At 42.4% G+C, this 72089-nt stretch overlaps 1 protein-coding gene and 1 non-coding gene across 2 annotated transcripts; one reads left to right on the top strand and one right to left on the bottom strand.

The window, feature by feature from the left end:
* The first annotated feature begins 49493 nt into the window (after positions 1 to 49493).
* TRNAN-GUU (transfer RNA asparagine (anticodon GUU)) lies at positions 49494 to 49567 on the top strand. The gene has a single exon. It is a non-coding gene; the product is annotated as a tRNA-Asn (tRNA).
* A 4290-nt stretch (positions 49568 to 53857) lies between these two features.
* RAB18 (RAB18, member RAS oncogene family) lies at positions 53858 to 69089 on the bottom strand. The gene is made up of 7 exons (XM_054191242.1): positions 68804 to 69089; positions 66115 to 66170; positions 61002 to 61063; positions 58961 to 59033; positions 57091 to 57209; positions 56944 to 57010; positions 53858 to 55455 (listed from the first exon to the last, which is right to left on the bottom strand). Exons 1-7 carry the CDS (start codon positions 68869 to 68871, stop codon positions 55277 to 55279), a joined length of 624 nt encoding a protein of 207 aa, XP_054047217.1. The 5' UTR covers positions 68872 to 69089; the 3' UTR covers positions 53858 to 55276.
* Positions 69090 to 72089: the final 3000 nt, after the last annotated feature.

Here is a 72089-nt window from a genome sequence, read left to right as displayed (position 1 = left end):
TGCGTTGCAGGATTAGCCTATATTCTCTATACTCAATGTCATGGGAGACTGAACGTTTTCACTGTGTTCTGGAGCCTGACACGGGCAGACAGACCACAAAGAAAAACATGGGAACAGATCCTATAAGCTGCTTCAAATAACACTTGCTTCAGAGCCTCTGGTGATTGCTGAGAAATTCTAGTTTCACAAAAGATGCCAATAGGGGAAGAAATTATTTCACAGTTTGCCTCAAGCTTCAAAAGGGGTTGCTGAACATGTTAAACGACACCCTTTTTGACAGACTGGTTTGCGGTCAATGCCACTAACTAACAGGAAAACAAATGCCTGTAGTCTGAGTAGGGAATCGCACTGTGTGCCACAAAGCCAAGGAAATTGCTGCTGGAGGATCCCCAGAGCTGCTCTGTGAGAGCGCGCAGGCCAGCAGGATGTGTGAAAAAATATCAGGAATGTTCCTTATGTGACAAGATGGATCATTCAGAAGGAAGGCTCTGCTGGGTATGAAAAGACTTGGTATATTGACTCAAAGGGACACTTTGAATATGTTTCTAGGTATAAGCAGCTCACTTCAGAAAGAAACTAGTGGATAGGGAAATGGGGAGGCAGGAGTAGGAGGCAAAGCGAAGTCAAGCTATGTACGTAGATGGATACTGAGCCAGAAATAGAAAGAGGGGAGGTAAATCAGAATTTACGAGTCTTGCGTATATTCATTACGGTAAGATTTTTTGGGGTGGTTTTTTTGGTTTTTTTTTGCAAGCATTGGCAATTCTATTAGCCAAAGAGATAAACAATCATTTTTGATACCAAAGAGACAAGCATTTTATTATCATTGTATCAGATCCAGTGACTATAGCAAATTCAATCCCCTTCCTTTGCCAGCTACATGATTCACAAGGTGTTCACTGCAAAGATTGACAATCCAACTGTTTGTGTGTGCCGAATGAGCTATTCTTGATGTCAAGGACATGCATAAGTGGTCAGAAATGTTCAGGAGGATGATGAAACCTGAAACGGATCCAAGTGCAGCATGATAGAAATAGTCCTTGGCTCTCAAGGTAGGAAAGAAGAATATCACAGATACCGCTAACGCGAGCTGGTTATTAAACTAAACTACCGAAAACTGGAGGATGGAAACCAGTCAGATGTCCTAGATGTGAAAGGTCTGCCCAACAAGGGACATTACCTGTTAGTGACAGAACATGGATTCCTCCCTCCACCTCCACCTGGAGCCAGGGATTAAAGAGACCTTGATTGTGACTTGCCAATCTATCAGTGAGACTACAAGTCTAGTTCTTTATTTTGGCCAACATCCATTTTCTTGTACTAAGATTCGTCTCCTTTAACAAGATTTGCAAAAACCAACTTGTGAAAACATACTTACTTATGGAAATGGCAGAAACGTCTCATGAGATCCTCACAGAAGCAACACATAGTACTGATACTTGTCTGTCTCTTGGCACCAGCTTTATATCAAATGGCTTTTGAGAGGTCTGCCTGGAAAATATAGAATTAACTCCACGGTCAGAATGAAAGACAGTGAAACGTCAAGAATCTGTAACCAGTCTTCTAAGAAATTACATTCTGGGCATTACAGTGACATTTTTTTCTCTGTTTCTTACAATTGCTGGACCACCTATTTTTCAAATTACCAGCAAAAGCAACGCAGCAATAGATGTTCCAGTTCCTGTCAATCATTATTACTGTTAATTATTTAATTACTTTCTTAGAACTTCTCAATTAAAGTGCAGACTTCATTCCTCGGTTAATTACAGGTCTGAATTAACTCTGACCTTTAAACCAAGGGAAAATGTAAAGCCCTAAACTGTTGCAACACATTTACCTGTAAATTCCCTCCCTCCTCCCTTGCACTTCCCGAATCATGTTAGCCATCTTGTAGAGGAACATTTTCAGGGACGGATTGACTTTTACAGAGCCTGGCTCAATACAGCGCAGGAATAAATGGTGACTTCTTTGTGGCAATGTTTACTACTAAAGAAGAATAAGATACTAAATTAAAATAATCTCATCAGTTTTAAGCACACGTTGGTATTGATTTACCAAGGCACTGACTGTGCCATACATTTACATTGGGTGGAATCTGTGTTTTATGATGACGGGGGCGGGAGGGAAATCTTCAAAGGTATGAACATGTGGATAAGAAGATTTGTATTTTGAGTGCTGATGAGTATTCGTGTAGACAAAAAGATGGTGCTTTGGAGATAACACCTGAGCTGCACAGAGGGCCTGAAAACATAAAACTCAGCAGTGAATGGAGCCTTGAAACATGAATCCAAACCCACAACCAGCATTCACGATCCAGCCGAGAGAGGCTTGCTATTTACTTTTCCATGCCATTGAGTGCAACAATTCATTTACTCCCAATGTATAAATACATACACACACAACACTAAGTAATATCCTGCTGATCCAAAGTGCTCCCCAAGCCTCACGCCCTCCCCACTGGCTATCCCCCTCCCAGCCAGCTCTCTTCCGCTCTGCAACGGCGCAGCCCCGGGGTACGTAACTGAGAAATCTCTGCTTCAGACAAGGGAGAAAGCTTCATGAATCACCAAACAACACTTCTCAGGTGGGAAAAGCACATTCTTTGTTCCTCTACATGGAATTAGAAAAATATGTGTAGAAGTAAAGCCCTGAAAGCCCCGGGAGGGCAATTGCTCTCTTTCTCTTTCTTTTTCGGTTTTGTTGAACTTGTGAGTTTTTGGGGTGGTTTAATTAAAGGTCTTAAAATTCTTTAACACTAACATTCAAGTGCTTCGTATTTTTGCCCCAGACTCACAGAGTTTCCATCCTCCTCCTCTCTCGTGTCACTTTTACTCTGCAATAAAACAATTGAATCACACACTGGTACATAAATATTGGCAGATCTTTAGGTTTGCTGTTTTTTTCACTCAGCCTATTGGGCAAACAGCCTAGAAAGGCTAAGTTATTTGCCAGAGTTTGAATTTCTGGCAAACAGTGCAGATCCAGTACAAATCTCAAATCATATTTCAGGAATGCCGTGCTTCTACCGCACCTTTCCAACTCTTCTCTCTGTGCACTAATGACTATTATGGGGAAATGCGTTCCAGAAATGTGAAAATCAATGTAGTGGGAAATGTACCAAAACCACCTTTCCACTTGTACAATCTCAGTTGTCCAAGAAACACAATTAATTAGTGTTATTGAGCTGTTTAGCTCCCCAATAAAAGCTTTTTGAGTGATTATATGAAAAACCATTGGTACTGGAGGCTTCATACTGAAGTAATTAATGGAAGTTGATTATATTCTGACAAGTTAAACACAGGTTTGTTTGATATTACACACACATGGAAAACACATGCGCTATTGAGCTCAGTACCTAGGAGTTTAGATTAATGGTGTTGATGAATTATGTGGAGATTATATACTTTGCAGACACATCATGGACCTGATTTTGAAAAGCAGGCTCTCATTTTTCTCCTGCAATTTTGAGGGTGTGAATAATTGCAGGTGATTTTCTAGCAGCTAGACATCTCACTGCCTGGTTGAATTCCTTCGGGCAGAGGTCACGCCTGGTTTTGTGCAAGGCACCAGAAGGCACTAGGAGAGCGCCTGCAGACAGTGAAGAACAAGCCTACACTAGTGCTGCACGCTGGGACCACAGTGACCAGCAAGGACAACTGGTTTCATGTGCAGCTGTGGCAGCTGAGTTGGGACTTTCAAGAAATACCTTCTCTTTCTAAGTTCGGGGTATGATGTGAACTTGAGGCTCAACCCCAAAAGGGGAAAGAGAAGCTGTCACTTAGCTTTCTCCTGCCACCAAGCAGAGGCTGGGGACAGACCCGACACTTAGCCAGGAGACTAGCTCTTGAAGCAGTGTCTGTGGGACACTACTCAGGTTCAGCCTAATATCTAAGCCTACCACTTGGTATCTTTCTCTTGAGGCTCTATCTAAAGGCAACTGAATGTCATTGGTGTGAGGACAGAGGTAGCAACTGATGTTAGGGTTTAAGAGTTGCAGGAGATAGCCAGGAGGTAGAAGGCCAGGTTCAAATGAGTGGCTTGATTCAGGCAGGGAAAGGACTCAGGTTTTGTGCACTACCCTGCCATGTACAGCAGCTTGTGCAGAATGGTCAAGCCCAGATCTGATTCTTTCCCACATTGTTTACCCACAGGAACATGTAGAGGTGCCCCTGGGATGCCACAGCTGGTATTACAGGACATTTACTGAGTGCTTAGAGCACCATCTGGACATGCTCCCTCGGGCTTTTCCTAGGAATATGCCCAGAAAGAGCTGGGACCACAGACACCCTAAACCCAAGCTACAAAGACAGGATGACTGCAAGCTGCAGATAGCAGCCCGGCTTTCGCAGCACTCCTGGAACTGGCTTCCAGGTCCATGAGCCAGCCCGGAGCTGGGTGAGCATCTCCTCCTGAAAGCAGATTCTGATGAGCCCCCCCAGGCATAATTCAGTTTGAGACACCAAATCTGGGTGTCAAAATGCAGGTTTCCATGTAAGCCAGCCACTTAAGCTCCCACTGACCTGATGGAGATATTGAAATTGCCAGCGCAGTCTGCAGAGGGATTTTGTGCTGAGCTGTCTATACCTCCCCTCTACCTCAGACATCGGTGGACACCTACCTTCAGAACCCCCTATTTAGATGTCAGTGCCCAAGTGAAACCCTGCCCTTAGAGACACGTAGCAGCTACAGCGCAGTGGCAGCAGGCTGTTTCCAGCACCACTGTGATCACAGACACACATTGACTGCTCTGCCCATCTCTCTCCTGTCCCCTGGACAGCACATGCCCAGTGCCCTGCAAGAGCAGATCACCAGCACCGCACAGATGGAACCAACAAGGAGAAGCAGCCCTCCGTGGGCTGCTGGCTGCAGAAGCAAAGGATAATATTAACAGGCAGGAAGGAGCAGCCAGCATTCCTCCTGGGACTAGCACACCTTCCTCAAGGTTTTGGTGTGTTCAGAGCTAGAAAATATTTACAGCTCAGACATTTCAGATCACCCTGGCTGAGACATGAGTTAAGAAGCTGCATCAAACTCCATATTCAGTGAACGTAACCAGAGACTTCTTTTAGACTGTAGTTTAAAGTACATTACATAGAGAGAGAAAGGGGAAAGGTATTCAGACCTCTTCTGCCTTGGATCTTGAAGTCATCTGAGGAACAAATATGACACACCAGCACGTGCCTACAGAAGTACGCTAAGTGGAAAGTGGAAGGCCACACAGCTCCTCTCTTCTGCACTTGCAGTCTCTGGATCCAGCACTTGGCTCTCTGTCTGTGCATCATTAATTGTTGACCACTACCATGGTCTATAAACAAACATAGAGCATGCATTAATCATTACAAAAATGAGATCACAAACATAAACCCCAAAAGAGGCCTGTGGTCCTCAGATAGTCAAGCTCCAGGTCCATCTGAGATAGGCTATGTTGGCATGTAACCCAGGCAATGAGACAAGCTGTGTGGCTGGCACCCCACCATTGGTGGCTCTCCAGTCTTCAGAGGATATTTCAACATCCTCTCCACCCTGCCTGATCCTGGGGAATCAGTGAGAGGTGACCATTTACAATGCCCAGAGATGTCAAAAGGTCTTGTGGTATGTGGTACTCTATGGATGTCCCGGACAGTGCAGATGTGAAGGAGGAACTGAGCCCCAGGGGGCCATGGCCAAGGACAAGCTGCTCTGGCTTTGTCCCTCCACATGGAAGAGAAGACTTAACACACCAGTGGATGCTGAACAAGTTTATTTGGCTGTATAAACACCTAACCCTTTCCTAAGACTGCTGCTGCTTTGATTGTTCACCTAGCTGCAACCCTACAAGAAAGACAGAATTAGGGCCTAATTCTGTAATTGTTTGCTGCCTCCAGGAAGGAGCAATCGTTGTTGGGAAAGGGCTTTTAACTTACCCCCCCCAGTGCTGGCTGTCTGCTGGAAGCAGTGGATAATCCCAGAAGCAAGCCCCAAATCTTGTCGTGCTGGTGGATAGGAAGCTGTCCTTTCCGAGGAAGGGGAAAGGTCTGGCTTCAGCTGCTGCTTCTTAATTAGCTGCTGCAGGTGGAGAGCTGTGCAAGTCCCTCACATTGCTTTTATAACTATCACATCTTTATGTGGCTGAACTGTTTTTTTCCACTGTAACTTGGCCATTTTTGGAAGAGAAATATTTTGGGTCACATTATCAATTTTCCCCCCATGGAAAGCTTATAAAAATTAATCTATAAGCAAATTGATGTGAGGAAAAACGTTAGCAGAAATGTTTTCAAATGGACAACCTTCAAAGGATTTGAGCTCATTCCATTTGAATTACAAAGTTAGAGCTTCAGTCCAGCCACTCTTCGGTTCCCTACCTCTCTTCCCCACCCATGCTGCTTTGCATCACACTTGAACAGGTCCCCAGTGAGTACTTTTTTCCTAATGATTGAATTTAGCATTGGCAGAAGTACCTTGATAGGCTGTTCTTGAGGATGAAGAATCCATTTGCTGTCCACAGCAGGCACAAGAAGCCACTGAGCTGCCTTTCTGATGGCAATGTGCTGACAGTCTCAGACAGACAGAGGAAGATACTCCTTCCCCCAGACTTACTCATTCCTCTGACTTTCTGTTAGTGATCCCAAGATAGTTCTCAGCTAGGGCAGCAGTTTTTCTGCAGAAGTCAATCTAACTGGACTAGACTAAGGCCACCATGAAGATACTAGACTTCGTAGTAATCTCGTACCTTTTCAGTTAATGGTAAAGCAAATTAGGGACACTGAAGCTATATGGCTGATATACCCTACAAAACCACAACCCTGCCTTTTCTTTAAAGTGAGATGCCAATTGCATGGCCAGGCAAGCACTGAGATTGACCTCAGAGGAGTCAAGGAGGACTGTAACCACCATTGTCCCTTTGGGCTAAACACAAGAAACAAAAGCCTTCAAGGTGCTTTGTGGAACCAGAAAAAACGAAGCGGCTTCCACACAGAGACAGGCATTCCTGCATAAATAATACAAATAAATTACCTCTACTTACAGGTGTCTCATACCTCAGTGGTTATTGGTTTTGTGTGTTTATGGAAAGAAGGCAGAGCAGATCAGAGAAGCCAAGGACATGACCTAAACAAACATTAGGATTATGGCTCCAAGAACAGAGAGAGAGAGATTTTGGCTGAGCTGATTAGAAGACAATTGTAACAGGAAAAAACAGCTCCTAATTCCTCTTGTGTTTGGAGATTGTGGAGAATGTGCACATCGCACATTCCTTGTAAACAGAGGACCATAGTAAAGCAGCCTGACTCTTTCAACACCTTCATTTCCTAAGCAACACAGCCCACAGCACTCTGAATTTTAGCAAGCAACCTGGAGGGCAAAGCGTTACTGTGTCTGTCAGGAGCAAGAGCCAGGCTCCAGGAGGAGAGACTGGGGAGCTCTACATGTGCAGGCTCAAGAGAGATAGGGTAATGGAGATGCCACCAAAATGAACCATGTTGGAAAAAAACCTGAAAGCCAAGTGGGAAGCATGTGGCTCAAAGGCTGCATCCGATCTGCCGCTGCATCCTGTGGAGCCTGTGGGCAACCAAAGTCCTTGCTCTACATCCACCCCTTCTCCATCTCACCCTCTGCCACAGTCCTGCCTCCTCCTTTCCACAGTGCTCCTGTTCCCAGCCAGCCTCAACTCCACTTGACTCCATGGTGCCGAGTCAGGGGGAGGACAGAGCTGTCCCATGTCAGCCATGGGGCTGTCAATGAGACCTGTGTTGCTGGTGTGTTGCTGGGAAAGGTTTGGGACAACCCTCAGCACATTTGAGCTCATTCAAGTTCCCCCAGCAAAAAGGTCTCCCTTCAACTACAGCCAGCAGCACAAAGTATCATTAAAGAAGAAAGAATCAAATAAAAAAGGAAGAAGAATCCAGAAGTCTCTCGATAATTGTGGAGAGGTGACTTGTAGGTGGAGGCAAAATTGCTTTTGGAGCAACGGCTACACAGTGTCTAGCCAGCCTGGGAAGCCCCATAGCTGGGAGCAGAGACCTGTCTGCTCTGAACGAGCAGGATTTCCATGGAGCCAGGGAGACTCAAAGGTGTCTTGACAACCCAAAATGTGCTAATAGACACGAGTAGCAGCAAGGAATGGCAGATCTCAGAAACTGTGTTGAGAAAGCAATGAAAGGGGCAGAGGTCAGAGCAGACCTCACTCAGCCACCTGGCTGCACAAGTGGGTTAGCCAAATGACCTCAGTAAAACTATTTTCTACTCCATTTGTAACCCTTGGAGGCCAATCAGGGAGAGGAGAGATTGTCCAGTTCAAATAATGCAAAACTTGATTTCTTTGAGGGAAAACTCCCTGACAGGCTTCTTGGCTCTGCTCAGCGTCTCACCCAAGTGAGTGGCGAGGAAGAGGAATAGGAGAGGTTTCCAGCAGCCAGCCCGCGCACGCCAGCTCCGTCCGTGCTACAGAGCAGCCCACGACAGACGGCCGAGCGCTCCAAGTTTGCAGGAGCTGTTGAGATGTGGCGTGCAGGCAGCCATCAGGCAGAAAGAGCCAGATCAGAGAATAAGCAGCAAGGGGAAAGTTGAGTCCTCTGGCCTGGCTGAGGACCAGGCAAGACCTGTTCTTGGCATAATCCGGTGCAAACAAGGATTCCCAGGATAAATGGGCAGTGGAACAACTTAGACACATTTAGCTGGACTTCAACTTGCAGAGCCAGATCAGGAAAAGAAAATCAGACACGCCAAGGGCTCGGGGAATTTGCCCCACCATTTGAATTTTTCTCTGCAGCAGCCAACCAGGAAAGGAAGCCGCTGCTAGCGAGAAAGATGGACATTAATTGCCATGAGCCCCGTAAGCGTAGATATGTCAAATGGAAAAGGTGACTCTAGTCTGGTCTGTGGCATTTTTGAACAATTAGAAAAAGTGATAGATTTGGTTTGTAAAACAAGAGAAGTTGGCAATAATGCAAAAACTAAAGAAAGCAGTTAAGTGCTGGTACAGTGAAAAAGTTCGCTATAAAACGTCAACTTGTTATAATAGGAGGCTGGGCCAGAACAAAACATCACAAGAGCCTAGTAAAAAGCCTCTTTCCCAGTCTGAGTTGCAAGGACACCACGTTATGTCAGTGAAGCCCAGAGGTAGACAAATGAGGCCCCAGGTTTTTGTTTAGGTCCTTACAGTTGAACAACCCCAGGAGGAGACTGGCTACAAATCATCCGCTGGTATCTGTGAAATGCATGGAAAAAGTGGACACTGCCTCTAGGATAACCATTAATAGAGCAGACATGCTAAAAAAGGTAAGGCATAGGCTGCCCAAAAGTGAACCAACTAATTGGTCTCAAATGGAGACAGTGACAGTGCCTTCGTCCAACAGTTGGGAAAGTTGGGTTTGCAAATTGGACGTCTGGAATTTGAGCTAGATTTCTGGATAGCCGAGATAGTGGATGAGCTAATAAACAGTTTGGATTTCATTATGCCTAATAGCTGAGTAAGTGCCAGGAAACCATGTCTTACAGACCCTGCCTGTGAAAATTCTTTATAAATGTGTGGCACAGGTGAGCAAAATGATTTGTAGACAACTGGTTTGCAGAGGATGGGGAATGGCACTGTTATAAGTGACATGCCGTGGGAGCTTTAGAGCCAAAGAAATCTCTTCCCAGAGGCTGAAACCTGTTTTGAGACCTAGGATCTCAAAGGGATTTTAGCTGCTCAAGTGTTGGTATATTGAAAGCAGGAATCTGTTCCCCTCGTGTGCTAGACTTTTCTGACAAGGAGCAAATGAAAGGAGGGAAAAAAGGACTGAGGGCCAGAAAGCATGATGAAGTAAACAGAAGTAGTAAATATACAGACGAAAACTAGCAGGGAAAGAAGATTGGAGATAAATTCAGGGAGCTTAGCATTTGGTGCTGAGGATGGTTTATAAACCTTTGTTGATGAGGTTCCTGCAGTTGTCCTCCCTCTCATTGACAAAGAAGCACAGGACCAAAATATAGGAAGGTGACCATGGAGCAGCCACTTCAGTGCTTAACTGAAGCCAAGTGCAGGAGATATTCTGGGCAACTGGGAATTTCTGAGCTCTCACTTCACCTTCACTGGTTGTTCAAAGGAAGGAGGGCAGCCCCATGTCCTTTTCAAGGCTGCAAGGATCACTGCAGTTTAGTTTTCCACTCTCAATCTGACAAACAGCTGTGGACCTCAGTAGAAAGATGTGCTTCACAGTGGCAGAATGAAGCCCTCAGTGGCCACTGAACACGGCTGCTTACCCCCCCGCCATGGGGCAAGGGGTTATACCTCAAGCACAGCCCTGCAGAGACACAGTCAAACTGCTTTTAAGCATCTCCACATGACACTGGTGCATTGGTCTTGCGGATGTCCCAGCTCACCCTAGGCGCAGTGATGTACCCTGAGGGAGCCATCTCCTCTGGTTCTTCAGTGGGGCAGTTCTACTGACCACATCAAAAGCCGTGGCCGCTACCTGGTAGGTTTACAGATGGTCTGAGACAAGCTTAAAGTCTGCCAGGCTGCAATAAAACTCCAAAGAAAGAGACTATTTCCTAATAAAAAAGCAGTTTACTTTGGGTAGATGGGAGTGAAGGAGGAATTTCCACTGACACAAGGACAGTGGAGATGTCCAGAAGCAGATGCTCCTCCTGCGTCTGCAGGATTGTGGAGGACTTTGTTACCTAACACGAGTTTTACTTCTAAGCTTGCAGATACTGCACAACACCAGCTAGTTTGGGTGAGCTTGTGACTGAAAACCATTGCAGTGGTCAGCAGAACATAATTTAGCATTTGTGGAGTTACAAAGGTTCTTGTGACCGTTCACAGTTTTTGTATTTTAAAATGCCTTTCATATCAGAAACAGATACTGAACTTATAGGTTCAAGACGGTATTGATACAGCAACACAAAGGATTTGAAAGTGCCCCGATTGCAGCAAAGGTTTCAGGTCTCTCAGATGATTTATTGTATTACTGAAGCACACCTTGGGGTAAAAGTTTTATTTATATATCTTCACCTCTCCTTGAATGGGACTAAAATCATTGTGGAAAAGCAAAATGAAAATACTCTGACAAGAGGGCATTGCGTAAGTATGTAATAATTTGTTCTTTAACAGTAACTATTTAAAATATTATTAGATTAGGTACCATTTTTCTTTCTGTCTAGAACATACTCTTTATACTACCGCTATTGTAGACTCATGACATTGGTGACAGTGAAGTAAAGGTGCTTTTACGGATTAACTGTAGCTTCTGCCTTTCAACTGGAAGGAGTTAAGTCCTTTTATGGATCCCAATATCAACAGCCTCCATAAGAAACACAGGCATCACTACACATGTGTATATGGAAAGACAAGTATCTCTTGGTCTTCCTTTGTGAGACTTGGGTGTCTGAAGTAGGGACAGAAAGGACCAGAAGAGCAAGAAATTAAGAATCTTGATCCAACAAGCTTGGTGAAAAGCTCAAAAAAAAAGAGAAACTCTTTGGCCAGGTGTCCTGCATATGAGACAAGAAGGTATGAGCAGAATGCTGACCCCTTGCTGTTCAATTCCTCCTGTGTTGAGGAAAAAAGCTTTAGGTGCTCACTGTGAAAAAAGAGGCTAACCTCAAAACCATATTATTTAGTGAGCAATTTTTCTCCCTAACAGTAAGTTGTGACCAGTCAGGTCAAAAAGGTAGTACTTTTATTTTTTCTGAAACCTTTTGAAAGCAGCATTAGCATACATGAACTTTGCATGTAAGTGTTCGGCAGAATTATTTATAACATTGTCTTTAAAAGACCCTCTTTACCTGTGTAACTCAATGTCAGATTCCCTAAAAGCAATTAATCTACATTATAAAATCAACTGATTGCTGATAGAACTACCACTCTACTTTTTTCCCATCAAAAAGGACTATCAAACCCTGTTTTCTGTAGCAGTAACAGAGGCAAGGCAGGAATCTGTCCTTGTCCAAAATGAGGTGATATGCATCTGTGTGCTAGCGGTAACTGTGTTATCTAGAAATTCTTTCAAGACATTGAAATTCTTTCAATAATCTCTTTTAGCCATATTTTATTCACAACTTCATCTCCATTCCTCTGCAAGAAAACACCAAATTGCTTTAAAAAAAATAAAGTATAAAGTTACATATTACCATTGCGCCTTTGAGAACTATGGTTGTGTGCTATAAGATGTGGCAAGCTTATACTAAAACAAAAGGACTCTCTCTCCATGGCATATTCATTATTCTCCCCTACTGAGTAATTCTATCACCTGCTCTCTACGGGTTCTTTATGCTTCAACAGAGATGCAATTTCTGGCCAGAGCAGCTTCAATATAGAGTCTTAGCTTCCATGGGTGTGTAATCATTTACACCTGTGCAAAGTAGATGTAAACTCACTTTGCACTCACTTTACATAGGTGCAAATGACTGCACAAGGTGAGAAGCAGTGGAGAATCAAGCCCATAATGACTGCAAAGCACTTAAGCAGGGTATGATGGAGACCAACAGAGGCACATGGGATACAGCGATCAGGAGGCAAGCAAATGTCAGCAGCAGTTTGGGAGTCTATTCTCCCTCGTTGAGCGAGCAGCGTCTATTATTAGCAATGGAAGTCATGCATGTGTGCCCAGAGGATAATAAATCAGCCGCCATGTGAATGATGCAGGCCTGCCTGCTCAGGCTTCTCTGGCGCTGCTGTAAGGGTCGGGCTGCAGCAAGAAACCTGTGTTGCCACCTGGGCTGGAAGATGCCAGGTGACTGTGTGGTCGTGAGATCAGTTTACATGGAGAATCAGGCTAAACCTAGGGGCTCTGACTTGGTTTAGGGCATGTTTCTTGTGAGTCAAACAGGTTATCCAAAAACCTGGCTCGATCACTGCTGAAATAGTACAGGTGCTCCTAGTCCTTTTTGTTATATTGCCTCCTAAAACTGCCCAAGAGCTGGGGAGCACAAAAGCTTTCAAAGGAAACTTTACTTTTTATGAGCTGTTGGACAGGGGAGAGTAGATAGATCCAAAATTAATCTGCTGCCCTTTGTCAGAGCTCTCCGACCGTAAGGTGACAGGCAGTAATTACCACGATGGGCTATTTGGAGGAGGTTGGATGAGAAGGGAGAGAAATTTTTTCATGCTGACTTTTTTAGCCTGAAGATTAGGGTTTATATAATGACTTTTCTTGGTAGTCTGAAAAAGACCTTCTGAAATGTGTTCCTCTTAGTCTTACACCTGCCAGCTTTCTTCACTCTTCTTTCCCTAGCCTACTAATAGTGATGGTAAATGCATCCAGAGAAATACGGTTGCTATAAAGTACTGAAGTTTCTGTGTAGCGTGACATAAAATTACTGAATCTGAAATAAAGTATGTGTGTCATTTTTCCAAGGGACTTTTAAAATGTGCCTCTGGATATATGTGAAAATATAAAATACTGCTCACAAAAAAAATTAAAGCAGAAAGCATACGCTCATGAAGGAAAACTGTTTCATTTGTTACTGCTATCTTTTCAAGGCAAAGCAGTCACACCCTGTGCATGGCAGGCTGGAAATCTACGTGTCCCTGCTGATTTTGCTGTGTTTGCAGTACCTGGTGTGGGAGAGGGCTGGCCATCGGTGCAGAAGTGTTTCCTCATGGCTACAAAGTTCTGCAGAGCCGGCGCTGAAGTCAAGCCCAACATTCATTCACATCCTACGACAGTCAGGCTAAATCTGATTCACAAGCAAGATGACGACAGCTAGGACAAGGGATCATTTTTAGTTGTAAAACAAGCAATTTTGAGCACGTGATTGTAACAAATAATCCAAACAGTTTCTTATTTAACGAAAGCACTTACCAATGACAGCATCAAAGAGTTGGTGTCGAGGGAGGGTGGGTGAAGCCTGGTACTGACCCGTTGTGGGTCCCTCGGGGCTGGGAAAAATCAGACTTTAGAAAGGGAGGACTGTTTCAACACTTATATTAACAATAGAGTGAAAGAAGTCTTTATTTTCAGTAACAGGCTTTCAGCAAAGGACTTTTACCTTCTATTCCTGTTTTCCTAGTAAGTTATGAAAGGTTTATTTACCCCACAGCAAGTACCCTCAGTGGCTTCCTCTGTAACGGGCTTTTCGGACAGCCTGATCTGGCTTTCCAATGGGATAGAACATCGGACCAACCTGGCCAACCAGGCCACCTTGCCCTGGTACGGGCTCCTTGAGCCTGCCTGTGGGATCCCACCATGCCACCTCTCCCAAGGGTGTCCCACGTGCTGCAACCAAAGTCATAGATAGGCTGCAATGGAGGGAGGATGGAGCGGAGCAAGCTCAGCTTCCCCATGGCTCTTCTGCTGTCCTATAGGATGTGGTACCTGTGGTGTGGTGCAAAGCCACCACTTGAGGCTAAAGCAGCTGCTCAGAAGAGTGCTGCAAAGAGCTGACGTTCCTTCAGCTGCTCTTCTTGCCTCATCTTCTTTGCCTGCAGTCCCAGATGTAGCATACTTCAAAGCTGCCATAAGCATGTGGTTCTCTGTAGCATAGGAACAACAGTGAAACTTCTGTACTTAGTTGTGTTGAAATGCCTGGAGGCAGCTGAGATAGATAGGTTGTGAGCTACTTCACTATATTTGGCACTCGTTGTGAGATCCCTTCATCATCTTCTTAGTCACAACTGACCTCTGGTACCTGCTGTAGTGTCCTACTAGTCATGGTTAATGGTGTGCACACTTTTCAGCTTCTGTGGAGGACAGTGAAATATCGTGACTAGATCCTTGTAGATTTATTCATTTATCTCAAAGGTCTACTCAAATGCCACTAATTATAAAGGCAGGTTTACAGCAATCTGGTATCAGCAGCATCTTCTACAGCTGGTCCCATGAAACCATTTTCTTCTTCTGCCACGAAATTAATCTAATATTTGCTGAAGGTGTATTTAAGGTACTAAAAGATACTTCCTTTTAAGTGTTTGGGCATTTTTCCATGGGAACACTTATCTAGGGCTGTGGTGGATTCTCTATTACTTTACATTTTTAAAGCCTAGAACCAAAAAAAGATTTAAATAGCTAAGTCTAAAACAGATTCTCTTGAAAACAGTTCCTTATTAAGAGGTGACCCTCGTAGTGCCTAAGTCCCCTCTTCACCCCCCGCTTACTATTTTGGTACCCCAAGGAACATATGTTTGGAACCATCTTAGGCCAGCAGTCCTACCTTGTACCTAAAACTACTTGGAACCCAGGGCTTGAGGTTTTTCTCTTCCTAAGTCCACAGAGGATTCAGTTTGCCTTCAGAGCATATGTACATCCTGGAGCCTGCTTTAGCAGAAAATCATGGAAATTTCTTTCCTTAAAATGTGTCCAGTGATATGTCCCCTGATGCTCCTACCTAGCCCAGTGGCTGGAGCATTTTGCTAGGGACTAGAGGACCTGACTTCAATGCTGTCACTGGCTGGAGGGGATTAGACACAGTATCCCATGAGCATGCAGGGTTATCTAGCAGCACTGTGTGGTCACACACAGTGGGAGTGTTGCTCTGCTCCTTTTGCTGAAATGGAGCAACTCTTGTGAGAGGAAGGTAGGGATGGGGGTCTGGGAAGGAGAGATGTAGAAAGGGAGGAGAGAATGGGAGCAGGAGACAGGAAGCAGCTCTGGGAGAAGGAGGGACAGGTCCTGTCCCTTGCAAGGGAAAGGTGGGAAGCCCATGTGCCCTTCTTTCAGCAGTGTCCCAACAAGTGCCAGCAGTCCGCTCCTTCCCTGGGGGACAAAAGTTGCTGCATAGAGGATGTGCCAGCTGCAGAGCCCCGTGTGGTTTCTTGTGCCCGGGCTATCTGACAGCGTCCTCCGAGCTACGCACACTGCCGGGAAGCTGCTCACTGCAACTGCCTTCTGCAGTGCAACGTCATTATTTACTTTATCATTCATGCGCTTGTGTACATTCCTCACATTTTAACTATGGAAGCAGAATAAATTGAGCATGTTAACCTTCCTTCCCTCCCTCCTGTCATCCAGTTTGCTTCTACGCTTTTTCTCCACTCTTGAAGCAGTGTGTTAACAGATCAGTCTTCAAGTATTTCCATTTGCATCTTTTTTCCCTCACTTACAGACTTAGCAATCTATAGGGTAAGCATCCGGCAGGCCTTAAAAAACAGAGTACAGCAGAGAGCATTGCTTCTGTGACCAGCTTCTGTGTAAGAACAGATCTGCTTAGTCTGGAGTCACCAACACTGATTGCAAGCCCAGCACACACAAACTACCACATACCCTTGCTGTCTATGCCTGCAAAAATCAGGGGGTGCCTGTCTAAGATTCTCTATTGCTCTGTCTTGCCTCCTGCCCTCCTTCAGTCTGCTCTAGAGAGTCGCTGAGCATGAACAACAGCCTTTTCTTTCTTGATGGGTTCCTTGTCTCTATGTGCCAATGCCACGTTTCCAGATTACAACTTCTGAAACGCCTTCGTAAGCCTGAAGCTGAGCAGGTCAAATGGAGACCACTAAACCCTAATGCATCTATCAGCCAGAAGGGCACCTCTTTTTCACCCATCTCTTCCCTGTCTTAAAATATGTTTTTACGAACACGTGCATAGAAGCATGTGTGGGTGCAAAGGCAAGTACGCAGCCTGAGACAGATCAGCATGCCCGGTCCTCAGCTTGGCTGCCCCACCATCTGGCTGCACTTGCACTGCCTGGTTCTGGTCCTGCCTGTGGCTCAGGCAGGTCTGAAAATGCTGCCCTTTTATTTTTTTTTTAACCAAAATCACTGCTATAGTCCAGCAATCACTGACATCCAGTGGCGGCTGAGGATAATTACAAATGTTTATTTTCTGAGAGTCTTGTTTGTTACCTGGGGAAACCCAAGTTAGGATGAAGGCTTGCTTTTGAGCTCTACAAAAGGAGGACAAACTGATTGAAACACAATATTGCTCCTGTTAGACAGGAGAGGGCAACCACCTGAGAACCGGTATTGAAAAGCATCTCTGTTCCCTGCACAAAGGGGCTCCAGGTCCGACGGTGCTGCTATATAGTTTGGGAGTAGCCCCAGGTGGGAAATTGAGTTCTGCCTTTCGGAAGTTGCCGTGAGACCAGACCTGAAGTTTCCTGCCCCAGGCAGTTTGGAGTGGGATAAAATTAAGGCTTGAGCAACAGTGACCCCACTATGTTGGTCTAACAAAAACACTGTGCTGCAGGGTGAGCCCTTCAGGCCCCCTCAGCAAGGCTCAAATATCAATTAAATCCTCTGGTGGGTGATCCTGCCTGAAAACAACATCAAAGTTCCAGTTTTGGCTTAATTCCATTCAGCACGAATAATTAACAATTTCTTTATGGTTGGAGAGGGAGGCTGGGAGAGCGTTATGTACCATTTCTTATCCCAGTGCAAATGTTACTTGTTCATGAATGCTTGTATAGTCTTATCTTTCTTCTGTATGAAACTGTTGGGCTATGGTGCAACTTCTGAGAGAGTTACCTAATTTTATTATTTATGTTTTCCATGCAATCACTCTCTACAGTGTCTGACCACATTTAGGGAATGCTTAGGAATAAACTTTAAGGAAAAGGGGTCAGATCCCCATAGAAAGCATGGAGATAAAGTCTCTGGATGGCATAGCCTGTTGTAATTACTGCAGGAAACGTAACTTCATCAGTGAAAGCAAAATTATGAAATTGAAGCATTTTTCAGGACATCTTTGATTTTTTCCCCCTTTTTTTGGGGGAAGGGGGGTAAATCCAAAAGAAAATAAAGTCGTCTAACCTTTATTTTTATTTCTGAATTTCTTTCAAGAGTATTGGAGCAAGAAGTGAATTTTGACAAACATAAAATACTTCCAGTGCAGCAAACTTTAATGGTTGCTGACACCACTATAATTTAAACCTTGGGCCTTTGTAAACAGTTTGTACAGAACGCCCTGTAAGCAATCTGAGCTCGTTGCAAGGGCTCCAGCACTTTCTGAATGTGACACTTCATCTGTCTCTTCCCCGTCAGCCCCCAGTCCTTTCTGTACTGTTTCCATCCATTCTGATACCCCTTGCAGAGAGAATATTCCTTCCTCCAATTTGGTTGCCAGCCACCATGGGCCCCTTAGCATTGATGTGTATTACAGTATCTTAAAGCTTTGGCCATAAACAACACCCCATTACGGAGCATTAGCTGTACAAGAGATGCTCTCTGCTGCAAGGGGTTCAGAGGTGAAGGACATCCCCAACAAAAAGGGGACCTATAGCTCATGCTAAGGTCTGGCTGGGATTTGAAGTCCCTTTTGCTCGGGTGTCCTGCCCTGCATAAGATGCTGCCCTTAGCAGCAGAGAAAGCTGGAAGGGGAGAAGCAGCGATGCATCTTTAAAGCGACAGATTTAAAGGTAATGAAAAGGAGAAATTTCACTTCTCTCCTTGCCTTGAGTTTCGTAGATTTTGCTTTGTGCCTTCTGCCTGTGTGGGTGGGGATAGTTTTCTGTTTTGCACTGTCTGTAGGGCCAAACAGAAGAGCCATGGCTGAGAAAGTGGGGGAAAGGAGTGACAGCCCCTGCCTTACAAGATCATCTTGTCTGACAGTGCTGGGATGCGAGCAAGGGCTCTCATCTTTCCCTGCTCTGCTTCACAGACAGAGAGAGACTTTTCACGCTCATGGGGAGCGTTAGGAGAAAATGACAATGACCCAGGACACGCTCAAAAAACTGAAGGAGCTGAGCTTGCTCCGAGGCTGATACAAGTCTCCACACAGCATCACTGATGAAGGATTGCTCTGCCCGTAACTGGGGAGAAAGCCAGAATCTCTTCTCTGATACTGAAATAAAGCAGTCCCCTTTCAGACCACTCAGGAAAGTAATTGTTCATTCCTCAGGTCGAGCAGCACATATGCAATCTCTTTGTTAAGTAGCTTTCGAAATTTCTGCTCTTTGGCTCTTGCAGTTGCCGCCTGTGTGATTGCCAGCCCCCAACGCCGGCCAGGAAACCCCACTCCCAACCCAGAAGGGGAGAAGGCAGCACACGGCACTTACAGCTCAGACAGAGCTATAAACAGGCCGCTGGTTACAGCCACTGGAGAAGAAGGGCAGGGAGAGTCCACTCTTCCCAAATACAGCTTCTTAAATTCAACAAAAGTCCTCTGGTTATAGAGCACGCAGAAACCTTAATTATAAGAGAAGACCAGTGTGTGGAAGAGGAAGGGGAGCCTTGGTGGCTACTGCTGGCAAAGGTAGAGACAAGATGGATGAGCTGGAGAACACTTTTTCTTACAAAATAACTATCAGCCACAACGTCAGCATGCTTTAGGTAAACATGCCCAGGCAAAAAGCCCAGCAGTGAGAAAGAACAGGATAACTAGATCAGATAGAAGGGAATTAAATTTGTGGCAAGTTAAAACCAAAGCCAGATCTCTTTGCAGTATTGAAATAACTTTGCTACTGCCTTGAACACCAATCTTCACAGTGCAAGGACTGGAACACGCTGTGGGGGAGACTGGGTAACAGATGTCTTACAGATACCTGTCCCTCTTCTACATGGTCAGACCTGCAAGGTGGTAGTCTGTTTCTAGGACCAAAATCTGGTTCCTACCTAACTTACAGCTTGCAAAGGCATCCGTGCAGTTTTGCTATAAAACACCACCATGCCAGCAAAATAGGTTTTATACTGGTTTGTATAGGCATAAGGGCTTCACGGACTTAGGCTGAGAAGAGAGAGATAAGTCTTTCTCCCATATCATTATCAGTTTCTTGAGAGTCTTGGACTGGAGGCAAGCAAACAGCATTGCTCAATTCATTTCCATTAGAAAATCAATATGCTTGCACATTCCTGGAAAGCAAATGACAGGAGGCATTGGCTCATAAGGAGCTAGCCTGTGATTTCACTGTGGCTGGCTCAAGGACTTGGAAATAAAAAGTGTTTTTCCGCATGGGCCCTACTGAAACATGAGCCAAGAAGCTTGTCCAGCCAACAGCCGGCGTTCACACCTTTCTTTCTGTACCTGTATGTCTTGGTCCCTCCAAGGGTGGGTATTATCAGCTTGCTTGATAGCTTTAAGGCTAGAGAAAGCCTTGTCTGAGCTGAGGGAATCTGCCTGAAAGCAAATCATAATGTTGGGGTTAAGAAACAGGCAACATTTGTTGATGGTGCTGTACTCTGATTGCAAGAATGATCTCATCGTTGTGTGTTGAGCATCCCAGGCCAGTGGCTAAGGTACCAGGCTGCTAGGCAACATATTCAGGACCGGCAAAAGGGGCCAGAGATAACTTTTTTGCATGTCTCTTCTTCCTAACATAATCTATGATTGGTTCCCATCTTCCGTGACCACAAAAACTCCTGCTCAGATTTCCAGCCTCTATTACTTCGGGGAGATCTAAAAAGATCTTCCTCAGAATGAAATAGTTATTTCACCTTTTATGTAGAATCAGAAAAAGTGACCCTGCAAGATCCCTGATCCAGAACACCAGTTCTGAGGCTGTTTACCTCCTCTGGGGAAGACCTGCATTCAAGTCCCTCTTCTTTCTCAAATGAAGGAGTTCGAAGTCTTTGCCTCCTTCCGAGCAAGAGAAGAGCTGCTTGCTGGCTAGTGACTGTTGTGAATGGATCCATGGACAGACACTGAGCTTGCAGCTCAGTGGTTGCATTTTAATCTTTACTCTGGTTAATCCTTACACAAAACAGAACAGCTCTAATGACAGATGATGAACATGAGAGTGAGCAAACCCCAGCACTCCTGGCAGCTGGGTCCTCGTTTGGGATATGCCGCGCAGACAAGCAATTTGAACATTCCTCCTCCGTGTGCTAAACAAGTATTATGCCCTGCTGGGCTCTTCTGAAATACAGCTGCTTCTCTCTAGCCAGAAGTTTTGTCATGGCTCTGAGAAAATATCCCATGCAGTCAGTATTTTCTTCTTGTTTTGTCCCGGCACTGCTGGTCCGGATAAATGGTGTTAGCACATCAGGACTCGGTAGCGGAGAACATTCCATTCCTGCTGTCCTTGTCAGGACCACAAAACCGGAATGATAATTAAAAAAATTCCTTTGGCTCAGACCCAAAGTTTCAATAGTTCTTGAATTTTCAGTAAACCAGAAACCCTGCCCCTGTTTGAATGTGTCGTCCTGTTCCCCTACAAGTTTTTTTAAAAAACAGCATCGATTCACCAACAGATCCATGCACACTTCACAGCGCAGGGGATGGTATCTCTCCTGCGCCAGCCTCTGGAGCAGAAGCCAGGGGGCTTGTATGGGGAGGGTAGACGGGATTTTACATCCCTATGCCTAACTCAGAACAGGGTTTCCAACCAAAGCAGGTCTGTGCACAGCATACCCTAGCCATGTCCCAAAGATGAGTAGGAGTAGAGCAATTTCAGTGTCCCCCCCTTGTATTTTACATATATCATTACATATCTGTTGCAGGAGGAACAAGAAGTTGGGTTTGCCATTCCAAGGTTCTTGGGTTGTTGTTTGCTGGGACAAACCAGCACACCAGCTGTCACACCTCTGATGTCCTCAGTTCCCTCTGGATGAAATTTACCTTGGAAAGGTAAAAAAATAGTTTCATCACTTCCAAAATTTTCACTTCATATTGCTTATTCTTTTGGTTTGACAAAACCTGCTGTGTTGCTGTTTCTCTCTTTTTTTTTTCTTTCTTGCTTTTAGCAAATAAATGAGGTGGAGGGGGGGAAATCCCTCAGCCTACTATTTATGACTCTACACACAAGGCTGGGGTAAGATTTGAAGGAAAAGCAGTGAGAAAGACCATCTCCGCTGACACACATTAATGGAGAGTGTGCATACGTATGACCGAAGGCAGACTTTCTGTTTTGTTATTTTCTTTCTGACTCTACTCAGCGCTTTATGTTAAGCTGTGCCTGGGAGGAGGGAAAGAAAGCAAAAGGATCCTCAGTCTAAGGTTTGGGGTTGGGAGGCAGCTTGGGGGTTCTGCGGAGTTGAGCTCCATGGGGTGATTGGGGCCACCTTCAAGAAGTCTTGGTGGCTTTGCATGCTCAGCTTCTTCAGCACACTAACCTGTGTCCACTCGCTAGTCTTTATGAAGCATTTAATTCTGTAGTTTTAGAGCTGTTGAAAAAGCGAAGGAAAGATTTATAACAACATTTGCTAACTCTAGGCCAACTGGTTTGGCACAGGAAAGAACTATGTTTTTCAGAACAGCTTTTCAACATTCCACTGTTAGCTAAAATGTATGAAAATTACAGTTTTGAAATGACCAGATGTTTTTGCCGAGAAAGAAATAGATGACCTGAAAGGGGAAGATGAGGCCTGAACTCGGGCTTCTATGCTACAACTGTCAACTTTTCAGCTAATGGATGACCTACTACCATCTAAAACTACTAAATTTGTGTGATTAATGGTGCTAAATTGCAGCCACAGTATATTTATAATTTTCTCCGTCAGCTTGATACCATTTGTGCAGCATCACTATAAAAGGTGAAGGAGAGAAAAGACGATTAATCTGGTGTCCTTGTACAGAACAATATGGCATAGCTCTCCTCAAAGCAGAAGCTTTCAAGTGAAATAAACTAATGGTTTCATCTGTTTCATTTCCAGCTCTATTTTTTTTTAAATCAAGAGCAGCAGATCCTTTCCATGTTGTCTGCTTTTCTAGACAGAAACCGAGACTAGAAACTTTCTTGCTTTCAGCTTGAAATTGCTCACTACAACTTTATTCATGTGAGTTATCAAGAGCATGGGGATCTTATTTTGGCCACCCGTAATAGTTTAATTGGACTGGCCTGTGTTAAAAATCTGTGCTGGCTTGATGGGATGTTTCAAATGCTTTTCTTATTGCTCTGTTGAGCTGTTACCAGTCAAATGAGATTAAGAACAAAGAGAAGGACTCTGGAGAGAGATGTGATGGTGTTGGGTTGCAATCCTCCTCCTCTACTTTATAGTCATTGTTTAAGGTGCCCAAAAAAATCCCATAATAGAAAAGCTCTTTTTTCCTCTTCTCTTTCAAAGCAGACATGTGTTAAAGGAGGAATTAAATGAAGCTGAAGAAGGTGGAAGAATTATTGAAACTATAATTACTGCTGTGCAATGTCATTTTCCAGTAAAAAGGAGTCAGTTCCTTCACGAGGCCCAGCTGGCTGCCTCCATGCCCAGTTACCAGGGGTTCCTGTAGTGCTACCATTGCACTATGCGTGAAGGTAGGAGCACCCTGGAGCTCCCTTACCAACCCCCTGAGAGGTCCTGATCCCACAAGGCACAGCTCATCTCGCTCCAGGCGACAGCGGGAGAAGCCAGGGGCAGTCAGCACCTTGGGGATCAAGCCCAGAAAGCTGCTGCTTCTGCTCCTGCTCCTGAAAAAGTATCATCAGCTGGCTCTGCTCCTCTTCCAAGAGAGCTGACAAAAAAGCTATTTAAAAATCTGTTTAAAATTACGTATTCTCTGCTTTAGGGTTTGCTAAGCTCATTATAGAAGTGGAATGAAATTCCACAGCACGTTTAACATTTTTATTGTTCTTATTTTCTGAGCTTTTCCAACCTAATAGAGAATGACTGATCCCACTGGTGATCCGAGAGGGACGAGGTGCAGGAATTGCAGCAGCCTGAGCACCATAGCAATACTGTGACTACCAGTTTGGCTACTTCATTGTGCAGGCTGATCCAAGGAGGAATTAAGAGGATTTTGTTTTCCATTTTTTAAGTTGAATGGACTGGGACAAAAGCCCTTTACTGCATTTCTGAACAAGTCAGGGTATTTAGAAAAGCAGTAAAAATGGACTTAAGCAGAGTTGGACTTTGATCAATATAAAATCATTTACCACAGGAGATTGACTGTATGAAACCACCCAACTTCCCCCTCTTTGATCCTTTAGTGGTCACTGATGACCTTCCATCTTTCTCCATTCCTTACAGCCTTCTGCAGGGAGCCACCCAGCCGCTGTCTAGCAAGTAATGGGAAAACACAGCCCTGGAACACCTGATTGCCAGGACGCATTAAAGTCTGAGGAGTGTGTGGTGGCTCAGATCAAATACAAATCAAATATAAGCCACAGCTTAAATTCAAGTTGACCTTCACCTTCTGACAGGTTTGAAAATGATTGATTGTTTTTCACTTGCTTCCCCCCTGCTTCTCCCCACAGATTCCTAATTAAGGGCAGAAGCAAAGGGAACAACTAATTGTTATCACCAGTTTGGATTTCCAGACTAAGAAACTTCAGTTCAGGGAAATGCGGTCCAAATGTTATGCTAAACTGACCCACAGCCAGGAATTTTCAACACTGCGTTCATTGCTAATCTATATGCATCAAATCCTGCACATTTTTCCCTTTTAGCACCTACCACTTGTGCCTGAGGACCATTCAGCTCTTGACAAAAGCTTCTGCCGAAGAGGCAGTGTTTGCCTTTTCCACTAGCAAAGGGAGCACAGGCAAGGAGGGAGTAAGTCTTGCATTTAAAGAGTGATATCTCATTTTGGATGACCTGTAGTGCCTGCTACCACAGCCAGCTGAAGACCTTGTTGACATTTTTGCAAAACCAAAGCCTCACTACCTCAAAGGTATTGGCTTTTGTGACCCAGAAACTGAGTAACAAAGCCGTACAAATGGCTAGTAGTTCCAATCACACTTTTGGCTAAGCAGGCGCTCAACTGGGCAGATTGAAAAGGGAAAAAAAAAACACTTGATTTGGATCAAGCGAAACAGTGTCCAATTTGTGATTAAACACCTATTGCAATCCGTGGCAGTTTATATGGTAGTACGGGCACATTGTGGAAGAGAATGTTCATCAACTGGCTCCCAGAAGGGAGAAGAAGGTGGATTTGTCTTCTTTCCCTCCCTTCCCCTGTCTAGCCCAGCAGTCAGCTCAGCTGGCTTTTATTATAAAAGACCCAACTTCAAATCTCGCCTGTCTGATTTGGAGGGCTCCAGAGGGTTACCCCAGCTTTTAGCTTCTCTCAGAAGGAATACCAGACATCTATACCAAGCAATTATATTATATAGCTTCCCTTTAGGCCATCTTGCAGCAGGCTGTTCCTCCTGCCTGTGGCCCACCCTGGGAATCACTCCAGTCCTAGCACGTGAGGACTCTCAACAGGCCAACACACTGAGGCAGTGTTTCTGCTTTAGGCACTAGCAGCAACAACCTGGGCCAATAAATCTTCTATCCTTTACAGATGTAAAATAGTACAGAAAAATCTGTACAAAATCTTATCTCAAAGTAGGTCACTGCTAGGTTGATTATCAGATGTATTAAAGACCGTTTTTGTGCTTATATGTATTAATCAGAAATCTACCAGATTTTAAAAAAAAAAGGAAAGTTCTTTTTAATATGAAGATGGGAAAGGTGTCAGAATGACAACAGATACTGCCAGCAATCACATGTAATAATTTGGAAGCACCACTAAATGAAGCATGTCTATTAGAATTCAGACACACAACAGTGTCTGAGTTTATAATTAAAGATCATAAATCATTATGTAGCGAAAGTAATAAAGTACATGCAGGCTTCTAACCTAGAGACAGCAGGACTATACTAGTCCTAATTGTCAGCTATAGTTTACGACTCTGCAAAATTTTGGAAACAAAGAGTGTGAAAACTCTCTATCCACAAGTAGCAGAAATTTCTTCTACTGGCTGAGATCGAGCATAGACCTGAGTCCCATATGTGTATATGTGTGTCTACCCACACATACAAACATGTATATGCATATACATGCATGTGTGCATATCTGTAAAACCTAAGACCACCAAAGATATTTTTTAATTTTGACACTTTCTAAAGCTAATTTAGGTTTTTCTTTAACTGACGTAATGAATGAGAAACAACGGAGTTTAAATCATTATCAGTATAATCCATTACCATTCAAAGCTCTGAATACTAGTCATAGTTTTTTAAAAAACATTTAGCAGATTATGACTGAAACACTCACATTCAGCCTATTGTTCAGTACATCTGGAAGCTAACATTTAGTAATACAGATATCATACAAATGAATTACAAAAGAAAACTTAGTGTAGTCAGATTAATCTGTATGAATGGGATTATATTTATAAAAGCACATACATATAATATATATAGTTAAAAGATTACGTACAAATAAATCTCAATAAATTGTGTCAAAATCTAAATCTTTTTCATGTATTCTTTGGAACAACCCATACAAACTTCAGCTGTGGGTTTGATCACAGCCAATAGAAGAAATTTGTTGATACTCTAGGGTAGCCAGTTTTCACAGTTCTCATTTCCAAACTTCTGCAAATAAATCACACCCGACAATTACTACTCGTTTACTGTATTTCAAAATTACTTTGTTCAAAAATCCAAGTAAGCTTGTGAAGTGATAACAACAGTACCTTGTCATTAGTTCAGATTACAATTTTCATGGAGGGCATTTCTATTTGGGTGTTTCGGGGTGTCGCTGTTCTGTAATTTTATGTGTGATAAGTAAAATTGCCCAGATCCACAAATTGCTGTGGTTTTCCTGAAGACGGAAGAGCTTCCTCCACCAGACAGTGAAAGGCCCGGGATATTTCTGAGCAGACAATGGAAAGCTGATTATAACCTTAGAGGTAATTCCCTAACATTTAAGTGGTTGGGTTCTGTAAAACATGCAATAACTGTGCCCATCCTCAATATTAGTTTTAATCCTTTAGAATATTTTTTAAATATGAATATGCATGTTCGCTGGTTTCAGTTTCCCTTGTTTTGTATTTGAAGTCTTTAGATGTCATTTTGAGGAGAAACATTCATTCCCATCACCTATTGGGTTCTTTGTTTGTAACCAAAGGACAAAATCCCCATCCCTCTCAAATCACTGAAGGTTTGACTTCTAGGCCAGAATCTCTGGGGCAGCGTGTTTGCTGTTCATCGCTTTCTCTCGGGTCTTTGTGCTGTTTTGGTGTCGGCTGTAGGCAAGGGGACAGCAGGAAATCAGAGCCCGGCCTGGTGCTGTCCAAGGTAATGGCGTCCTCCTGCCGCTCGCCCGCACCCAGGGCTGTTCCGGCACGGCACGGCACGACATGGCACGACACGGCGTGACATGACACGACACGACACGACACAACACGGGTGTGTGCTAGACTGCCAACGCAGCCGGGGAGAGCATTACTTAATCAACAAAACCCTCCAGTGTTTTGGGGACTTAGGTATCAAAGTCATGACTGGGACTTACTCCTCAGTTCTAAAGGCAAGACAACATGCATGGATCAAAGCGCCTTCTTCTGAACCTCTCTGAACCTTAACAGGCTCCCTCAAAAAAACCCAAACCAAACAAAGGTTAATATCCGTGTTTGAAAAACCTGTGCAATTTTGGCCATTGCCTAATTACAATAAATTAAAATGCATTCTACACTATTTTAAGTGTCTTTAAACTTCCCAGAAACATACCTCTGTGCTGCCTCAGTAAATCTGTCAGGTTTGAAAGCAAAGCCAAAATTACAGGGACACAAAAGTTGCATTTTTAACAGAGACTGCATGCAGCCACAGAGATCTATTTGGCAGGGGAGGAGAAAAAGAGATCTGTGTGTATGCTCGCATACACCTTCACTGTTTCAGGCAACGTATAATAATTTCCCTTGTGAATAGCTATAAAGTTATTGTAGCATTAAAGCTGGATAGACCTACAGTAATGGTATTTCCTGACGTTTCCAAATGTTAAAAGGTCAACAAAAACAGTACGTATGGAAACAATCTCTTGTCATTACATTCTATAGCACGAATTAAATAAACATTTCCTCTTTTTTCTCCCTTCTCCTGTCATTCAATGTAAAAATCTAAACTATGACACCAAAACAGCATGAAACCAGTAAGAGGTTTAATTAAAGAAGAATTCAATAAAAGCCATCTATTTTGTTTTAGTCAAATCCATTTTTTCTTCACTTACTGAGGAGTTAATGAAATTCCAGCAGTAACCACTGTCTGAAACATGAATCTGTCCAGAGAAAGTCTTCCTCAAAGGAAAGCTTCTAATAGCAAAAGCCACCCATCCCTAACCAGTACACAGACTGGTGTCCTCCAAGGCAATAATGTTTACTGCCTTTGCTTCATACATTGTGCAAAAGCACAGCGCCAGTGAAGCAGTAAGTTCAGCTACTGCCTCGTATGTGCCGACAAGCCCATCAGCAATAACTTTTCAACTGCTTTTGAAATCAAAGTGGGATCCAGCTGCTCCTAACATCAGCCCTAATCTGTATAGGTCACATATTAACAGACAGCTCAGCACTGGGGTGCTCAGTGTAGCTGGGCACTGCCCATGAGCAATGTCACAGCTTGCTTAACTGCCCAGGAGAGAAATGCAGCTGGTTTTGCTCTGAGACTCCAGCTCTGCACAGTGGTTGCCCTTTCTTAATAACTTCTTGTGTTGCCAGACAGCATGGATCATGTTTTCAGAGCCTTAAGCTGTAAATGCTGTTTCATGCAAAATCTTGGTGGGCACAGTGATGATGTACCAGAGTACGATTGGGATAAAACAGCAAAGGTGTGACTTATCTGATCTGATACTGTGGTCACGAGTTGTCCGGCAGGCTGGAACAAGGAGAGCAATTAGCACAACAGATTCAATGAAATTCTGTCAATAAAGTCTGAACTAGACTGTTCGCAACAATGCTCACCACAAAAGCCAAGGAACCGCGAAGTCCCCTTAACCTGGGGACCTGCACCCTCTTCCATGATGAGACGGAAGGACTTTGGACGGAAGACAACCACAGCAGCTGCAAGAGAAGTGGACAATGACGGACTGACCTGGTGTAACACACTGGAGATCCCACTGCGTTCAGAAATGTAGAGACTAGTGTGCAGCCTGTGCGAAGAACCGCAACGATAAGAAAGGGTGAGAGAGAACACATTTTTATGAAAGCTCCTCAGCTTGAGCCACTGGTATCGCTATTGGTTTTGTTCGTTGAAGTTCAGGGTGAAAAAGCCAGCCTTTATCTGGGTCAACCACAGAAACCGCTTAGCTTCTGTGTGGGTGTGACAATAATTCCTCTTGTGGCTCTCCGCTTTCACCATTAGTGCTGCTTCTCTTGTCCCACATCTGAAATAGGGCCTGCAAACTGTAATCCTCCTAAAAAGAAGTTATTTGCCACACTGGCTTTGGCACTTCTTGGCCTCCTAGACATCTGATCAGTTATCTTCCAATTGTTTTCCATACACAGAAAATGCACAAATCCGTGCAGTGGTTGCATTGTGCAGTGTTACCTTTGTCACTCTCTCTGTTACAGGGTAATTTTTTTTCCTCTGGAGGACAAATGACCCTTGCAAACATCTGGAATAAGGCACTCTTACTACTTAGACCCACTACCCACTTCTCTTTAATATCTTTATCAATGATCTGGATGAAGGGATCGAATGCACCCTCAGTAAGTTCGCAGATGACACTAAACTGGGCGGGCGTGTTGATCTGCTTGAGGGTAGGTTGGCTCTGCAGAGGGATCTGGACAGGCTGGACCGATGGGCTGAGACCAATGGTATGAGGTTCAACAAGGCCAAATGCCGGGTCCTGCACTTGGGTCACAACAACCCCATGCAGCGCTACAGGATTGGGGCAGAATGGCTCGAAGGCAGCCTGGCAGAAAAGGACGTGGGGGTGTTGGTTGACAGCCGGCTGAATATGAGCCAGCAGTGTGCCCAGGTGGCCAAGAAGGCCAAAAGCATCCTAGCCTGTATCAGGAATAGTGTGGTGAGCCGGACTAGGGAAGTGATCATCCCCCTGTACTCGGCACTGGTGAGGCCCCACCTCGAGTACTGCGTTCAGTTTTGGGCCCCTCGCTACAAGAGGGACATTGAGGTGTTGGAGCGTGTCCAGAGAAGGGCTACAAAGCTGGTGAGGGGTCTGGAGGACAAACCTTATGAAGAACGACTGAGGGAGCTGGGGTTGTTTAGCTTGGAGAAGAGGAGGCTGAGGGGAGACCTTATCACCCTCTACAACTACCTGAAAGGAGGTTGTAGAGAGATGGGGGCTGACCTCGTCTCCCTGGTGACAAGTGATAGGATGAGAGGAAACGGGTTCAAGTTACGTCAGGGGAGGTTTAGATTGGATATTAGGAAACATTTTTTCACTGAAAGGGTTATTAAACATTGGAATAGGCTGCCCAGGGAGGTGGTGGATTCACCATCTCTGGAGGTGTTTAAAAAACAGGTAGATAGGGCACTTAGGGACATGGTTTAGAAGTGGCTTTTGTCAGGGTAGGCTAAAGGTTGGACTCGATGATCTTAAAGGTCCCTTCCAACCTCAGCAATTCTATGATTCTATGATTCTTCTTTAGGCTGCACAGTAGCACACACCTAATCTATGTGCCGAGGATGACACTTCCTCCCCTTTCACCAGACACGTAGCCTCACAGACATTATGGAAAATGGCAAGAGTCAGGTAATGTAACAGCGCAGAGCATAAACTGCTAGTTAGATCTTCAAACACACCCAATATTCCTCGTTTAGAGAAAGACGCATGAGGCTCTGAGGACAGATTAGGGTCAACTACAGGAAGTTCCATCCCAAACGCTCTTTCCAGGACCTGGACCCAAAATGAATACAGTAGGAAAAGCCTCCCTAATAAGTCAAACTCTTTCTTCTTTCACTAAATAAAACAAACATTTTTCTAACCTGTATTGTTTCTGGCTCTGCTCACTGCTCAGCCCCTTACTACAGCTTACTTCAAAATTCCTTACTGGGTGTTTGGCAGAGGGAGTATGATCTATAGCGTGACCTTGCAATTCAGTGCACCGCTGTCATTCTGTATAATGCACTGTAAAGCATAGCTTTTATTGGAAATGAAACTGCATAAATAAACACTCTTACTTTAACGTGAAGTAAAACATTTTGCATTACACATGTGCAGATTCAGGTCAGGAGAAATTAGTTAAGAGAGCGCCAAAAATCAAGCAGCGATGTGCCTATATTATTTTTATCCTTTTAAAACGTAGCCAGTGTCTAATAAATTCTGTTTCATTTTTGTAGCCTTTCATTAGGAAGGAGATTTGTCTGCATACTATAGAGAGCTGAATGGGACTAAACCCTTGTCTGGGGCTCTCTCTCCATGTGAGCTCCAACCCTCTGCTCCACCCCAATGACTATAAACAGCCACTGGTTGCATGAAGTAAGGAAAAAGCACAGTGGATCCAGTTTTGCAAACCCAGAGATGAGTTGGGCTTCAGTTATTTAAGTGGAATCTCTTTGTCTCTACCATGGCAGCTCTACTTTTCTTACATATACTGTCTGACAGCTTGATGAAAAACCATCTAGCTAATGCACGCACTCTAACACATGCTTTAATGCAGCCCATTATTAATTGAGCCATCACCATTTGTTCAGAATTCAAGACTGACTGCCTCCAGTGCTCTTAAAAAGCACATAGGCAAAATTCGTAGGCACCAGCCTTGCATACCATACAGCACGAGAGGTGACAGTAACAATTACATGTCTGGAAGGAGACGCCCCAACCAGGCTACAGATAGTTACCTAATATTATTCTAATGTGTCATTTTGAGAGAGGATAAACCTGTCCTGGTCATCAGCTACGTAAAATGCTTGGATCACCGCTAACTCTGGCAGTATCTTGCTGGTTGGGTTGGTTTTTCAGTAATATACTCACAGTCGTTCAGTCAAATATTTGTGCCAGAACTTTCACCCGCAAAAAAACACTGCTCCTCCCTTCCGAGCACCCTGCTGCTCTGCTTAACAGGTTGCAGTGTCACAACTGACACCCTTCGGAGAGCCAGCACCAGGCACTCAACCTGCTCTCTGCAGCAGACCAGCCCCAGGGAGGTTGTTTGTTCCAGAAAATATACCCCAAACCAAAAATAAGAGAGAACATAATGAAAAACACAGAGCCGCAGGATAGCAAATACAGCTGCTTTTTCCTTCCTCCATTACTTTGAGGCCATCCCTGCAATATGGATTTCATTAATGGCTCAGAGACAACATTGCAGAATTACAAGTTCAAGATGTTATTGGAAAAGCCACCCCATGACTCTCTTTATGTTGTTTTTTTTAAATATCATCTTTAAAACCAACTTTAAAAAAGTGATTATTTGGTGCACTGTAACACTGCCAGTGATTGGTCTGGAAGCGAGTATATGCATACACACTGAGAGAATAACCAACAGCAAAGACTTTCTGTGCAGCTTTCTCCAAAATAGAAGAAAAAAAGGCAAAAGTATGATACAGAAGTTGGGTTTGAGCAGCAACAGAGTACAGCTCTTGAATCTCCTCAACTGAAAGGTCTCTGGATCAGGGTCAGTGGCTTCATCTGTGCTTATACACAGATTGATGAAGCCCCAGTCCTTCATTCATAGTTTTGTACTAAATCACGCATACAATTTTTTCACAGTACCATCATATTTGAAAGTCAGCTACTATAAGAATAAAGCAAAATGCTGTCAGACAGCCTGATGTTAGCAAACTATCGAAACACAACCTTTTCATTGAGAAATATATGGGTATCACCTTAGAGAGAGATTTCAACTGGGCCACTTATCAAAGTTCCGAGTACATAAAGCAATTAAATGGAACCAGAAAGGAAACAAGACATTGCAGTTCTGAAACAAGCTATAAGACACTAATTAATACTCGAGGCTGCAGTACAGCCAGCCTCACGGCTGACCTTGCAGCCCAAATAACTGCTGCACTCCTCACTGCTGAGGTTGGGCTGCGGTGGCAGCGGTGGGTCTTCAGCATGGCACCAGTGCCAGGCTCAACCTCTGTCTTTGATCACTCAGCCTCCACTGCTACCGTGCCCCACTGCGCACCCGCTGCTACAGGACAACCAGATCTCCGCAATTCAAACAGGTGTGTTTTTTTCATGGCCGGCAACAGAAAATAATTTTACAAAGCCTGAATTTGCTAGTCCCAAAGAAAACTCCCCAGTGAGTAGCAGGTCACCTTGTCCTCAGACGGGAGGAGCCTGGCTCAGCCCGGCTGCCCTCAGCCTTGCTGGAGCTACCCAGCATCTCTCATGGACCATGGAGAAAAGCACAATGGGGCTGGCTGTACCTAACAGGGCCCTAAAGAGCTGTTCATAAAGCAATGCTAATGGACATGTCACATCAAAGGGACAACAACAGGAAATGTTTCAAATTACATATTGCACTGCTGCAGCCCGGGACGAAATGCCATCCCATGGTTCACCTGCTGAGACAGGAGAGGACCTGCCCGATAAATGCAGGCTGTCCAATCTTCTGCGTTGCATCTAGAAGGCTACAAAAGACAGCTAAGAGGCCTCTACTCTAGAGTATATTAATATATATTAATATACTTCATATACTCTATATATACATGCCATAACAGGTTTCCTTGGTCATTTGTGATGAGTTGTCCTCAGCCATTCTGGGACTGCCTATTAAAGAAAACACTGAATATTTGAAGTCTGCTTAGGTCTTCTCACACACCACTGGTGTGAGAATATTAAAATCATCCTTCAGTCTTGTATTATATATTCTTTGCCAGACTATTTTTTAATTGTTTTTGTGTGTGCACACAAATCCCAAGGCATATGTGCAAAATAGGATTCCTGTCCCATGCCAGTCTGGGCACATGCCTCGTTTGCATGCTCATTTAAAAATGTGAGTCTTGTCATTTCAATCTGCTACAGTAATTTAGTTCTAATGTGGAACCGGTGCCAGGGTTTTGAAGGGTTATTTTTCCTCTCCGTGGACAAACTGCTATACTGGAGTGGTTACATTCCTGCTTAATGGCATGAAGCCACTTAAAAGAGTTAACCTTCTCTATGCAAATGTTAACAATTTTCTGGTAATACCATTCTACTTAAAATAAAATAGAAAATCAACTGCTGCTGTTTCAGAAATACGCAGGTACTCTGAACCACAGCACGATGGCAGAGAATGCTCTTCAGCTTGCATCTATGTCACAGAAGAACGCTGGGCGTGAGCTCTGAAATAACCAGATTGCTCTGGATGTGTTTGCACGTAAAATGAGCTTACTGTTAGCTCCATGTAATTGTCTCTCACAGCATTACCCATTCTTTTCCCTCTGCATAGTATTACAGAGAGAGACACAGGAATCCAGCACTATGCGCCATGGCTAAAAGAGCACCAGCAGCATCTCATAGACAGGTAGACAGCTCTGGGGCGAGAGCAGAGGCCCAAAGCATACCAGAGGGTAAGAAATGTGCTGGCAACTGGGTGCCACGTCTGGAAGATGTATAACTTCATCTTGCAGATGCTGAGCCGAGTGGCCAGAGCAGTTGTCTTCAATTATGGTGAGAGCCAAAGGGTGGAGAGAAACAAAGAGGGTAACGAGAACTCGATGCTGTTCTGCCAGCTCCTGAAAGATTATATGTTTATTCATTTAGTTAGTTACCAAAACACCGAGCTTTTTCAAGAGAAATCTAGACTTTGTATATGTCTGTGTGCAATACAAGTGCACAAACTAATCTGCATCCAAGATGGTAGTTATCTACAGCGGATGGCAATGATACTGATGTTTATTATTTATAATACCCTCTTGGTCCAAATCCAGGAATCTGACATATGTGCTGAGGCATTCTGAATTTCCCAAAAATTATCATCATGAGTAACTCAGAGATTATTATCTGCAGAGCACCCAAGTATGTGCTTTGTAGCACACACTGTCCTTGTCCTAAATGCTAATATTTCTGTCCTAAATGTCACTCGTCAGGGGAGAGGACATCTGGGCAGGGAAGGTTTAGGGTCAGAAATGACATGATTTATGGCAGAAAGATCATAATTCTGCTCAGTAGACATTGGCACCTCTTCAGGAAATATTGATTAGATGGTGAAAAGCTTAGCTTTCTTTGTGGAACAATTCACTCTAGCTGGGCTCTTCACACTGAAATGTATTGTATATGAAGCAAATGACAGGCAGAGAATATTGATTCAGACTTGGAGGAGACCGTTAACTCACCCCATGTCCTCACCATCTTCTGCTTTCAGCACTGCCTTAAGCCATGCAAAATGTCCCTTTGAGCCACAGGCAGTGCAGCTACAAATAAAAAAAATTCGACCAGTTTTAGCTCTGGCCCTGCGAGCCTCTGCATCCGATGCCATTCACAGCTGCCCTTTCTGCACTGCCTCAGGTTTAAGCCAAACTCACTCCCAAGACTGTGCCTCTCCCCATTGGCAGATCTTCTGTCACAGGGCATCATCCCTCCCTTCCTCCTGTCCATCACCTGGTGTGGGTCTGAGCCACCCTTCCAGAGACGCTCTGCCACCGCCTCCCTGCAGCATTACCAGAAGGCCACCTACTGCTCCAGGCATACCGAGGAGTCAGACCAAACCAAAGCTGTATCAGCCCAGCCTGATTTGTCTTACCACGCAAGGGCAAGCTCCACCACTGGCACTCAAGCGTCTTGTGATTAACCTTCTTCCCTTTATTGTATCAGGTCTGGTTTAAGTTGTAGATGTTAATAGTTGACACTACCCTTTTACTTATACTCTAAGCCACCTTGAAAACTCTGGGTGGCATTAAATAGCAAAGTAAGTATGTGCAATAAAATAAATGTATTGTATATACTAGTAGGATAACATTCTTTAAATGGCTGGAATCCCAAATGAAGCATGAATAAGGAGCAACATAACACCTTTGGAGAGAACAAATCTGAATCAGCCAAACTATGGGTTCTTGGCTTTCAGCATGTAAGAAATCAGTAATTTTAGTTGTCATAACTTAGAACAGGCTTTGAATGTTTTTCTCCTTCCTTGACTAAAAGAATAAATCAGAGAAATTCATGGTGTCGTATGCAAATGGAGATACTACCAGTTCAAAACAGAGGGAATATAGCTTAAGGCCTGGCTCTCTGAAATTTTAAACTTTTAAACATGAAAAAAAAAAGGACTATTATGATTAATGTTGCTACCAGTTCCAGCAAAAAGTGGACGTAATAAATTATAGCAAAGAGAAATCTATGGAGCTTGTATCTGGATATCAATCAAATGCTGTAAGCAGCAGCACTGCAAACTGTGCCCACAAAATCACACTCTTCTGGTGCATTGAGGGTCTCTTGTTAAGCCTTCAAAGTTTCAAAACATGCTGTTCTGAAGTCCACAGCCTTTTGAATCAATGGTTTGTAAAAATAATTCACCAACACACACAACGGTTCAAACGCGATGGTACATAACACAGAGTACAAGCTTGCATCGGTCATATTCTTGGTGTTGAGGACACAGCAGGTTTAATACAAATTGTTTACCAAGGAGAAGATTACCTGGAAAGAAAAGAGGTTGCATAGATCAAAGTTTTTCTTCCAGATCAATGAATGCCTTACATTGGAAAGTTACTATCACCAAATTATTCACATGTGCAGGGCTACATTATAAAAATGACACCATTGGAGTTCAAGAGGTATTGAAAAAAGCAACAGGAAGGAATTTTGGCAAAATCCTTGCCAAAAAAATATTTTATCTTTGTAGACAGAACTTGGTAAACTGCTACTCCTGACTGAATATGCAGATGATAAAAAACACAACAGATTGTTCAAAAGATGGCTGTCAAAGATTTTTACTTTTCTGCAAACATAAATATAGCCTGTGATTTGTCAAATGAACGTAATGTTATTATGTTTTTGTGGTTAATTTTTCTAACTCAAATCATGATGAAAACTTTGAACAATCAATACATAATTTATACCTGCTTAATATAGGGGCGATTTGCTAGAACTAGAACTGTTAACTAATGTCAGTATTTATTTCTCCCTCTAGCTCCATCCTATCCTATTTACAATCTGATAATCTGGTTTAGAAGAGTGATCTTATAGGTTTATAAGAGTCATATGTAGTCAAACAAAGAACACACCCTTTAAAATATATTTTTGAAGTATTGTCCCAAAATAATAAGTTCTGTTTATTTACTTAAAACCTGTCTTACACATGCAAAGTATCAAGAGTCATTTGAAACTTAAAGATCCATAATAAAGTTCTGAACAAGAAAAATAAAGGCTATGAACGTATGCTTATAACCACTCTATAATTATCAACAAGGCTTTCTTTATGAACCTCTTGTTTCTCTTAGTTGCTGCTTTAGTTAAATCCACACAGGACTACAGAAAGGGAAACATCTCAGTTCCTGTATAAAATACAATCTTTTCCCTTGATGGCAAGAAGAAAATCATGATGCGTAAGAATTCTTTAATATATTTGCCTTTAGAGTTTATTGACTTTACTTCTACTGGTATTTTACCATGTAGGAATAACATTTTGTTACCAAAACTGAATCCTTGCTGACTTAAAAACCCATCCATTCAACCACATTTTTGAACGAGTTGTATTAATTTAAGCAGCATGAAGCTAGCTGGGCAGAGAGAGCTAGGTCAACCAGCTACATTTTAAAGGTTTTCTTTCTTAAAACAAAACAAACTTGTACCATAAAATCAGGATTCAGTGATGGAAAGGTAGAGCAAACATCCCTCTGGGATAATAAATCACGTTAGTACTCGAATTTGTATCATCTTAGAACATCTTTCAAATTTATTTATTAGGTAGCTGAATGATTTTATCCTATCCAAGTGTAGCCATCTAGTTCTGACTATATCAAGCTGTTCCAGACTGCATCTCTCTGAGCAGTAGCCTGTGCCGTGTTGGAAAGAGGCTACCATTGATGAATGTGGTTTTGATTTTGGAAAAGTGAGCTGTCTGCCTTTATCATGGATTAAGGTATCATTCGGAGGTACACAGTATGTTCGGCTCGGAGCGGGCCAAGGTAGTCTCCATCCTCGCCAGCCCTCCAGCCAGGCTCTCCATCTGGTTCTCATAACACTCCCCAGCTACATTTCATCTCGTAAGCTGAAGAGACGATGCTAGATTAAAAGCAGGCCCAGCAGCGATAGGTTTCAGAAGTCGGGGCAGGTATTCTAATTATGTAACACATGTAGTCATTTCTGGTACATAAATTGGCTTCTTACCGGTACGTATTTTATTGGTACCAGTTTCTCCAAGAACGGGCACTTTAAGGTAAACGGCATCAGCCTGCACCAACGCACCGGGGCAAGGAAAACTTCTGTTTGTGTTTTGTCTCTTTAGTCCACTTTTAACTACCTTTTAACTAAATACTACAAGACTAGTAAATAGCAAGCTGTTGAAACCCTTGCAGCCATAAAGACATCATTCCCTGGGCAGGAGATGCTGCAAGAGGAGTCGCATCTTCTGAACTCTATCTTGTCACTGCATTTTCCACGCCACAGCCTCCACTCTGCAACAAAATTCAGCCCGGCACAGATCCTCGAGCTCACACAAAGGCCCCTGGAGCTCAGTGGGATTCAGGGGCTGTAAGCTTCCTAACTGGCGGATCCTATTGCAACACTGGGGACAATTGTACCAAAAAATCTGATTTACAGCTGCCATAGGTACTGTTTCAAGAACAGCATACAAAGCTGTATAGCAAGCATTACACTTGCTCAGCAATATCCTTCTGGGGATTGGTTGAAGTTACTTCCATTGTTTTTGAAATAAAAATGATTTGTTTAGGCCCATGTTCAGGAAAGCATTCAAATACAAGTTTAAATAAAATAAGCTAGAAGTAGAATAAAATAAATAGTCTAAAGTACACTGAAATATCTGGCATGGAAATTTTCGGAACCCTTTTTAGTAGGTTTCTGACATAGTTAAAACAGAGCAGAATTAATGAACACCCAAATGCAAGGAATCATATGGTTTCTCCAGTAAAAAATGGTAAATAGCCTCTCTGAGTTGAAAACTGACAATTTTAAAACACAACCCCCTCCAAAATCAAAACAAAGTCCCTTTGCTAAAAGTGATGCAAGTCAGGGGTGACCCTGAAAGCTATTTCTCTACCCTAATGAAATAAGGCCCAACCCTTTATACGTCCAGGAGATAATTGGGCTCATCCAGCGAAACACTGAATTTCTATTGATTTTGCTGTAACGCAAGCCAGCACTACTGCTAGTGTGGTCTCAGGATCTTGCCACAGGAACATACTTACACCAAGTGCCAGCTCTGGCATTCACCACTGCAGGCCAACCTATTCAAAAGCTATTGATCAGCTCCACAACTTTGTTTTTCCCCCAGCCTGTGAACACCCAGTGAACTAACAAACCGTTTGTTTTGATACATAGCAGACTTGAAAACTCCCCCAAGTTACCTCCACCTGGTAGGGAGATTTTATCAGATGTCTTGGTTTTTCTCACTCTTACTTAAACCAGTGTGTCAATAAACAGAATACCTTCATGCTTGGTATGAATCTCGTATTTCTCCTGAACTGTCCTGGAATCCTGAACTTCCACCTGTCCAACATGAAAGGAGCATTTCACAGAATTTACTGTTTAGTGGAATTTGCCCTACAGGATGCCCTTTTCTTCCTATCCCACAGGAGGGTAAGGCTCCAAGACCGCTGAAAAAGTTCAGCGGGGGACAGCATTATACAACCTCTGTGTGCATTGTAGCCCTATATTTAAGAACACATTTAGTTACAATTTATTTCCATGGCCTGTTTTCTTTTTCAGCAGCCTGTGTGAATTCTTTCAGGATGACATTAAATCATTCAGCTGCACCCATTGTGTTGGATTCAATATAGAGTGGACCAAAGAACGTATAGGCTGAATGCCACTCTGTCTCTTAGGAATTACATGCTTGCTAGAAGTAAATTATGGTGTATTATAATACAAAAATATTGCCATTAGTTATTTGTGGCTAAACACCAAAACAAAGTAATATGTGGCAACATCTGATACACAATTGACTTAAAGCCATTTGCTCCAAGGAATTAGTTACTAACCAAAATTATTGCCATTAACTTGTTCCGTAACAAAACTTTGCAAGAAAGAAAAACAAAAGCACTTTTTGTGGCCGTGGAAAGCTCCATCCTTAGGCTAACACTCAGCTAGATGTTGGGCCATCCCTCTCAGCTTCCTCCACTCCACCCAGACTGAATAAACCGGGCACTTTACTTTGAATTTGGTCCTCCCCACCCAGGCTCTGCGCTGATCTGTTCCTGCGCTCAGTGCTACAAGCCAGCTTTGCACCCCCACTGTTCCCCAAATGCTCTCAACTGCTCTCGTTTACTTCTCCTTTTTATTTCACCCAATTTGTTTCCCCAAGTCCTCTGGAGCCATCCTGACCAGAATCACTGGATGCTATCACAATACAAATAATTTGACGCAGAAAAAAGGCTCCTTTCTGAAAATGGAAGAAAGTGGAGTCTTGGAAAGAATGTGAACCTTTCTAGAATAAATAAAACATTTTAAATGTTATTCAAATAACTTCCTTTCATCTCTCTTGTATTTCTTTAAAGTTAATTGGAAAGAAAGAAAGAAGTCACCAGGACACACATTCCAGGAGTCTCCTTGGTATAAATCAAGCAGCGCACACACTGCTCACCAGCAACAATGAAATGACCCCTTAAAATACTGCAGTTCTTGCCAAGCATAACTTCTTCGAAGACTTTAAACTTCACCACTGGCCAAAATTTGAGAGCTCAAAGTCCTTCTTTTACTACTTCAAGTTGTGGCATGTTTCAGAGAAAGGAAAAGGGGCTGAACTAACCCATCTGAGCTGCTGTTTTCAGTAGAAAAGCAGGCCCGATGATAGTTAAGAAAGAGATGCTCTCAGCCTCTAAACCCCCAAATTCTCCTCCAGGATCAAAACTATCCGACTCCTGTCACCAGTAATTTGGGTGTGTCTCTTTCCCAGCATGCCTACAGAAACCACTCACAATTGCTGTTTGTCCCATTCACCTCCAGGCTAGATCTAGCCCTGGGGCCCTCACCAAGGTGGAGCCTGAATTAGAGGAGAGAGGAGCAACGTCAGAAACAGCTCGTGTCGGACCATATTTGGGCCGTACTGTAACGGTCCATCAGCACACAGAAATCAGAATCACGGATGTTGAACAGTTTAATTTAAAAATGAACAGAAGGCAAATACCACAGAGTCTTATTTCTTCCACTCTTCAAGTTTACAGCTTTGTTACTGTGACTCCTGTGCACTTGATAGATTGGATACTAATGGGCCACAGGAAACAAAAACAGAAGACTAACATTAGCCAGTAACAGTAAGCACCAGGGAAAGCCAAAAATAGGCTGCTTTTAGCTCCTCCCATGTTATACAGCTATTCAGAAAGAGCACAAACACCAAGAAAATTATTCATAATTTGCACTTGAATAGAATCTCCTATTAGAGGGTATCACAGCAGTTTATGACTGTTAAGTATTTGGTACTAACAGGATAAGTGTGTGACACTCATCTGCTGAGTAAAACCCATCAAAAAATAGGAGACAGTCAAACTGCATAAATGTGCTGCACACACCACTGTGGGTGTCACTGAAAACATGGAAAACATTTAAAAGGGAAAGTGAAAATAGCTGAAATATAAAAATCCTTTATGCCATCCAAGTTCAGAAAATAGTTCCTCTCAAATGTTTTTCCTTCCTCTGCTTTCTGCTAGGCAAAAAAAAAAAAAAAAAAAAAAAATTAATCCCTTCTCTCCACAAGCTCCCTCTTCAAAAGAAAATGAGTGTTTGATTCCACTGAAACAGTGGAATGAAACAGATCTCCATTTTTTTGAGGAGAGAAAATCCCAGCTGTTTTTCTGTCTCTTTTGCTCACAGAACTCAAGTTGCTTTGGACAGTTATTAACAAAATAACTGCACAAAGTGAAACACTTAAAAAAAAAAAAAATCCAAAATAAGCCAGACAACCTGTCACTCTTCCTTCATCCTGCACACTCAACTCCTGCAAATGCAAAATTCTCATTTCATGCTAACAACTCTCTTGTGGAGTTTGGCTCTAAGTATCCGTGCCCGCGTTTAGAAAAAATAAAATAAAATCACTGCTGCACCAAACAGAAAATGTTTTAGCACATAAAGTAAGGCTCCCAACTGATCTATACTGGGACAATTATTAGGGATGCGTACCAAGCAAATAGAGATAAAGCCTATGAAGACTGAATGCCTGTTTTGTAGGGCTTCCAGCAGATACCCTTTCACATCAGCCTCCCGGTCCAGTTCACAAAATAAACTGCTGCCATCTTATGGAAGAGACCTTGAAAAGCATTTGGTCCAAAAACCATTCTGCTCTTCCTCCCTTGCTGCGTTACCTCATCTCTCTTGGTTTACTCTGTGATTAATAACTGTTTTTTTAAAGAATTTCCTGGCTTTGCAAAGATCTGCCTATTGTGGCGAGTTATTCTTTGTGGAAGTTACTTTCTCACCTATGATTTTACAGGAATTTTCAGAGCATCCGGGAAGTCAAACAGAGCAGTGCACTGAGAAAGGGAACAAACCGGGCTGTTAATCCCGACACCGCCTCAGACAGAGGTTTCTTGTGCGATACAACAAAAGCCAGCTGGGGCCATTCAGCCACTACAGGATAAAGTCATCATTTTTGCCCAGTCTTAAGGCAGTCATTCTTTGTGCTCCATCTCTGGCCTTCTCTACATGGCCAGCTTGAACCAGTTTAACTAAAGGTGTGATTTTTAACATGCTTACTAAGATAAATGAAAATATGTCAGCTTAAGCCTGAAGCCAGCGTTCAATTTCTCCATCTGTAAGGTACAAAGAGCTGCATTTGCAGAATGTCAGGGAGCTTTGCTGAGAGGTTTTGCCTTTGATCTGAAAGGGAAATCCCTCCACAAGCTTCCGTTTTTACTGCACAATAGAAGTGCAAGATTTCCGACAAGGACTGCCTGTGAGAGGAGAGCACTCCGCAAGGTTAAGACACTGTATTTGTGCGAATGTAGGACTCCCGCAAGTTCACGACTCTTGTTGTGACCTAGGACACAACATTCCACTTGATCATTCAAATCGAAACCATTTTTGAAAGGAGTATGATCAGTATGAGAATCGGAATAAATGCATGAGAGAAGCCAGGTGTCCTCCTCAGCAGCTAACGCCAACCCGCTACCAGCAACCTGAGCTCCCCAGCCCTTCTGGGGCCACCACCAAGGGGTAAAATACAACCACTGGTCAACCACTTACTTCCTTTTATCTAACCTGGCCTCAGGTCTTCATTTTCCTCCTCCCCATGAAAGGGTTTCCAATGCACTGATAATTAATCAGAACATTAAAGAATTCTTACTGAGAATAAACAGCTCTTGGTACCTAGATTTTTAAGCAATATTAGCTCAATTTAAGTAACTTGCACCTGAGAATCCTACTAGAGCTAACGGAGGAGATGTCTAGACATTTGATAGCTATATCTAATAAATACTGAATTCCACTGAAATTCCATGAAGTAGAGAAGTTATGGTGCTGTATCAGTATCCGACGAGGCAAGTAGGAAGATCTGGAGCTATGCAGACATTAATCACAGACAGCGCAGTAGAGAGATGATATAATATGTCATTAATAAAGAATGAAAGCGTATTTAAATCATTGTGCTGCTAGAAGGCACAAACCAGAGAGCAGAACTACACCATGGACTCAAAATATTGCTAAGGGCTTTTACAGCCTCTAGAGCTGCACGTAACTGCACAAAACAGGTTGGGTGTGGGACAAATGGCAACAAGAGACAAGTCAAGAGCATAAGTCTTTAAATGAGATCGGCCAGAGGGTGGGATATCTGGCAGAATTAAACATTTTTAGACACCTTTTATTGGAAATGGGTCTCATCAGGGCAATCTGGTTTCCTTCTCTAGAGCAAACACAAAGTGAGTGGTGAGGAAAATGGCGCAGTTTTTGGGAGTTTGACACATTGTGATCAGATATTCTAAAGGAAAAGCCCACACTACATGGTATTCATAAGTCCCATGCTCAATAGATTAAACTGACATTACTCACAACATAAATGTCAGCCAGGAACCTCAGTCAGTAATGCAGGTATGACACTGCAAGCACTCCATTTTCATCAAGAGTTTGTAAAAATTGTAAGTCACTGCTAGTAACAGTCAAAAAAAACCTGCAAACTTTGACAGACTGTGGAGAAGGGCAAAGAAGCCCTACAGAGACACCAACATCATTCGGTAAAATGAGTTCATTGAAAGAGCACATACATCCAGCATGCTCTCTCTACATCATTCTTTCCAACAGCAAAACTGTAACTGAAATCTGCTCTAATGCAGAGGAAGCATAACTGCGTCCTCTCTCTTACCCAAAGCCATAGCACTAGAGGAACAGTGCACAGCCAGCCTGGGTGAGGCCATAATCCCTATTTCCCCATACTCCCAGAGCGTCTAAGTGAAGTTTACATAGAGCACCACTGAACTATTATGGGGAAGCTACTGCTGCTGTACTAGAGGAAAAGAACTGGTTGCCTTCAAGGACACTAGGAGGGAACTCAGGCATGGTAGTTCAAGCTGGGGGTTTCTGTCTCTGTTTCTCCTTGCGGGATTTTACACAAATAATTTGTACCAAACTTCTCAAAGGGAGTTTGCCACCTAAATACAGAAATTAAGACCCATCTTGCAGTGACTCAGCAGGCCCATCTCAAAGCACTGCAGCGGGCTGACAGGCTAATGCAGAGCTGCAGGTGCCCAAGACAAGTATACTATCTTCTTTCTCTCATATCAGCTTGCAAAGTCTCGTTTAGCAGCACCTCTTAGCCTGCAAATATCTTATTATAAAGTTCACATTGGTCTTTAAATAAAAATTCCAGCACTTTCATGGCCCCTTACTAACAGAGAGAGATAAAATTTCAGTAAGGAAAGAGATTGTGGTTTCAAGGGTCTGCTTAGTTTCTAATCAGAGCATAAAAGAAAGATTTTTTTTTTTAAACATATATTTAAGATATGAAAAACACATTGCCTTTTGTCTTTTTTTTTACTTTTACTTTTTTAGTTTCCTAAAAGCTCCTCCAAACAGCTTCATTTAAAATGGTCTTTCTATAGTGCCTGGTGTTTTCTTTGGCAAATTTGGAGAACTGGGTTTTGGGATAAAAGTAAATTGCACCAAAAGACCAAACCAGGATTAGGAGATTTAACAGGACTTCATAAAAACCAGTTGTGCATGGGCAAAAGGGGAATTTTTCAATAGGTCATTTTAAAGATAGCAGCTCTGGAGGAAAGAGTTCTGCTTGGTGGCAAACTCCTCTAACCCTTGCAAATCCTACAGGAGAGTCTGCAAGGGAGGCAGAGGTTACAGAGCCCAAGAACACACACAAACTCTCGCATCTTGAAGTTATTTTACACATGATTAGGTATAATTTTTCATACAATGCACAGATGCACTTGAACAACGGCATAGGCCTAAAGACACACCTTTGTGTCAATCTGTCTTGCAAGCAGTTTGGGGATGGGGAGGGCAGGAAGGAGCAGATTCTCTCTTTAACATTCACAGGCCTTCGTTTTCACACACATGCCTCAATTTGATGCCTCAATTCCCCATATTGTTTATGTTGTAAAAATACCTAGGGATCAAGGGGGATAAAGAGACCGTGAGCTACTTGCAAGGGTGGACGCAGAAGGCTTTGCTCACCCTACAGGTGTAGGTCAAGCTGCAGAGCACTTCCCAGCCCCTCTGCTCTCGCCAGTTGCTCTGACAGCGCAGGGTGGATTCCTGAGCGCTGCAGGAGGAGACAGCACAGTCTTTCATCACGGTGCACATTTCTAGAGCGTGATTTGAGCAGCAAAACGTTTGGAAGGTACGTAACCCCTTGCTAACAGATAGCAACTGCTTTATTTAATAGTTCCCTATTAGAGATATCAAAGTAACCCTTCTTGCAACACAGACAGTGAGTGTTTGCAAGTAATTATAAAATACCATGGTATTCTTTAGGATAAGCTGACATGTTGCTGTCTCAGCACGATGTAATTTCTTCCCTTCCCATTTTCAGCCATGCCTGTAAGATTGAATATCCCTAAAACATTTACAATCTAATCTCCTTTCATTACTAAGTTAACACTAGACCTAGAATTTTCCACTAAGTGTAGAGAAACCACACTAATGTTAATCACTTGCATGTGGTCGCAAACATATTAATAGCAGCCACTCTAAAAGATTTGAGCTGCACAGTGCTGCCAGGGCTAAAGGCGGCAGGGCTAAAGCCTGCGGAAGCATCAAGCACAGGCCTGGGTCAAGACAGAAGCATAAAAACAGAGCAAACAAGAAAACATGAATTTAAATAACTGAACTGAAACAATTCTCAATTGTATTTTAGTTATAGATAGAAAAACCACTCAAACACCATCTGCCAGAAAAATTAGGGGCTCTTCAGCATTTATTTTCCCTTAACCGTGTTTTCATGAGTTTCCAAGTTGCTGACTTGGTTCCTGCCGCACCGCAGCAGGGCACAGCCAGGGCTGATCATCCCCAGGGATTTGCCTCAGCTCCAGAGTGGCTACTAACGATACCACAGCTTTTCTGGACTCAGCTAGGAGACAAAACTCCACATAGACATTCTGAAATATCTGGACTACCACAGGGCCATTAAACTAAAAACTCAGGTTTTAGTGAACAAAGAAAGCCTTAGAGGTGTTTTCCTGTGTACAAAATAGACAGAGAGCAGTTAAGCTGCTTTCCTCAGAGCCACACTGAGAGCTAAGTCTATTACTAGGTTTAAGCTTTTGGATATGGTTCATTTCCACAGACACTGATGCATTAAAAAAAAAAAAAGAGGTACAGGCTCAGAGAAAGATTACATTACTAGTTCTGTACTGTATTACCTAAAAAGAAAAAGAAAATTTTCTTTTTCTACTTCCATAAAACACTTTCCTAAAGTGTTGTAGGCAATACTTTACAACCAGTAGCTTTTCTGTCCAGCAGGAAATGCAGCTGCTTCTGAATTTTACATGTGATAAATGAAACAATCTTCAGCTTGGTTCTATTAGGCACGTAGGCATCACCTGGCAAACACCAGTTTCAGCAGAAGCCCTGGTTAAGGGAACATGCTCTCATTACAGCAAAGGAAACAAAGGTTAAACAGAAGGACAAGCTTTCCATTATTAAGGTTCCAAAAACAGTGGAAGAGTTCGTCTGCAGAGACAATAAAATCTTCATTGTTGGGTTTCTTGTAAAAATATTTTAAATGTATGAATGGCTTGAGTGTACTTGATCATTTCTTAGGGCAGAGAGAAAGACTACTGGGGTGTCTTAAAGTCCTTTCCTGCTCTGTTTTCCCAGACTAAGGCTGCAAACAAAGGATGTATTCAAATTTCAAGCTAGTATGATAAAATGTTCAAATCTGTATACTGTATAATAATTTTGACTTCTTCGGAGGGCATGGCAAATGCATTTCAATGCTTTTATGGCTTCTGACTACTACTGTGAAATACATGGCAAATGATTTCCTCTAAACTCGGAAGACTACTACTCATTTTGAGGAGCACAAGAGAAAGGAAGCGTATCATTGCAGGCCTTCAGGTATCACTGCTGTCTCTCTGCAACTTACAGGCGAAACTTCATTGCACTTCTTTTTGATTGCTCCAGCCTCACACAGTTTGCCTCTCCTCTCTAGGCAAAAGGAAATCCCAAGACCAAAAGAGGGCTTTTTCTTATAGTTTGAGGGGAGAAGAGAAGCAGGCAGGATATTCCCAGGGTTAAACTCACCTGCTCACTCAGCGCATAGAAATCTGTAAGCCTGCCCATCATATTTCATCACGTTTGCCTGTGAAGCAACAGAAGTTTCCTTCATTCCATTTGCCAGCTAGCGTGCAATCCTAGGAGAAAGAAGTAGTGTTGTAGGGAGGTGGTCCTGCCCCTGGAGCAAGACCAGACAGTCGAACCTCACAGCTGGAGTGGGTCCACTCCTAAATATGCTCCCCGTGGCACCAAACCACAGAAGACCCAGGAAGCAGCCTGATTTCTGGAGGAGTACATTCAACTATTGAGCTCTGCGTTTCTTCAGCCAGATGTCCCACCTGTGTGGCACGCTAACAGCCCACTGACGCTTTTCACACCTGTACTTATTCACCATCTTTCTACCTGGATCGCTACGTAGCACAGGCATTCAGACCTGACACAAAAGGGTAGTTATATCTTCTGGTTCACACCAAGAAACAGCAATACGCTGCGATAATAGCATTGTTGCAGCCATTTCACAGACCTGAAAAAGGACCTCTGTGCCTTAACACTTGTCTCTTTCAACTAGATCTGCTAATGCAGTAAGTCTTCTCTCGCCTACAAAGCTTTGACTCAAACACTGTAAGTTACAGAAAAGCCTGTATGAGTGATGCCTGCAGTCTTGAAAACCAACAATTTGTTAATTCAAACATAATTGCCAAAGCTTGAATACTGTTAGTGCTCCAACAGATTATGTTGGAAACCATCTGAGAGACCATTATTAAGACTCCACTAAAGAATACGAGGTCCTGTACTGGGTGAATTTGGCTCTGCAACTTTCTGGACTCCCCCCTATGTTCCCTATGGCTGTCTTTAAACTCTGCCACCCATGAGGACATTTTAGCTCCCAGGTCCATACAGCCCAGCCCCCCTCCAGTTCCAGCTCAGGATGAAACCTGCATCTGTACCTTTGCCTCATGCCAGGGATCCCGGCAGGACACCGGGGCGTACAAGCCAGGCAGGAGCCCAGTACCATCCCCATTAGCTCCTCAGGGGAGCAGCCGGTGTAGCAAGACCCCAGTGCGCTCCATGGGACAGACCTGCTCCACAGCTCTGAGACACGTGGTGTAGACTCCCTTACAGCACAGCTTGAAACACCAGAGGAAGGGAAAGGAAGCTGCTCTCTGTCAAACTCCGTACTAGGAGAGGCTATCTGCTCCTCCCGCCACTGAAAGTATGTATTACTCTACCTACCAGTTCCTATTGCTCCAAAAGAAAATTGCTCTAACTCGTCCTAAAGCAATTACCCGCACATCTTCCTGTGCTCATGCAGCTCAGCCACAGAAGCACTTTGCCAGCAACGTTGTCAGCAGCAGATTAAGCTTCCTAACTTTTAAAAGGAACTCAACCAGTTTCAGGCCAACACTTTGCTCCATTTGCTTTACCAAACAAACAACAACAACAAAAAAAGAGTAAGATACTAAAAGTCAGTTTCCTTCTGTCAGGAAACCAGACATAACCAAGTACGGATTCACTGTCTGAACAGAACTCGTCTCCTGTCATGTTTCTCAGTATTTCATACCCTTTAGTTTCCACCAATACACAAGGGGCATACAGAGAGAAAGGCTCCATCTTTTCCTGCCTTCTGAAGGACAGTGAAAAATACGTATGCCCACTATAAACTGAAACTACCAGTGATTTCTCTGAGGTAGTACACTCGTGAAACTTCAAAAAAATAAAACCACAAGTTTCACCACAAAATCTTTACTGTTCATTAAGACCTGCCCTAGAGGGGCAACATCTCCAACCCCCAGTTTCCAGACACAGTGAGAACTCTGTAGCCAGCGTCTCAGGTGTCTTTCAATCCATGTTCCGAAGTTTATCTATGTTTTGCTTTAACTGCATCAACATTCACAGCCACATGTGTTTACAGACTTCTTACAGCCATGCCCACGAGCACAAAAAGCACATGGGTACTGCAGGACCTTCCTGTAGCTTCGGCTAGAGAAACAGCGCTGTTAACCCACCTCTGAAGTACTAGCAGATGGCCTGGTGTGACATGACCCCAAGCCCTCCTCTACTGAGGGGAGGAACAGCTACTTCTTCAAATCAAAAGAATCTCATCTTTCACACCACACAGGAGGTCACAGCAGTTCCTCCTCCTCCCCAGCTCTTACAGCATTGTGACATAATAACACACCAGGTTTGTGTCAGCAATGTGCCAGCAGTACTGGCCTGCCACTGTCCAACACACCCAGCCACCACTGGCAGTTATCAAATATGATTAGAAATTCAGCTCTTCTGAATAAAAGCAGTGCATATCAGTCTCTGTGGTGCAATTGGTTAGCGCATTCGGCTGTTAACTGAAAGGTTGGTGGTTCAAGCCCACCCAGGGACGAGCTCCCTTTTAATGGCTGATGTGAACCTCACAAAGCCCAACAAGAGCAAGGGCCAAGTCCTGCCCCTGGAGATGAACCCCCCAGGTACCAGCAGATGCTAGGGGCCATACCCCACTAGAAAGCAGCTTGGCAGAAGAGGACCTGGGGGTGCCGGTACACACCAAGTGAACATGAGCCAACAAGGTGCCCTTGCAGCAAGGCAGTCAACGGTCTCCTGGGCTGCATTAGGAGAAGCATTGCCAGCAGGTCAAGGGAGGTGATCTTTGTACTCTCTTCAGCACTGGTGGGGCCACACCTGGAGTGCCAAGTCCTAGTTCTGGGTTCCCCCGTAAAGAGAGACATGGACATGCCTGAGAGTCCGATGAAGGGCTGTGGAGATGATTAAGGGGCAGGAGCACCTCTCCCATTGGGGACAGGCTGGAACTGTCCAGCCTGGAGAAAAGGCTGCTGAGGGAGGATCTTATTAATGTATAGGAATATACATTAATACTGAGAAGGGAGGGTGCAAAGAGGACAGAGCCAGGCTCTTTTCACTGGGGCCCAGCGAAAGGACCAGAGGCAATGGGCACAGACTGAAACACAGGAGGTTCCATCTGAACACCAGGAAATACTTTCTTTACTGTAAGGGTTACTAAGCACTGGAAGAGGTTTCCCAAGGGGGTTGTGGATTCTCCTTCCTTGAAGACATTCAAAAGCTGTCTGGACGTAGTCCCAGGCAACCAGCTCTAGGTGTCCTGGCTTGAGCAGGGAGGTTGGAGCAGACAACCTCCAGAGGCCCCTTCCAACTTCAACCATTCCATGACTCAGAATACTATTACAGAATAAAAGTTAAGTCAAATCACAACTACGCAGATGTGATCTCAGATCTCTGGCACTTTGAGTACCCAATTAGTCTAGAACTTCAGCTTTGATTTCATACCAAGCTCAGGCATTATCAGTATATAAAACCCAACTCTTGCTTCCATAGGCATCCTTCCGTTCTTCTGGATGACACCTGTCCACATGCTTTGTACCTTTGTCATACCTACCGTGAATTCAAGTAATTTGTTATGTCTGAAGCCAAAGTTCAGTGATCATACATAATCTCTAACCAATATAAAATATTAATATAATATATACATTATATTTCTATATTGCCTTAGATATTTTAATAAAGTATATTAATTATAACAAAATGTGTTTATTATATTAAATAGTCTGTTTACTATATGTAAATAGTCTGTTACTACATGGCATATTATACAATATTTATTATACAGTAATTATTATTATTTTATGTATATAATGTATTATATACTATTAAACTGCCTTCACAGTTAGGGCAGCTGCTACTGCTCTTCCCTGAACCCCAGTTTACAGCTTTGCTCCTAATCCTAAATCGTAAGTAACTCACTCCAGCTATGTTAAAGAACAAGATTTACGCTGTCATGAACATCTTGATAGCCACACTCCTCAGATCAGAAAGTCCAGCCTGACAAGCACTAAGAACCGGGAAGCAACCACTCCTGTCAAAAGGATCCAACCAGAAGACTTGTCCCAGAACCAAGTACATCCAGAGCTGATCATACACAGGAAACACTAGAAAAGTTTCCTTCCAATCATGATTTGACACTTTTTATTTTAAGCCTCCTTCAGTTTTTTTTGAGCTTCTAAAATAAAGACCTAGAGCCCAAGAGTTCTAGAACTTTCCTAGGAATTTTGCTATCATTGTACATGTGCACAGGTGCTACAGAAACTAGTAGCATGAGAAAAAAAAAATCTTCAGTAGTTAATCACCATGACCACTTTAACTCCAACAGAAAGGACCAGATGTTACTCTGGCACAAGGACAAAACTTCTTACCCTTGCATAAAAGTCAGCCACAGAATGTAAGGACGCGGTAGTTTGGAAACACGCCTTCACAGTTCTTTGCCTGTATAACCCTTCATCAATTTGTAATTAAGGTGCCACAGGTACTCAAGAGCAAGGTATGTGGAAACCTTAAAAAAATTTGAAACAGTTTTAATGGACAGCTTCTTTTTTGCCTAAAAGCTAATGCTGTTGGAAAGCAACCAGGAAAAACACCTTGTATTTTGCCCTTGAAGGCTCAACTAGCTCTGAAAACCATGCAACGATTTGTCTGGCAACATGAAAAAGCCCTGCTCATATTAATGTTGCTTCTTGACACCGTCCTGAAGGACAGCAAGACACTGAAAACTACTACAGGAGCTTTGAGCAAGACAGCAAGTACGGGCTGGATGCAGCACCTTGACTATTTATATCAATCCTTCAGTCGCTAAATAGCAGTAACCTGTGCTGATCACTACGTAAGCTGCCCAAGTTTTGAAAGTGTTTGAAAAAAACGCATCCAGTTCAGCCTCAAAACACAGAACTATTACGCTAAACTATGGGGCATGATTAGAAGGATTACTGTAGTTCACTATACATCCTTCAGGTTACTGGCAAACAAAATGAAGCATAGAGCGGTCCCCACTGTGGTATGCGATGGCACCAAGACCACCGTTTCCTGAAGTTCTGCCAAGGTTGATGAGAAAGTCATTGGTATTCTTTGGGGACTTATTGAACTCACGTTTTCATTTTGTTACGACTTACTTTGAGCCAGATGTTGATCTCATTATTACAGCAGGAGAACAGGAAACTGATGCTGCAGTTTGGATAAAAGCCCTGCTAGCAATAAGAAAAAAGCATCTTGAAATCTCCACCTCAAACCTTTACCACCTCTTTTTTTAGAGCAGTAGAAGAAATCCAAGGCAAAACCGTAACAACACTTAGCAATATTCTCAAGTTTAAGTTCAAGAAGATTCAACTGCTATGCCATATTCTTCCAGGTTAGTATAAAGGCTACGAAAAACCTCTGCCAGCCACAAGTACTTAACTACTAGTCAGTATTTTTAATATTGACTACGGAGTAAATGAACCGGAAACAACTTCAGTTTTAACTGTCTTTCCCAATCAAGTAAGATTTCCCAGTTATCTCATTCTAGTTTAGTATTTCGTTATAAACTATCTGCCATGGAAATGGACACATTCTCATTACCTGATGAAGAACAAACAATAGCTATCCCCGTTACCCTCAGCTACCTACTGAGGAAGACTGAAGGATCTCTCGTGCATACTCCTCCCACTGCAATAATCAACACTCCACAGAGATGTAGGCTTAAATCAGTATTAAGCCGAGGTTATGATACAGCCTGCAAGTTTCAATACAACAGTGAAAGGGCACTTGGAGATAACGGTGATACAATTCTGACCTGCAAAGTGGGAAAACAACTTTGAAACAACTTTGAAAGTATGGGAACAGCCTTACTTGAAAGATGACAGCTCCCCCACCCAAAAAAAAAAAAAAAAAAAAAAAGGAAAGAGAAGAGGAAGGGCTAAAAAGAAATGTAGCAGAGTAGGAGTAGCTGATGGTAGATTTGCTCTAACAGATACTGGAAGCACAGGGACCCAGCCCCTCCAGTACACAGCTTCTTGACAGCAATGAAGAAAGGAGGTGAGATGCTTGGAAAAGCCATTCCTTAGGGGCATAACCAAACATGCTTAAAAGATGAAGAGAGAGAACCTAGCTGCAAGTTGATTGGAAAACATCTTTTTTTTTTTTAAAGAAAAAAAAAGCTGCCTAACTTCTTTTCTAACTGTTTCATTAAATATGCTGTTTCAGAATACTTCTCTGACCCCAGAAAACTTTTGCAGGGAAAGAGGGAGCAAATGACTGGATTCTTTTGCAGAACAATACCCGCTATTCAGAGTACCCTGCAGCTCCTTCCTTTGACAAGAGCTGTCAGATCTGACAAAGGCAGAATGAAAGATGAATCCAGGTCCTGTGATAAAAGGACCTTTTATGAGAAACTGAAAATTAAGTCTCTTAACATAGGGACGCACCCAGACTAGGAGGAAAGTAGGTATGGAAATACCTATACAGGCATCTGCCAGCATTATGATACTTGCCCAGTATTACTGAAATAATACTAACATAATTAAGTTATTCAGAGTTTTAATGCTCCTACAAGGTTCCTCTACCACTAGCTAATCAAAACAAGAAGTCCTTTGACCTCAACGCTACCAAACAAGATTTGCTCAGCCCACATATTCTGCATGAAACAGTTATACAAATCTAGTATTTTAATACAATACGTATGTATATTTAATATTACATTTACATATTTAAATTATCCTACTACATTAACAATACTATAGATACAATATTTTGTAAAAACAACTAGCATGGTTAAGTCTTCAAATTTTGTTTTTTTTTTCTAGCAAGTGTAAAAACAGAATAGAAAACAAAGTTTCTGCATGAAGAAAAAAGTGTATTTTAACAGAAGAAGCCAAGACCTGCTGCAAAATACAGATCATGTATGCGAACATTTACACAAAACCTTGCAGTAATAAAAGGTTGTAATTCACTTTATTTACAAGAAACTGCCCAATAGTTCAGTTACCGATTGCACTATAGTGATTATTAAAAAAAAAAAATAATAAAACCACAACACAACATCCTTGTCTTGGCCTTCAGAAATCAGAAATAATTTGTCTCTAAGAAGTGACCTTGTTTAAACTGTATGTGCTAGAAAATATACAACTCTACAATAGGAAGAGGTTAGAAAAGTTGAATACTGTGGAAAAAAAATTTATTAGTCTATACAAGTCTTCTGAAACAAACCATTGGCTTTGATACAGTAAATTCAAGTGAATACTCACTGCAGTAGTATTTTTCCATACAGAGATCAAGAGGCCCTATGGCTTCTCATTTAGTGTCTGTGACAGGAAGTTTTATTTCTGAACAAGTAGCCACACAAAGCAGACGTGACAGAGATCTTCACAGCCACAGTGAGCTATGGTTTGAGATAAAGTTATATTACAAACACTAAGAAAATCAGGCATCTGTACTGAAGTGTGGCAAATTGATTCACAATGAAAGAACAAAGATGTCATTCGGACCCCTTGCCAAAAATGAAGACTTTCTACAGCAAGTCTAGAGTAGACCACATCATAAAAACCAAGAGTGCAAGAGTACCACAAATTTAGTATATAAATATCACAAGATTAAAACTCCAGTTAAACCATCAACTGAAGTGATGATTAAAAAGAAAAAATGGTGTCTCCCAGCTTAGCAAAGGAAGGTTTCAAAGCATCTCTTCAAGAAGGTGCTGATACCAGCTATGGCCTGTGCCAATTTGTATTTTAGACAGCTCTGCTAAAAGACAAAAATTTTGCAGATTTGTCTAAGAACTGTATAATCTTGCTGTTTTTAATACCATAAAAAAAGCATTTACTAGAAGAGATGAAATGTAACATTTATAGCTCACACTGTTTTCAAGATCTGTGCACACTATATAGTTCTATAATTTCAAGAGTATTTAAAAATAAGACAAAGAGCAGACAATGCAGTAATGTGTTTCTGTTAGATGGATTTGTTTAGAATAGTTACATGATGAATGTATACAGTCGTAAAATGTTTTAGTGCATCTGTTCTTGCACATTATTTATGCTACTTATAAAAACCTGAAGATTGCAAATTGGGCATGCTTACCATAACATTTTCAAACTGGGAAAGCTGCAGAACATTTCTCCTACAAGTGTTCACTGCCATGATACAAAACAAATATGTGCAAACTGCAAGGTCCCTAAAAATAGCATTTAATGAATTTATGTACAGAAAGATGTCACTATCTGTTTAAATATGCAAAGAATAAGCTTCCCAAAGTTTATAACATAGAACAATATCCACCACATGCTCCTCCTCCTCCATATCCTTCTTCCTTGTTTGATAACTTTACACCTCTGTTTTGGCTTTCACTCTCCCACAGTCCAGGAGTCTGAATGATTTTTTCAACAAGTTCTTCAAAGGCACACTGTACACCATCACATGTTTTTGCACTTGCCTCTGGAGAAGGAACGCAAGAAGTCAAGTGTTAGCATAGGTTCCAGTAACTTGTTTAGTATTTCTTTCAGTTAAATCTCAGCAACCTAGACTACAATATATTCTATAACAACATAGCAGTGCCAAAATTAGCAGGTATGCAGTTTTCTGTCACCACATAAGGCAGCACCTCAAAAGACTCTTAATAGAAGAGCTGCCAAGTTGAATGTCACTAGAATATATGGAGACAGCTGCAGCTTAGCCTTATTTTTCTGTGGAAAGCACTTCAGTAAGAAGAAAGGACAGTTCTACTAAGTTAAGATGTCCGATAAACCTGGTTGCTGTCTGTAATTCAGTTCTGTACATTAGTCAGAACTGCAGTACCACCGTACCATAAGAAGCCAGGATCCACACTGTAGTATTCTGGGTCAGCCTCCATGATAAAGCTGATCTGATAAAAAGCAATAAGGGATCTCATTTCTTCTGCAGTTAGCAGAATTCTATGTAATTTAACTCAGGAGCCTTATTTTGGCTAAGCCCAAGAAATTTGCCCACAAGGTGTATTAGGACAGCAACAGATACCATCCAAAATTGTTCAGTCCCACTAGGGCTCACCCTGTTCTTCTACATAGCCATGCAGATATGTGTATTTAGTTATAGTTTAATTTTCATGTTTCTTTTCATATTCCATGCACTTAACAGCTTGTGCTTTAACTTTAAGCTTCTATTTCCATATCTGACACTGTAGCCAAAAAGAAACACAGCAAGGTACTAGACAAAGATATGTCATCAGTCAGAGATAAGGAACATAAGTCTAAGTACAGGACACGTCAATAAACTGCTCTGCTACTGGAGTCATCCTATAAAGTAATCCCTGCTGATCCTTAAATGAAACATGTAATAAACTTACGCATAAAGAATCGCTTCACCACCCACTTTAATTTATCATTACAAGGCTTTGCCTACAAGACCCATCTCATTTTGCAGCAAGGTGAGACCAACATATTTGTTCCAGTCATGATTATGTCATTAGTCAATCCCACCCACCATTTGTAAGTTAATTATATTCCTACCTCTTTTTACATCCCAATTCTAATACAGATTTCTGCCAAGTACCAGCTCTTTTGCTGTATTGAGAGCTGGCCACTAGTACCAGTTTTCCCTCTTTCATTTTGCTTCTGTTATTAATTTAGCAAGTAGGCTAGGAAAAGAAATCAGACAAAAGCCCAAACTTAAAACAAGTTCTGTCAGACTACAGTAGAGTCTGTATTCAGCCCTTAATTGTTATGCATTTCAGTATACTCATCCACAGTTCGAATACGTATCTGGACATATTTAGGGACAATTTTAAGAAAATGGGAAAGTGGGAATACCTATTATCTTTGTACCTACTGCATCTGACGAATATCATTAATTGGATTGTATGCAAAAGGACTATCAGTCCTACAGAAGCGGTGCTTTTCGTTATGTAGCAAAAATCAAGTAAGAGTTCTGCAAATATCTATACCATACCTATGAACAACATGGAATGTTTTCTTGCAAATTTGAGACCTTCATTTCTGTCAACTTCACGGTTTTCCTATAATAAGACATAGCATTAATATGCATTATTAACAAATCACACCAACAGATTACTTACTGCAGTTGAATTCAGTTTACCTTATCAATTTTGTTTCCAACTAGCATTTTCACTATGTCATTCCTTGTGCAGTACGTTTCCAGTTCATTTAACCAGTTATCCAGCTTGACAAAAGTATCTCTTCTCGTGACATCATAAACTGAAAAATATTAGCAATATTATTTCCACAGTATTCTTCCAAAAGGAGCAAAAATTATGTCTTTTTCAATTAAAAGACTGAAGGTGCCCCAAGGATTCTATTTACTTACTACAAAGACAACAACTGGAAAAAAGCTGAATATGCACCAGCTCAAGTCACTAATGCAGAGCAACTCTAAGATTCAGTCATCTACAGTTCTCAGACTAATTTGAGACATCCTACTTACAAGCTAAAGACTATACAACGAATTCTACAGTTGCAGACTCCTGAAGTAGGATACTTATTAACATCACTACACAAAAGGTATGCAAAGAGGATGGCACGACCCTCTGCACTGAGTTAATTAGTGATAATTAAGGCTTGTATAACACCACTGCTATGTTACTGAATTAGCTAAAAAAGTAAACTGGTCACCAAATCTTCATAAATACCATTGAACTACTAAATTTTCAGCATTTTAGTGTTTCAAACTATTTAGCATTTGTGTGGGATGTAAGTAATAAGCCATGCTAGGAGCAAAAAGGGCAAACAAAAAGCAGACCCTGTTAAACCTAAAATCCACTACCCAGCAACTATCTAATAGCTACCATTTCAAGCTATGAAAGTATTTTTTCCTTCATTCTCACATCCCATGTGCAGACAGGGATAAACAGTTGGTTTTAATCAAACCTATAGCTTGGCTTGCATGAACGACCTTATTTTTAGGAAGTACTTTAACAAAGAAATAGTCAAGAGAAGATTATTAAATAAAATGAGCGCACAAATCTCAACAGCAGAACTTTCTAGCTTCCGAACAGTGCTTGTTTACTTTTACAGCTTTCAACACAGAGTGGCAGGTTTGGTGGCAGCAATTAAGTGACTTGACAAGACATGCCTTGACAGCATCTTCCTATACCAGGAAGATAACGCAACTCAGACTTGGGAAACAGAACATACAAAATAAAACCTACCAGGAAGTCTCATAACAGAGGTTATTCCAAGTTACATAATTTAACTGGGCACAATAACTTACCAATAATATCTCAAGTCAGACACACCTTCAAAAAACTTAAAACTTACTTCCCTGCTCCTCACTTCTAGCAGTGGAGAAGCAGAACTTCAAAGCTTAGTGCCTAGTTAACAGGTTTCCACATACAAAAGAAAAGTAAAACAGACTTCACCGTGAAGTTGCAATTATGGAATTTGACCTGGGTTTCTCTCATACAGATTGATGCTTTTTATGCTCCCAGCTAGTCTTTTCTAAGCAATTCTGACTGTGTAACATCCCATCAGTATGGGGACACAAGTAGCAAAAAATCCCAGATGGACTCCACAGTGTTTTATTAATTTCATTAGGAAAAAGGAACAGAAGAAGAAAAAGAGAAAGCTGTACACATACTGATACAGAAAGAATACACTGAGAAGGTAATTTTTTATTATTTTTTTTTTCCCCACTCTGGGCTTAGTAAGGACAGGCATAAAACAAAAGTAATAAGTAAAAGGCAAACTCCTGGCAGCACAGAGACAGCTCCAAGCTATCCCTTCAAATAGCAGTAGCTTTTAATCTCATGCAAAAATCAGTGGTTCCCAGGCCAGTGAGACTGACTACATGAGAAAGAGGTCAGACATCAAAGTCAAGATCCTTTAATATACAAATTGTTCAACACAATGATTTTTAATATTAATTAGACATCACAGAAAGGCTATATGAGTTTGTATACACATGAGAAAATCACAAACTTATTCAAAGTAGCATGCAAAGCTATACTTACCTAGGATAACACCTTGTGCACCTCTATAGTAACTGGGTGTTAATGTTCTGAACCGCTCCTGACCTGCAGTATCCTAAAAAGCCATTCAGAAAGTTCCATTATTCAGAATTTGAGCAGAATCTAGTTTAGTTTTCAGTTATTCTGCTTCTAATGAACATACAAAATAAGATTCAAAGTATATTCAACTACCAGATTAACTGAGTTTATACCCTCCCCTGCTGTTTGACTGCACGTTAACTTTGAGATTTTACATAGTCTGTCCTGGGAAACACCTTTAAACTGTTAGGTGTACTAAATAACTGGACTATATAGCAATAAAATAGCCATTTCTGCAGAAGCATTTGCTCTACAGCTAGTATGGCAGCAACCAGCAAGAAAGAAGCATAGCTGCAGTACTAAGATATTGTAACAAGCATCAAAACCCACGGCAATGAAACTATTTCCCTCACTTCAATCACCTTGGTCCAATTAGATTTCATTCAGTGACAGGGTAAAAGCATTTAACATGCTATGACAGAGAACAACAAGAAATAAATCAGAGGTTTTCCTGTTTTTACGTAAAGTTGAATCTACATCCTCAAATTTAAAGTGTCAACGGCTCGGCAAAAAAAGTTTAGAATGCTGTTTTCTTATCAGAAATTAATTTACAGTGCACACTCATTGCAGACTTTATGCAGAGAAGATTTAAATAACTTCATCCAAGTTACTCCAAGTTAGAAGCAACACATGAAACACTGTGGATTCAAAACGGCTCCCTGCTGAAGAACACGAATAACTAAACTGGACTTCCAACATTCTACACGTCACTCAGCGAATCCCACACATCTCAAACTGGTTTTGTATCATGACACACCTTTCTTTACAAGCTTTTTTTTTCCAGTTTATCTCAGAATTATTTCTTATATTATTATTATGAAAGAAGATAAACCCTGAATTTGTCCTATGTAATATTTTCCATCTCACGATCACTTGTCATTCTGCTATCAGTCTGGTTTTCCTCCTGTATGTCTATGCGTCTGTCAAGTTGTTGCAGTTCTTTTCCTTGCCAAACCCAATTGTCACATTAAGACAGAAGTCCTGTTTGTTAGTGGAGATATAAAATACCCTCAAAGCAACAGAAGTATTGCAATATACATTTCATGTTCCACTACTACTTCGCAAGGAAGTAGTCGGGTCAGGTATCTTGCTTATATGAGAAACAAGGTTTTATTCTTCTTGCTAACAAAAAGTCACAACTGAGTCTGAACATTCAAAAGGTGCTTCAAGTCACAGAAGCGTGAAGGCTGGTTTGCAAAATGGAGAAAGTTTAAAAAAGCTTGGAAGTATTTTTTCTTCCTTCACTTGCCATGAATTTAGAAATTCTACTTTTAACTAGAGTAGATGTTGAACACTAAGGCTGAGATTACAAACACTGCCTCTCTCTCTTTCAGCTGCTTCTGCTGCAAATAACATTGACCTTGAGCCTATAAAAGTCACTGTATGAGCGCTATGAAGTTTTTAGGCTAAAAATTCTTTTGAGAGGTAACATTTGAACATAAATTGAGCATGCAACAGTAATTCTTAACCTATTAATACACTACTAAATTTTGCCTAAAACATTTTACGTTAAGCAGTGCACCCTTCTGAAACCTGTGAAGTACAGACAAGAATGATGTATACAGGGAAGTCTTAGATTAATGAGGCCTAACTCTCTAGAAGTGAAACAATTAATTACTCCTTTAATAAAAAAATAATCTAGGAATGGCCACACTGTTTTAAAGTTTGACTGATTTAGTACCATTTTATTCCTCTTTTTCCTCTACTACTATCTCAACCAGACCCAGAAATGGTGCTGCAGAAGCAGCTCATAGGCAACAGAATTGCCCCTTTAGCCAGCTGTCCCACAGCTCATTCCACCTTCAGAATGGTTCAGTATTAACTTCACACTCCTCCAGACCACCTTCATATTAAAGAGAAAAGGATTCTACATAAGCTGTATATTATACAAGCCATCACTATTCCTAAAGCAAAGCAATACTTTAAGAACTTAGGAGAGACTTACCCATATTGCCAGTTTAGCTTTGTTTCCATCAACTGAAATAGTCTTCACCTTGAAGTCCACACCTAGAGGAGGAAAAGTATTTTAGTTCTTCAAACATACTACAACTATTTTTGAAAGACAAAGTAAAGAGCAAGGGAAAAAAGAAAAAAAAAAAAAAACAAACAAAAACTCAGAAAGTAAGTTGTGTTTTGACAGGAGCAGGAGGAGTAAGTTTCTTTAGCTATTTATGAACCTTGCTCAAAACTCAAGGCTTTGTTTCTGACAGGCTTTTACAAAAGCCTAAGGGCCATTTAAGCCATTGACTCAAAATATTTTATGGAAGTAAGGCAAATACTATGTTTCCTGTATTAAAGCACGTATTCCAGGACAAATATTCAAGTTTATAATTCAAGTGTATTAACATCCTATTCGTTACTTGTACATGTGTTCTCCTTAAGTATGTCCATGGTCTTCAGGAACAACATACTTTCGAAATAAAGAGGGAAGCTGCAGTCATGTAGCTATTTGCTGTTTCCCAATCTCAAAAAATCTGACCAAGTCCCATCAAGGTGATCATATGGAGGTAAACCAATACAGACAGAGACTCATCTACTACATGATTACTACCCTGCGAGAAATTATGTTAGATGACAGTAATTCCTCTAAAAAAATATGTCAAATAAGTTTCAGATGATTCAAACACGCAGTGTATCTCTTACAGGAATTCCAGCAACACCAAGGACTCACCTATACCATGCTCAGTGACCAAGGAAAAAAAAACAACAGGCTCTTAGTCCCTAATTTAGCAGTAGTACAATGCTCCATGCCATGCAAAAGGATGGTACATTATTCTAGAGTTATGTTCACAGAAAAGAACAGTCACTATTAACTTCTTTTTAAACACCAGTTCTTAGAACATTACCTAGTTCATAGAAGACCGCTATGCTAGCAAAAGGACTCAAACTGATTGTAAAGAACATCCTGTCCTGCCAATTTTTCAGCACTCAGCAGTAACTTTTAGACTAATAGAATCTCTTCTTCCACTCTAATGGCATAGTTCTTTCCCTAAACTGTAAAAATCACCATTGCTCAGCCAGGATGTCCAACAGCTCACACTGCATTCTTTTATACATTAGTCTGACATCAAAACTCGTAATTGTAGATATTACAAGCCTATCAGATACTTAACGTACCAAATCAAAATTATGTCATAGTAGTGCCAAGAAGGAAAACGTTTTTTCTTAGGACAAACATATTAGGTGTATTTTGAAGCCATAGTATCCTTTTCCCATTCAGTAAATAGATTCAGTATCTTGTGCCTGCAGAGTTCTGCAGTTTTCATTTAATGGAAAATGCATACACACCTTTATGTTAGCCTTGCTGCTGGCTTAAAACTAAAAGATAATGCTTTAAATTCTGCATGAACAATGAAAGTAAATTAAGAAATTATAACAGTGAATAAACTCCATGTGTTATAGACTGATTATTGAAAAGCAACAGTATGAAAATGAACAATAGCACAGCCAAATATATCCTTTAAAGTGATCAAGACATGGCAAATAGAGCTCAACGCATACAAAAGCCTGTTAACAGAGATATCTTTTAAATAACTAGGGTTTTGATTATCAATCTGTCATAAGATGCAGGGCTCAGTAAAAAAATGCAGGGCTCAAGAGTATCTTGTCAAATTGAACAAACAGGGTACTTACATTCCCTAAATACTTCAGTGAAATACAGACATGTTTGTGTGACAGGTGTCAGTTCTGGGCTTGCAAGAGTGATGTTTCTACCATTGACAACAGAAAGCTGACAGTGCTTTCCACCATGCATTGCAAGGCAGCTAGAAGCAAGGCAGTACTACTAGACTACTCCTGTGTTGACACCTACTGCCTCAGTACTACACACTAACATACTACAGACTTACAGTCTGCTAGAATAGCTCTGTCACCTCCATGCTGCTCTCGCGTTTACACCAATATGCCATGCCGTATTTACAGGAAGTGCAAAATCAATTAGATTGTATTGTTTGTCTTGTAGGTAACTGACAAGTTGGACAGCTTAGAGTTGCAGGACTCCAAGTGCAAGGAAGGCTAAAAACTTAAGAGACATCAGATCTGTGCAATACATTACTTCTCTTATGAAATAGGGATTGCACTGAACACTTATCTAGAATCTCTCATACAAAGAACAAGCAAGTAAAGACAAGCATGAGCAGTCAGGAAAACAGAAAATACTGGGATATATATAGTTTGATAAGATCCATGTGATGAAGCCCAGTGAACAAGTTAGCCTCAAGAGAATGCAAGGACAGGCGATCTACTAGATTGAATAAAACATGGCTAGTCCAACTGAAGCTACTGAAGTAAAAATATCTGCCCAAGGCAGCATATTCCTCTGAGAATACCACAGAATTTTTCCAAAATTCTAAGAGAAAAACACACACAAAACAGCAGCTTAGGGTGTCATTTAAATTGCACCTAGTAGGTTTGTGCAAGCTACAAAGATAAGGTACATTTCAACAGGTCATTGCAAGGTACCACTTCTGCTGCAGCCAAGACTTTCCCCAGTGTTGCGGTTTTGTGTGCAGTTTTTGTTTTGCAGGTTTGTTTTTTTTAAACATATAGCATGTTATCTCTTCACTTTCTAATAATAATATATATATATATAGTCACAATATAGTCAACCAGTTCAGCAGTCAATATGTAGATTACATTGAAAGATGACATTATTTGTAGTCAATCCATTCATTTTGGAAAAGTACCATACTCTGCAGTCTCAACAGGAAAGCCTTAACACTATTTAAAAACCTCTTCTGTCCCCAAACTCAAAACAAAATAGTGTTTAATCAGCACAAAAAGAAATCCAGGTCAAGGTTCACAAAGTGTTTTGGCATTTCACCATATTGCAAGTACCTAAATTTGGCATCTAGGATCTGCGTTCATGCAGCAATAAACAGTTTAAGAACTCACTCTAAGTATTTTATCTACGTGAACAACAAATCCTGCCCTGAATTTAAAGCTGACACGTTGCTTCTTAGCAATACATTCACCAGAAAAATGGCAGTGCTACCACCTAGTAATTTAAAAAAAAGGAAAAAAGAAAACGAATAGAACAACTGAGATTCTGCTCCCCTTCCAGTTAAGTGGGAGGGAGGGGGGAAGGAAAGAAAATCTGCTATCCCATGAGTGCTCCACACACCATGCTATAGGACTTTCACAGCTAGGGTCACAGTAGCTCTACTGCACAATACTCCTACGAACATCAGCTAGAGGGGTCTAACAGCTAGGGCGACCTAGGCCAGCATTTGCTCAGTCTCTGGAAAATTCCTTTTCCTGCCAAATGATCATGTTCATTCCAGATTAGTGTATTTGTTTCAGAACTCAAACTCTATTTTAAGTAATGCTCACATTGAGTACCTTTCCTCCTCTTCCACATCAGAAACAAAGCAGGGTAGGATTTACCATAAGACCCTACTACTGGCAGGGTAGTACCTGCCAGTAGTAAACCTTGAGTTGTTGCTATTTAACAGCCAACAATTAGCTACCACACATACTGTTCTGCATTTTGACAAATTCCAAAGAGGAAGAATGACTTCAGGAAATAATTCCTTAGTTTCTCAAATAGCGTACTGATGTGGGGTTTTGACATTGGTAAAGAGAGTATTATGTATGAACAGCAGAATGAAAAAAAAAACCCACAATTAAGGGGAAAAAAAACAACAAAAAAACCCCCACAAAACCAATAAAGATGCCCACACTGAAACCAAACTAGTCTACTGGTATCCAAAACATCACAAAAGCTGAAATAGCTATTCCGTACTGACTTCCTGGCCCACATGGTTGACATACCAAGAAAGTAACATGATTTGAAGTATATACAGTGCCAAAAGTATTTAGATTAGAATACAGAATTGCCATCTTCACCACCTGCTCTGTTTCATTCCTGTTTCCTTCCATGCCATCCTCCTTCATGAACTGAGGTAGGGCTACTTGCACAAGTTAATTTTTTACAAGAAATGAAATGAACAAAACTAGGCCATGTTCCTCCCCTTGGCTGCTCAGTGCTTTACATGAAACAGCACTCCTCTATCTTATTAACATTAATGAAAAATAGATCAATTTATTGACTTCTTAACCAATTAGAGCTGGCTTTGTTTACCAACAGCTGAACTCAAAGAACAAATTTGATACAAGTCTTTAGCCAGAACTTTTCCTACAGAGAAAGTAAAAAATGCAATTGAAATGCATTGTGGAAAAGTCATCTCTATTTTCCATTACTTCAGTTATTAATTGGGCATAGAGCTGCATCACATTCTTAGAAATTTCATTTTGCTTCCTTTAACAACCGTCTACCTAGTATATGCTGCATTCTGGGTCACTCTCCTCCAGTATAACTGACTTCACTGATGGTAGGTATCATATCAACATGGCAATGACACATCACTGTTTTTTTCCCCGGCAGCTTTAGAGTCCTGGCTCTCTTCCATTTTTCTCAAGCGTTTGGCTGCCAAGGAACTGATCACTAAGTAGGAGAGAAAAAGACACATCGTAATTTCCTCCCTGTAGAGGAAAAGCAGAAGCCACAGAAAGCCCAGTACACTCTAGTATTGTCAGGAGTTGCAAGAGCCAACAGCCTCTACTAAAAAGAGTCTTAAGTCTTCTTAAGATAGCTAACAAGTATCATATTACACAGAACACAAGTTCTGGACAGCAATATTCAATATTCAAATACTTCAACAGCTATCTTGCACAGATAAATCAGTAGGAGACATAACAGTAGCTCTTACACTTCCATTTTAGCCTGAAATGCAGGCAAACAGTGAACTGCAGGTTGTTCCACTACAGCTTTTCACTGCCCGTACCTATGACTTGCATATTCATGGTGAAGGGTGACATTTATATCTGTTTCCCCAGCCAAGGATATATTTTTACATAAAGGGGAAAACTACATGCCAGTACCATCAATGCTCTGTACCAATAAGCACTGCATGCTAAAACTGTGTCCACATCATTCTTTCCTTACAGAGAAGCCGACACGTCTGAACTTCCCTACCTGTCAGGCAAGTCTGAACAAACTACAATTTTGTACTGAAGTTGGTATAAATTTTTCTAAGGTCGCATCAGCATGTACTTACCGATCGTTGCTGCAAGTTCTGGGTCGAATGTATCATCTGTGAACCGCAGCAGAAGGCTGATAGGGACGGAAGAAAAATAAAAGTTACTATTATTGTACCACATCTGCAGCTTGCCAGAAGCCTATAAATTACAAGTTTGAAAGTAACAGCAAGAGCACATAGCTAAATAAAAACACATCTCATTTTTCCGTAATTTCTCTCCTACAAAAAACAATGAAGGGAACATGAAAATAATTCAGTAGACATGCTTTTCTAAAAGAGCCCAGGCCTCTCTGCATCTATTACCCAATATGTCTCTCTGAAAACAAAGTTGTCAAATCAGTTGCCTAAACAGTCACATGGTCTGCTTCTCAAACCATTTTACTTCTATCTTATTCTATTTTTGTTCTCCCAGAATTCAGTACAAAAGTAAGATTTTTTTGGTTTCATATTGCCTCACACAGTATTTCTGTAAGCTTGAGACAAAAATTTCAAGTCAGCTTTTCGCCCCAGAAATAAGTCCTTGAACTGGGCATGCACTGGAATAGTAATGACCACACCCATCAGAAATAAAGATGCAGAAGAGTAGAGTTCTCACCACTGTTTTACGATTTTGTATCTTTTTGTACATAAGGACTTTCACACACACATTTTCCCCTATCCTAATGGATATATTCGCTACCAGAAGAACAGCTACAACTAAGATTTATCAGCACATCCCACCATAGTAGTTGGGTCCCTCAAAGAAGTGCCCATAATGCCACTATACATAATAAAAAATAATATGTAAATATTTTGGTAAGAGATAAAGATTCTCAGCATACAGTTATTTAAATCACCAGTCTTATGCATCTGTGGCAAGTGTATATTAACATGTGGCAGACAGCTGTTTGCTATAACTGACAGCTTCTATTCATTTCCAGGCTAGAGAAACATCACAAAGCCCTATTTATTTTTTTGGTCTTCTCCCCACCAGAGTGGTTTTTTTCACTCTCCTCTTTTTGCATGTGAATTTAGCAGCCAAGTTCTTTTTAGCATTTGGACACAGTGCTGCATTGACAGAAAAGTGACTACTGAATTTCCTTTACTTTAATAAGGCTGGGTGACAACTCGGAAGTTAATCATAGACCAACCTTTTTTTCTTTACTCCAGAACCCCAAAACCAAATGGTAGCTTTATTTATCAAAGAATAATTAAAATTAAAAAAATAAAAATCGATAGCATATAGGTTTTTACTGGTACCTTCAGACAGTTGTATTAGGATGCTATTTAACAGTAGCTATTTTTAGTTATAACCAAAACTAGCATAACTCAAAACAGACAAAAATATGGAACCCTCATACTACTAATAGAATAAAAACATCAGTCTTGAGTGCTAAGCTCAGCCAACTTCTACTTTCCCCACCTTTCTTTCAGTTGCAGATATCATCTTCTACAAAGTACAGAACACTCACAGGGACCAGGTTTTAGACAGCATTTAGTCCAGAAGTCAGGACTCCAACCACTTACTGTGCCATGCTAATACAAGTTTAACATCTGACCTTTCCTAGCCAAGTAATAGGTGAGTGACACAAACTCAGGAGACATTCAATATTAAGTCACTGTACCTGAACAACTGTAGTATTATCATTCCATAGCAATTCTATTTCCTCTACATAAAGTCTCTTTAAACAACTTTTCTGATGTGAAGAAATAAGCATATAAATAGGTATACGAAAACACTGTGTGTACTGTTTCAGAAAAAATTCTTCCAGATGGCCACATATAAGAGAGATGACCTCAACTAAAAGAAATTTGCTTAGATCATATCACCAGAGGCCTACCGTACTAGATTACAATTCAGCAGCTAACTCAAAGGAGCAACTGACAGATTTTTAACAAATAAGGTGGATTGCTTTTTTAATTAGCAACTCATATGTTACTTATGGTCATGGTAGAAGCCTCTGACTACTGCCACAAAAACATGAAATCTGACATGACTAATGTGGTACATTCCAAGAAGCCCTCCCACATTTATATCCTCCTTTATTAAGATCTATGGCACTAACAAAAAAAGTTAAAGAAAAAAAATAAAAAGCCAAAAAACGTAGCTTAGACAAAAGCCATGAAAAGGGCAGGCAGTTAAGGGGAGTGGAAGAAAACAACCTCGAAGTACTTGACAAAGAGTATAATTAGCCAGCAGAAAAAATCAGTGGTAGAACTACTTCACTGCCTCCCTTCTACGCCCCTGTCCACCCCTTACACCCGATACTGGGTGACTTGTGACTCTACGTGTACATATTGTGGGCCAGACTAACCCCAAAGTGCCATGGGGATCTAAAAGCGCACCCATCTTCACGCGACACAAGGCTGCACAGGACACAGGGAGGCCCAGATCGCCCTGGCCAGGCCGGCTGAGCTCTGCTTCGTCTCAGTTTCCAACTGGGTCAGGCAAAGACCAGCTCTCCCCTCCCTGCCGCGGGGCCGGCGGCGGGGGGAGGGCTGCGGAAGAGGCCGGCAGCCCCGAGGAGGGGCAGCCCCCCGCCTGCAGGAGGGCTGGCCAAGAAGGAGCGAGGAAGCTCCCCCCCGCGGGGCCTAGCCCTCCCCAGTGCAGGCCGCGCCCAGGCCGAGGTGGGGTCATCCAACGCGGCGCCGCGGGGGGACTAGGCCGGGCCCGCCCGGTGCCCCGCGTCGTGGCAGCAGAGGCCGGGGGAGGCGGGCGCCCCCTCACCTGGACTTGCCGACGCCGCTCTCGCCGATGATGAGGATCTTCAGGGTAGTCAGCACGTCCTCGTCCATCCCGTCAGCGCACCCAGCCCCAGCCCGACCCCAACCGACGCTCCCTGCGCAGGCTGCGGCGGCCCCGCCTGCGCCTGCGCACCCCGCCACGCCTTGTCACTCTGCCCCTCGTCGCCGACCGGCCCCGCGCATGCGCCGCGGGCGCCTCAGGTGTGAGGGGGGAGCGGGAGGAAAACACACACACGCACCCCCCTCCACCGCGGGCAGCGCATGCGCAGCGGGGCGCGGGCCGGGGCCGCCCCGCGTTTGTGTACGGCGGGCTGTGGGTGCGCGCCTGCGCCTTGGGGCACCGCCCGTGGGCGCGTGCGCGGCCGGGCTGAGGCGGTGCCGCGGGTCCCCTCGCAGGGAGCGGTGTGAGGGGGCTGCCGGTAGGGGTGTCAGTTTGTCTTGGCGTCAGGGATCGGGGTCGGTGGGGAATAGAAACCGGGTAAGATTGCAGAGGGGACGGGAAGGGAGGTTGAGCCGCAGGATGGCAGCGAGCCAGCTCCCTGTGCTGAGGCAGGGCAGGCAGCCACCTCTCGAGGTGAAGGAACAGCCGGTCAGGAACCCACCACCAAAAAAATGGGCTCGTTTGACCACAAACACCCCAGTGCGCGGCAGTGCAGGCCAGTTGCCAGCAGAATCCTCCCTCCATTAAAAGCCCTAAATGTGATCCTAAAGCTGATCACAGTGAGAAAGCCTGTTTATAACCAATTTAGCTAACCTGCTATTATGGCTCAAAACCTACCTCAGACCATGTGTAAGCAAGTGCAGCTCTTAAAACCAATCAAGCATACGTCTGATGCGGGTGTGAAACTGTCCTCGGCCTGTGCCGTATTCCTTGGGCCAGCGAGGCAGCCTCTTCATCTCCAAAGGCTGACGCATTGGCACACGTAAATGGCCTTGGGCCCTTCTGTAGTTACACCGAATTAACAATCAGCCATGTCAGCAGTTTGCAGAGGACAGGTGCATTTGCAAGACTGGTGTTTTTTGTCCAAATGCTGGGTGCAGAGGGCACGGTTCTCCTAGCAGAGTCCTGTTTTTGCTGGGCAGTTGCCTTCAGCTGAGTTACAGGGTCAGCACAGCAACCATTCTTTGGTGTTTCTGTGCTAAACCTCTCTGGTGCCTTGCTCCTTCCGCTTTCAGGATCTGCTCTCCTGCCTCTTTTACCTCAGAAAAGTAACTCCCAGGAGGAGTACAATAACAATAATTATCCTATTAAATTATGGAGGTATATTCTATAATTAAACGTGCAAATGGCTGGCTGTGTTTATACCAGGACTGTGCCTGTTTATTAGTAATAATCTGAGATTTGCTGAAGGTGTGACTTAGTTTTTGTGGCTTGGATTGTGCTTTGCACTCATACAAGAAAGCGGTATGTCTGTACTCTGTAGTTTTTGTTGAAGTGTATAGCAGCTGTGGGGTTTTAGCATGGAACAGGACGAGAATTTGAATTTGGAAGGTGGACCCAAACAGCAAAGTATTCTGCTAAGGATACTGAATCCCTTGAAGTCAGAGAGTATTTGTATTCTGGGATTTTATTTTTTTCTATTGTAGCCATGGAATCAAACTATTCAATACGGATATTAGTCCTGATTCAGATTATAATTCTATACCTTACTCAGAATGAAGGGCTGGCAAGGATGGCATTCAGATCCTTGACCTTAATGATGATCAGGCACAAGAAAGCTGGCAAAACCTGCCCTAAATGAACAGTCCCACAGCTCATGCTTATGGATTCGGTGCTTTAGACCTTCCTGACCATTCCCTTTGAGAACAGATGTTTCTCTGTGTTGTGCTCCTCCAGGTGAAACTATGTAGTCCTCTCGCTCTGACATTGGATCTGTCTGCTGCAGTCGACCTGTTTACTGCCCTTGTATCTATTTTAACTCTGGAAAGCCAGGCTGTGTTGTGCATTTTTTATCCCTATTGCAGGAGCCAGTGGTAATGGACAATTAAAGTAGCTCAGACCTGTCTCCTTCAAAATAAGAGTATTATTTATTCCCCGAAAGATGTACAATAATCAGGGCAAAATATGTACTTATTTTCCTATCAAGCTTTTGTAGGGATTCTTCAGTGAAGCCATCTCTGAGTTGGGAGGGACATCTAGCCTGTTGTAATTCATGGGTATCTGACTGTTTTCTTGCGTGCTTTTCACTACCCATCAGGAGCCCTTGGTTACTTGTGACAAGTTATCTGATCTCTTTCTTTAATAAGGCTTGAGGGTTTTCATTCTTTTTATCATTTACTATCCCATTGATTCCGACCTCAGGTGTGGGAGGGTCAAGCCATAACAGCTTGGTTAGCCCTCCCTGATAATTAGTCTTCCTAGAAGAACACTGGAGATCTTTTGACTGCATTTTTTTTTGTGCTGTTCTCTTTCCTCTTGATTTCTTCCCAGTGATCTCCTTGAATTTCTGGCAGAATAGCACCTTTATGAAAGGTAGCGCAAATGTATATGATCATAGAATCATAGAATTGCCTAGGTTGGAAGGGACCTTTCAGAGCATCTAGTCCAACCATCAACCTAACTGACAAAAACCATCACTAAACCGTATCTCTGAGCACTACGCCTACCCATCTACTATTTTCATATTTCTACTATATTAGCTCTAGTTTTAATATGTTAGCTTGCAACCACTACCTCTTATTGTGTTTCTTTCTGAATTATCTTCTAGTAGAAAATTTTTTTCCATATGTTGGCATTGTACCATGATCAGATCATAGAATCATAGAATGTGTCTGGTTGGAAGGGACCTTTAAAGGTCATCTAGTCCAACCCCCCTGCAGTAAGCAGGGACATCTTCAACTAGATCAGGCTGCTCAGAGCCTCATCAAGCCTGGCCTTGAATGTCTCCAGGGATGGGGCCTCCACCACCTCTCTGGGCAACCAGTTCCAGTGTCTCACCACCCTCATTGTAAAGAACTTCTTCCTAATGTCTAATCTAAACCTACCGTGCTCTAGTTTAAAACCATTGCCCCTCGTCCTGTCACTACGTGCCCTTGCAAACAGTCCCTCCCCAGCTTTCCTGTAGCCCCCTTCAGGTACTGGAAGGCCACTATAAGGTCTCCCCGGAGTCTTCTCTTCTCCAGGCTGAACATCCCCAGCTCTCTCAGCCTGTCTGCACAGCAGAGGTCCTCCAGGCCTTGGATCATCTTTGTGGCCCTCCTCTGGACCCGCTCCAACAGGTCCATGTCCTTCTTGTGCTGAGGGCTCCAGAGCTGGACACAGTATTCCA

This window comes from Rissa tridactyla, chromosome 2 (assembly GCF_028500815.1).
Source record: "Rissa tridactyla isolate bRisTri1 chromosome 2, bRisTri1.patW.cur.20221130, whole genome shotgun sequence".
NCBI lineage: Eukaryota > Metazoa > Chordata > Aves > Charadriiformes > Laridae > Rissa > Rissa tridactyla.
Note: the sequence above shows the minus strand (reverse complement) of the source record. Positions and strands in the feature narration are given on the sequence as shown.

Coding starts and splice junctions, on each gene's coding strand:
- RAB18 (XM_054191242.1), bottom strand. CDS start 68,871: ATGGACGAGGACGTGCTGACTACCCTGAAGATCCTCATCATCGGCGAG. Junction 61,064..66,114: donor AGAACTTGCAGCAACGATCG/GTAAGTACATGC, acceptor TTCCTCCTCTAG/GTGTGGACTTCAAGGTGAAG. Junction 59,034..61,001: donor AAGCTAAACTGGCAATATGG/GTAAGTCTCTCC, acceptor ATGGCTTTTTAG/GATACTGCAGGTCAGGAGCG.